The following is a 72,089-nucleotide window of genomic DNA, read 5'->3' on the forward strand; positions in this document are numbered from 1 at the left end:
GCGCAAGTGGTGTCTTGGAGTGTCACAGGGCGTCGGTGCTCTGGGTGTTACAGGGCGGCCTTGCCCATTTCCCATAGCCCTCACTGGGCAAGAGAGAAAAGGGGAGAGGATACCTTGCTGCCCGCCAGTGCTGCTCGTACACTTCAATGCTGTCGTCGGGAACGATGCCTAGCTCAATAGGGGGGGTGTGCTGGGTACACTGCATTTTAAAAAACCAAAAATTTCCGTTACGAAGTTCTTCGGTCTTAAGACATGTTTAGTAAAAAAAGAACCAAAAAGAAAGTATGCCAATACTGCAGCCTAGCACTGGTATGAATCTAAATGCTGATTCAGGTAACTGTAAAGTGTTTTGGAGGGGAAACATCTTTTCTTTGTAACTGTGTAGAGGAAGAATGTGACTTTATATGTTTTTCACTGAGAGCAAAAATGATCTTATCTTGAGATACAGTACCTTCTCTAATTCTCTGTTTTGTTTTGGTGGTAAAGGAAGGAAAAACAAGACCACAATGAAACGTGAAGCATTTTTGCAAGTTGTGTCTAAAGAGTCAATTGAAGACTTCTTGCATTATACTCAGAGACCTGTAAGTAAGCCGTGATATCCATGCATGACTAATAAAATCGTCTGTTGTTACTGCAGAAATTTTGTGACATAAGGACAGAAACTGTTTCTCTGGTACCTGCAGATGTGCTAAAATAATTGCTGTAGAAAGTAAGTTCAAATGGCACTTAAGGGAATATAGCTGGAAAGGTTGTAGAATATGAAATTTTGCTATTTATAAACCAACTACTTTTTTAACATTGGCTGTTGCATATACAGGTTACATTTTTTAAAAATCAATGATTAGTACCACAGTAATACTAAAAAAAAAGGTACTCATTTGATGTTTATCGAGTACTGTTTTTTTAAATTTCAACCTATGAAAGAGGTTATTGCTGTGTGATGAGTATGAGCTAGGGTACAAACATAGCAGAAGCGTGTTTCGGTATGTGTTCATTCATTTGTTAGTTTAGGTTGTCTGCTTATTCTTTAGTCAGTGTGTAGTTGTACTTGGTAGTTTATTAGCGAACGTTTTAGAGATGGGATAGGTTGCTCGCTCTAAATGCGAGGTGGAGAGAAGTGGGAGGAGCAACAAAACAAATCCACTGAAATCAATGAAGTAGAAGTTCATTCTCACGTTGTGTATATGATACTGCGTAGTAATCAAGGATCTAATTTGCATTGTGGTGTTTTCTGCTAAGCTTCAATCTGTCTGATATTAAGATAGATACGATTTCTCCTGAACATCTTTTGCTAGCCGTAAGGAAGGGTATTGTCAGGTTAGTTTCTTAAGCTTTCTAATCAGTATTTTCCTAAATAGTACCAAATCAGGGTAAACTGAGTGGATCACTTGACCTCCATGTCTACAGAGGCACGGACTAATTTACTAACGTAGCAAATGTATTAAATCTATGATTTCTGAGATAGGTATCATGTTCTATGTAATAAGCTTAGAAATATTTGTCTTCCGAACATCATTGAATCTCCTTTTCCAAGAAATTTGCTACTTTTTTCGTTTGCACTCATGTGTGCGATTACAGATGCCAACTTTATTACCAGGTTGCTTTTGCTTGAAGTGTACTTCCTGTCTTTCCCCAAATCTAAACACTTTAACAAGAAACTATTCTGTTTAGGATAATGAATGGTACTTGCAGTGTTTCCTTTTTGATTAATTTGGTCGTGTCATTTCTGCCACCTTTATCCAGTAACCTATCTTAACATATCTTGGTCTATCTGGGTTAAAAATTGTTTTTTCATCCTTTTATTTTTCATCACCAATGCATAAGAGTTGTCTTGCAACAGTTTTAAACAGCTGCCGATGTCTCTGGAAACTGTGTGTCACCAGCTATGATGAGTATATTGATTAAAATGACTTTGTAGCATAAAGGAACATGAATATCCAGATTACTCTTTGATTGTCTAAGAGCCCTGAGTTATCTTATTAGTTTCCTTTTGAAACCTTCAGTGATGGAGGGTCATGTCTTGACCATGTCCTGTCTTAGGACAAGGATCCTCATTTTAGGATCTTCCTTGAGTGATTCTTGACTGATTTTCTGGAGGAGGCTATAGTAGAGTATTCTGTCCTTTAGGAGTGGATTTATAAATGTAGAAAGAAGAAGAAAGCGTGGTTAGAGCCTCGCTGCTTTCCTTAGTTTTCATATTTATGCCCTATGTTTTCTACCTGTTTTGTGTTCTAGCCTCAGAATTTGCCCTTTTAACTTTTTTCAAAGTTGTATTCTTAGCATCACTACTTCTTTCAATGTCTCTCATTTCTACACACCCCCTTCTTTAATTTTCCTTTTCCTTCCATTCAGTGTTTTGTTTCATTCACATCTTCTAAAATTCCAGGGTTTTGCTAATTTTCCGTCAAGGTTTGCCTTGGACTTTTCACTTTTACTTGTCATTTTTTTAAAATATCACCATATTGTGGTGCTGTTCATTGAGGTCTTTTTCAGGTGCTGTTGAATTTTTCCACTAAACCCTGTTCCAATTCAAGAAAATACACTGTTTCTTAGAGAGGAAAATAGGAATCGCAGATATGACTGTTGTTCAATGACATCCTTTTCCCTCATAGGTTTTGGAATAATTCTATCTTATGTCATCCCAAAGAAAGATCAGAGAGCTCTAGGCTTATTATGAATTCATTCTTTTTGTTCAAAACAGTACAATCTTAACATCCTGTCTTTTGGGGTTTTTTTTTTGAAGTGGAGGGCTGCAGAACTCCCTGTGTGGCCTTGGTTTATTGTATTTGTTTCCAGCTGTAGAATAGGACAGAAATGCTGTATAAATATGTAACAGGACCTTTCTTCTCATAACCTTCTGAGAACCTTCTAATACTTACTGCTGCTTCTTTCATTATTTTGTACTTTTCTTTTTGATTCCTGGTTTTTAGTGTGTCTGCAAACTAATAATATTTTCATTTCAAGATCATGGACGTTCTCTCTCTTTCCTCGAAAATGTTTTTGATCCAGTAAACCTTCACTTCAGTATTGCAAATTACATCTCCAAAATTATCTGTACCTCCTCTTGGCTGTGTGGGGTTTTCCTTCTCATCTTTTCTCTGCATATTCCCTTTCCTAGCAGGTTGCCTACCCTTCTTTGATGCCAACAGGCTCTTTGCGACTCTGAGGTAAATTCTTCTAGGTTCTTCTGAGGAAAATAGTTCAGATCAGTCCATTAGTGAAGTCTCTTATAGAGACTAATAGTGGCTTGCCATTCAGTAGAGCTTCAGAGTGAAGTATGGGGTTAATGTGCTTAGGAGTTGGGTTTGATGTGGGGCTTTAAAATAGTGCAGTATAGAGAGCACTGTGCTGTGCAGATTGTGCTCCAAAATCCGTAGTGCTGTCCCTCTGTCTGTACTGACTGTTACATTTCTAGTCCTTGCATGAGGATTTTCTTTAAACAGCCATCAACAACCTATATCTAAGGTAGCAAAGATATGATCAGGGACTTTAATTCTGTGCAATTGTGAGCTGCTTAGCTAAGGGTATGGAATTGTCTCTGGGAATGAAGTATTTGGAACACGGCAGAGCTAGGAGTTGATGTTACGGGGATGTGATTTGTGTTCAGTAGTGTTGCTATTGAGGACTAAAGTCTTTAGTTTGAAAAGCAGCACTCTTCTTTCACAATAAAGAGTTAAGGAATCTTTCATGCTGTTTTTTAAAGGAATACAGCTTCTAGAATGTATTTAATCAGTAACTGCAGAGGAATGGAAATGAATCCTTAATGTAAAAAAGCATCAATTTTAGGAAATATGATGATGAAATATAAGCCACTTCATTGATGTGGAATTGTGTGGTATCTTCTGACTGTTCACAGAAAAATACATTTGATCCTTTTGACTTGAATGAACTACTTCAAGAATTGCCAAGAAAGCAAAAAGAAGTACTATGGGAGAGACTGACGCAGCTATTGACAGAGAGTTTGATGGAGAACCCTGTGGAAACATGGCAGAGGACTGAAGATGGTGAAAGTAATGATGACATGGAAGTTGAAATGGTTCCAGAAATGGTAAAAATCTTGTAAAATAAAAATATGAGTACTTAATATTTTCTGGGAAATAAAATAAAATATTTCCATAGCATCTGAAAACATGCAGTGGTTATCAACAAGGTCAGTCCCAAACATCACCTTCCTGCCCCGTTCTTAACTGCCTTCTTAACTGTCGTGCTTGGGTTAAGCTGAACTTATAGTTGGTCTATACCATAAAAGATTCCATCTGCTGTCGATTTTAATTATGAAAGATGGGACTAGAGTTGAGTGGGCTTTTTGTATGTCTTATCTCAGTAAATAAATGTTGATATCTCAGATGTTCCTTAAGTATCTGGCATATACTATAAGAAATTCCCTACCTGTTTTATTATGTCATTTTATTGAATGAAGAACGTGAAACCTAGATTTGAACGCCTCTCCCACAAATTTAGCTTATACAGATTTTTTTCTGACTCAGATCCTTGTATACTGCCTTCTGCACTGCAGTCTACATACTCCTGAGAATATTGGGGGGCGAAGCTATTTAATTTTGGAAGAAAAAAGAAAATGCTGTGGTAAATCATTAGGGAGACCTAGAGGCTTGTAGAAAATCCATCGTATGTACAGGGGCCTATAGAATCACGTGCTTGGATCTAAAGTGACTAGATCTACATGTTTTTGAGCTGTACAAGGCCCTGCTAGTTAGGGTCGTCTTAGCTCTGAAATGGATGTGTGTGAGTGGTTTGGTTGCAGGTGAAGTTTTTAATGGAGGAATGGATACACATGCACAGTCACCAAGTTATCTGCTAGCTGGAGCTGAAAGCCCTTTTCAAACGTTTTGAAACTGATATACTGATATACAAGTTTGTCCTTTTGCCTCTTCTTATTTGGTGGGTTTTGGGTGCCAGTATACTCTTTCTTGAAAGTGGAAACATGATGACAATTCAGCTTTGCTCTCTGTTGCTAAGGTTTATTTCTTCTTGTAATTATCTTCTGAGTATAAAATCAACTGCAGAATTGTTTCCTCAACATTGCTTTGTTTCAGAAACAAGCTCTAGCTGTGATCGAAGGAGTGACAGCTGTAGTTACTGCTTCCATACCTGCAGTGGATGAAACTGTGAACTACAAAGCTCTTCTAGAATGTGTTTTTATATTAAAGGGTGCGTATTTATCTGTTATAGAATACAGCATTATGCTGGTTTTTAGCAGCTGAGTATACTAGGCCTTTTGTTTGACCTGACTGACCTATGGAACAGAATTCACAGGAGAGTAGTTGGTGCTGATGTGAGCTCTTAGTTTTGAGACAAAATTAAGGGATTGTCTATGTAAAAATCAGTTGCACAATCTAGAAGTTGAAACTTAGTTTTCTTTCTCCCAGCTGTTTACCCAATGATAGGTAACTTTTCTTGTTCTGTGGCTTATATTATTTTTAAGGCAGAGCTTATGATTCCATTGTTATTGATCCAAAAACTTGTCCAAAACCTTAGAGTTAACAAAGCTGCCTAAATACTCACAGTGTAAATAAGCCATTAAGATACGTAAATCACAAAAGCTGGTTGACATTGTGAGGTGCAGTTAGTCTACTAACAGACTGGTGTTTTACAGGAATAACTTGGTTTGTTGCAGGAAATAATTATTTTGTTACTGTTGTAGGTATTCTTCCTGCATTACCTGAATCTGAAAAAATCCTGCATGGTGCTATCCAACGTGTATGTGAGATGTGGTGGGGGAAAGGACTGGAAGGGAAGGAGCAGCTAGGGAAGACTCTATTTATCATTCTGCTAAGAAAAAGCCTGAATAAAGCTGCTACGGTATGCTGAAGCTGTATTGACTTTTAGATTACTACTGAATATTCCAAGAAAGATTGTCTCTCCAAAACACCTTCTATTTCAAGTTAACTGGTTTTCTGTGTCCCAGTGCTCCTAATTAGTGAAGTGTAGGGTACATATTGGTTACAAAGTGTCTTTTTTGGTATTGCTTGCCTAAGCCTTCTCTAGAACAAACTTTAAATCTTTGGCCTCAATTTCACAAGTGAACTGTTTGGTGGGGTTTTTTTACATTCTTTTTTAATTTCTTCACTCATTTGTGAAGTCCAATGACCAAGATTTCAATAGCAATTAACTCTTTAGTTAATTTAGGTTTTAAGTACTATGTTCTGCTACTCATAGAGACTTCATATGTGGGAAGTCTCTTTTTCTGTTACTCTCTCTACAAATAATTTCTTATTTCTTTATTAGTGGACTGAAATTCTGTATTTCAATGTGTCAGTTATGTAGAGTTGTGGCATGCATCTTTTGCACTAACCCAATAAATGTTTCCTTTATTTATTTTATTTTTCCCTTGAAAAATAAACGGCTTTCATTGTTTAAAGTTTGAGAAGTGGAATAATAGTTTTCATCTATTTTGCATGAAATAGCAGCTTGCTTTCTGTACTTGAGCATGTCTTCAGTTATTGGAAGTCAGTATTTCTGCAGTTACTCATATTTCTGCAATTTTTCCCGATGATATGGTGAAAGTAAATTAAAGTTCATAATTTTACAAACTGAAGATCTTCTGTCATTATTTAAAATCCTTTAAATGCTTCTTCACATTAAAGCTGTACCTACATCAGTATAATGTGGGCTTTTTTTTCCTGTCAGGGTGCAGATATAGTTCGTATATGGAATCAACATCAGACATTACTTTGTTTTGAGTATGATTCAGAGGAGAGTAATGAAGTCAAGGACTTGTTGCTTCAATGTTTTATGAATGTAAAACACATTAAAAAAGAAGAGGTAAGGAACCTTTTATCTTACTGGGATTTTTATGTGAGTTGGCTTTGGTTACTTTTAATGGTTTTGCATTAAGTCTTTTTTTTATAGTACAGTAGGTAGCAATACGAGACAAATCAGCTCTGACTCCAAGGTGTAAATGGTTGATATTCTATTTCGTTTGGAAAACGCTTTAGCTCTATTCCAGACTGCAGTGTAAAAGTGTGTGTCTAAATCGCCACTCAAGATCTCATATCCTGAGGTAATAAGGACCAAGTGCTTTGCTTCCAGTGCATGTCCCTCAGTGCTTAAAACTGTTCCCTGGTATAATTTTCTACTTTTATAGCAGTTTTTCTTTTATTGGAGACAAATGAGTGTAGCAAAATAATTTCCCTTCTAAATTGTTCCATTTAGAAGATTGCATTGCCGTAGTCTGTTTTAAAAGTAGCATAAGAAGATCCCAACTTTACAGCAAAATGAGAATGATTTTATTTGACTACCCACATTTCTCTCGGTGAAGAATTGCTGTATTGTGATTTTTAGTTTGTGCCTGCTCACCAAGATAGTAGTATCCAAGCTTCTTTTCTGGTTATGTGGCAAGACCACCTGAAATTGTCTCTGAAGTTCTAACTTCTCCTTGCCTGTTTAAAATCTATATATTCCCTTACATGGAATATATAAACTTTTGTCAAAAAGTGGGCTCTGAGGTTGCTACATGATTTTGGCAGTGTGCAGATATGGCTTTTTAAAGTGGTTAGTACCAAATGAATTAGGTGAAATGTTTGATAAACAGGTTTTGGATACCTGACACTAAGGTGGGGTTTTTTTGTTACTTAACACATCTTAAAATACGATGTGTAATTTTGACTAAAATTGAGATGTACTAAAGCAATGTGAGAGTTGGGAGAGGAAGGAGAGAAAACGTGGGTGGAAAGAGGGAAGGCAGGTAAGGCTTTATTGACTAATTTTGCATTTAGTTTTATGTCCTTGGTGTATTTCATTCTAGGTCATTTGTTGTCCTCTTGAAAAAATGTGTACCTGTATGTGTTCTTTGTCACAAAATACCTTTGCTATATTTGATTCTGTATTAATTATTTTCCTCTGTTTTATATGAATTCACTGCATCACTTTAGTATTTCATATTCATATAGGCATAATAAATAATTGGGAAATATATGTGTAAAATGAAACTGCTATCTAGGCTTCAGAAGTCACTTCTTGTATTTGTTTTTTTCTTCTACATTTTGTGATATTTTTAATGCATGTTAGTTACTACACATATTTTCTAAAGAAAGTTGTACCTTGACTCTTTGGGTGAAACGCAGCCTTCAGTATAAAAGTTTAATGTTTTATTACTTTTTTTCAACTTTGGGGAAAGAAGCAGTAATAATCAGACTTAGTACTGAATCTTTCTTCTGGCATATCAAAACACATCCTCTTTGCTCCACAAGAATATGCAGATTGGGTCACAGTTTGCACATTTACTTTTCTGCCCAAGACTTTGCTCTTCCCTCCTCCTAGTGATTCTGATCTCTTGACATTTTGTCACACATTCTTTTTCATACGCCTGTCTTTTGCTGGGTAGATATACAGAGAAAGCCTTACTGCACTCTTTGTTCTGGCAAATGATCATTAGTGGTTTAAATCCTTAATCCTGAATCCTTAGCTTTATGGCTAGAAGGATTGACGGAAAGTAGTGACTCCTAGCTGGGATTTGAATTTGCATTCTCTTAGTCCATCCATTCCTTTCTGATAAAGGGCAAAGATCTAAACCACTGTTCACAAATATAGACTGTTATTGATTATGTCCAATCTTCTTATTGGTTCTTTCCATTGAATCACTAGTATCACCTGCAAGGCATCAATTCAGAGTGCTGAAAACTTGCGGTGGGCTTGGGGAACTTTCTTAATTTCAGAGAATACATTTTTAATATTATTGAGGTTTGTTTATTAGCCTAAACCTCTTCACAAAAAACTACAAGGGCTATCAGCACAGCTGACAGGTCCATAGTTACTGTTGCTGGATCCAGTTCTGGACCCAACCTGCTTATTAGATTATGATAGTGGGTAGAACTTGATAGGGTATCTCCCTTTTTTCAGGGCTTCCGGGTCCTGAAAGAGCTTCAGGCTCTCCATGTCCAAGCCTGATAAGTTCTGACATTTAATCAAGGATGCTTTGGCCCTTCTCAGACTTTGCTAATTTTAATCTATACCCATTTAGGAATGCTCTGGGTTTGGTTTTGGTTTTTGAGGGTTTTTTCCCCAAAAAAATTTTAACATGAGAGGGAGAGAAAATAATAGTTTCTCCTCCTAGTTCTTCTTCTGGTTTTTCCTAAGTAAGTAAGGCTACTGAGCATTATTGTTAGAATTACAGAGGTTGGAAGGGAGCTCTGGAAATCATCTAGTCCAACACCCTTGCTCAAAGCAGTCAGCTAGAGCAGATTGCTCAGGGCTGTGCCCAGTTTGGTTTTGAATATCTCCAAGGATGGAGACTCCACAGCCTCTCTGGGCAAACTGCTCCAGTCACTCTTTCAATAGAAATAATTTTTAAGAAAAATTAAAAAAAAAAATAATTTAAAAACCTATTCCTTAGGTTTAAGAGGAATTTCTTGTATTTCAATTTGTGCCCATTGCCTTTTGTCCAGTCGCTGGAAACCACTGAGAAGAATCTGTCACCATCATCTTTGCATCCCCTGTCAGGTATTTATATACATTGATAAGATCCCCCTGAGCCTTCTCCAGGCAAAACAAGCCCAGCTCTTGCAGCTGCTCCTCATATGAAAGATGCTCCAGTCCCTTAATCATCTTTGTGGCCCTTCACTGGACTCACTTCAGTGTGTTCATGTGTCTGTTGCACTGGACTCATGACTCCAGATGTGCCTCACCACTGCTGAGCAGAGGAGGAGGATCACTTCCCTTGACCTGCTGGCAATGCTTTTCCTCATGCAGCCCAGGGTGCAGTTAACCTGCTTTGCTGTAAGGGCACATTGCTGACTTCTGTTCAACTTGTCAACCCCAGGACCTTTTCTACAAAGCTGCTCTCAGCTGACTTGCCCCCAGCCTGTCCTGGGGTTATTCTTTTCAAGGTGCAGGACTTTGCATTGACCTTTGAACTTCATGAGATTCTTGTTGGCACATTTCCTCACCTTGTCAAGGTGCCTCTGAACAGCAGGACACCATATCTGGTGTATCAACCACTCCTCCTGATGTGGCTGCGAAATTGCAGGTACTTTTGTCTCATCAGTGGTCATTAATGAAGATGTTAAACAATATTGCTCTAGTATTTACCTCTGGGGTATACACCACTACTGACTTGATGACAGCTGAATTTCATGTTCTGACCTAATGCTCAAACATGTGCAAAAGAATGTGTGTGTCAACTTCTGAAAAATGCTACTGCAAGTTTTAGGGGGTTTTCTGTCCTCTTCTTCCATTTGGAAAATGTCTTGCTAACCTTAGTGCTATGTTTGAGTATTGCTACAAGTCAATGAAGCTTTTTGTGTCATCCAACAAAGCTTTTTCTGTCAGTGCAATATTCTGCTATCACTTAGTTCACCCTTTTAATTTCTTCAGTGATCTGTTAATGGAAGTCTATTTTGGTAGGAAGTGAACTCTCTTATGCCTCTGTTTACCTGGCAAGTTGTGGTGGGTTGACTTTGGTAGCTACCAGGTGCCCACCAAGCTGTACTATCACTCTGCTCCTCAACTGGACAGGGGAGAGAAAATCTGACAGAAGGCTCGTGGGTCAAGGTAAGGAGAGGGAGATCAAAGAATATCTTGAGCTGGAAAGGACCCATAAGAATCATTGAGTCCAACTCCCTGCCTCTCACAGGACTATCTAAAAGTAAATCATATAACTTAAGAGCATCATACAGATTCTTCTTGAACTCTGACAGTCTTGGTGCTGTGACCACTTCCCTGGGGAGCTTCTTCAGTGATTGACCACCCTCTCAGTGAACAATCTCTTCCTAATGTCCAATCTGAACTTCCCCTGATGCAGCTTCATTCCGTTTCTTTGTGTCCTACTGCTGGTACAATAGTGAGAGGAGATCAGCACCTCCCCCTCTTGAGGAAGCTGTAGATTGCATTTTGGTCACCCCTCAGCCTTCTCTTCTCTAAGCTGTACAAACCAAGATCACTCAGTGATTACTGTCACAGGCAAAACAGACTCTGGGAAATTAATTTATTGCCAATTCTTCCCAGACTCAGCTTCACTCTGGAGTTCTCTACCTCCTCCCCCCGAGCAGTGCTGGGGGATGGGGAATGGCGATTTGTGATCAATTTATTACGTGTTATCTCTGCTGTTCCTTCCTCCTCACACTCTTCCCCTGCTCCAGCATGGGGTCCCTCCCACAGGAAACAGTCCTCCACAACTTCTCCAACATGAGTCCTTCCCATGGGTTGCAGCTCTTCATGAACTACTCCAGCGTGGGTGCATTCCATGGGTTGCGGTCCCTGAGGAACAGACTGCTCCAGCATGGGTTCCCCACGGGGTCACAAGTCCTGCCAGCAAACCTGCTCCAGTGTGGGCTCCTCTCTCCACGGGGTCACAAGTCCTGCCAGCAAACCTGCTCCAGTGTGGGCTCCTCTCTCCATGGGGTCACAACCTCCTTTGGGCATCCACCTGTTCTGGCATGGGGTCTTCAACGGGCTGCAGGTGGATATCCACTCCATCATGGACCTCCATGAGCTGCAGGGAGACATCCTGCCTCACCATGGTCTTCATCACAGGTTGTAGGGCAATCACTGCTCCAGCGCCTGGAGCACCGCCTCCCCCTCCTTCACTGACCTGGGTGTCCGCAGGGCAGTTTCTGTCAGATAGTCTCACTCCTCTTTCCCAGCTACTGCTGTGCAGCAGTTTTTCCCCCTTCTTCAGTAGGTTATCACAGAGGCGCTACCTCCATCGCTGATGTGCTTGGCCTTGGCCAGTGGCGGGTCCATCTTGGAGCCAGCTAACATTGGCTCTATTGGATGTGGGGGAAGCTTCTGGCAGCTTGTCACAGAAGCCACCCCTGGTAGCCCCTCTGCTACCAAAAGCTTGCCATGCAAACCCAATGCACTAGTCACTTTACATCCTTGAGGAAACTAGTTCAATATAAAAGGGGAACCACAACCCGTTCTGGAAAGACTGCAAGATAGGGTTCAGTTAAGTTAGGTGTCCGAAACCAATTTAGACATCTACACAGGAGCCTAAGGGAAGAATTTAATTGCTTAAGTGTAGGTGAATGACCTGTGCTGCATTAAATGACCTAAGTTGCCTCGGATGTCCATGTGAGGCTGGCACATAAGCCACAGGATCTGTCATAGATCTCTGCCTTCTGGAGAACCATCTGAGTGTTTAAAGTTGCTCTGTGTTTAGGTAGTGGCGTACTGCCCCTCATCAACGGAGTCAAGAGAGCAATTCAGCTTCTTAAAGCAGTTACTAAACAGCTGATCACCTGAATCACTCTCCAGGCAATTAACATTCTAGGGACTTAAACATCCAAATTTAGATGTCTCACTTTGTGAGCTGAACTTCAACTTCAGTATGTGAACTGCCACCACAGGTCTGGAGTGGTAACTGTCTGGGATTTTTCTAGCTCTGCAGACAGGAGATTAAGTGTCTTGAAATTCAAAGTATTCAAACCGTTTTTCTGCTGCTATAAAACTATTGTATTTCTGTTGCAAGTCGTTCTGTTTGGGATTTTACATCCTGAGAGAGTTTAGTTTTAGTAACAACCTACCTCGTGCATGCTCTCTAGTTTCCCTGCCTGGCTCATTCTGAAACGGTAGATTTCTTGTAGCAACGTGTCCAACACACCTCCAGTATCTCTGCTGGATCTTTTTCTTATGTTCTGTGTCTATTTCTAAAATGCTAATGGTCATAGCAAACATGAACGTGATGTATGAATTGCCTTGAGATAAAACTGAACTCCTATGTATCGGAGCTAATACTCCCTTTAGTGCCTGCAGGCTTGTTCTACAGTTCTTAAGAAAAGTATACTGAATTCTTTTTAGAGTACATATCCCAGAGCGTAGCGCCATAGCAGCCTAAGCTGATATAACTCCAGGTTGCAATGATCCTGTGTTGCTGTGGGCTAGCATTCCTATTTTCCTCTCCACAGTATGAATGCTTGAGCAGCTATGTTAGGGGTTTTTTGAAGGAGGGAGCTGATTGAGGTTTTTTCCTAGTAAGATTATTTTTCAGCCAGATTAACTGCCTGGACTGGTTCATCATATGCAAGGATGAAGGGAAGGGGAGGGTGAGGAATGTGGTATCCTGGTTCTACATCAAATTGATACAAAATTGCACATTTATGCCTTATTGTACGATCAGGGAGTTCAGTTTTTCTGCCTTCCTAGACTCTGCTGTTCAACACAGAGTAATATTTCTCAGAAGCTTATTTTCAGGCACCATTAGTGGAGTGATCCTCTGAATTTATATCTCTCTGAGATTTGTGAAAACATTCTTGTTCAGCTGGCATTTCCCATCAAACAGGTGGAGAGCCCTGCAGAGCATATATTGTGTTTTAGAGGTAGGCCTGTTCTACCCTTCGTCCTTGCTAACCTTCTGTGGGTGTATACAACTGGCAAAATCACGTGTACTATGTCCACAAGCACTGCAGTACCAGATGCCCAACGCTCTCTTTGTGAATTTGTTTTGGGGTTAATAATGCATAATCTTATGTGCCTATCACCAGTTTACCTCTCGTGATACTGAGAGTGTTGATAACAGTAATCGTTTCAGATCCGTTGATCACAAGCAGCAGATTATTAGAGACCCTATCATTTTCAGGATCAGGGTCAATCTGTTGAAATCTAAGGCAAAAAGAATTGGTTGAAAGCTACTTTGTGACTTTTTATCTGTCTTGCTGCTGGGATTGTAGAAGATGAGATGAGTTTGAATTTGTCCTCATCTTTGCATTATTGAGGCAGGAGCTGTAGGTCAAGACTCCCTTGACCTTTAGGTTTGTCAGGGATGATGGTGGAAGAGTGCACCACTGGGACTCCAATATATGTATTATACCACTAAAGTTGGAGATAAGTGACTTTTTCATTCCATTTTTTTCTTTCTTGGTAGGAGAAGCTCTCATTGACAGCAGGAAGGATTCCATCAGACCTGTAGATAAGGGTCTTGACATTGTATTTAGCCTTTCAGTCTTGATTTTTATGATCTTCTGAATTACTTCTTGACCTGAAGGCATTTAAACTCAGTTCTACTAAAGGGCAGTTTCTGCCTGTATGCTTTCTTCCCTCTGCCCCTACTCTGATAGTCCGGCTCAGGGTGTGTCTGGCATTCTCAGCCTTATTATCTCTATTTTGTCATAGGCCTGAGCACAACTGTTGGTCTAGCTCTTGATGGAAGTGCCCTTGAACCTCTGCTAATTGTTCAGTGCACCTTTTGAACTTCTGCCAATGTGCTCTTTACTATTGCACTTACTCATTAATTTTCCTGGTTTATTTTTGGCTAGAAAACTGGCAGGTACAAAGGGCCCTTTACAACTGACTGACTCGTACTTGTGTATGATCAAACTTTGAATTCAAAGTCTCACAAGCTGGATGCCTTCACTTCATCTGTAAGATGAGCCAGAGTAAGGCTGTCTGAACAGATACTGTGTAAGGCTCTAATTGCATGGCCAGATCTTGCTGATTCCAGAAGAGCAAGGGCTTATTTCCTCTATCCACACCCTTCCACTGCCTTTTCTTGCAAAGTTCTGTTGCTTATCAGATTTGTCATCACTATTTCTGATTTATTAAAATGGAAAAAAACTAATTCAGGAAAACAACTGAACAGGTTTTTTCCTGTTTTCATGAGTTAAAGCAGCTCCAGGAGGTTTGCAATATTACCGTTCATGAGGCAATAAGAAAGGAATTGTCCTTGCTAATCAGAACATTTATTTTACTCAGCGACCTAGCTGTTCTCTGGTGTTGTTCAAAAAAGTTTCTGTACCCAATGCTGTCAGAGTTGTTGTGCTATTTTATTTGTACCTTCAATGCCATTACAGTGTCATCCTGGAATGATATTGCACTTGGCAAAGTTCTGGTGATGGGGTACTGAGTTGCACAGTCCCTTGTCTTTAGGGAATACCACTTGAAGTCACACCAAAACAGAGTGGACATTGGAAAAAAAAAAAAAAAATGCAGGCACACAAGCAATCCACATGTCAATTTGGTTTGTGTTTTCTCTACAGTATAAATAACAGTAATGCTCGAATACTGTTTAAAAGTTAATCTTAATTTTTTTTTCTGCAACAATCTTGTCTGCATTTTAAAATTAAAGGTATAATTTCTTTTGATCTTAAAGCTCTGCATTTACTGAATTTTTTGATGTGGCTCTTAAATTGGGTATTCCTCTGGGGTTTGACTTCCCTTTTTTCCCCTCTTTTCCCCTCCCAACAGGGAAGAAGATTCTTGAGCTTTTTGTTCAGCTGGAATGTAAACTTCATTAAAATGATACATGGAACTGTTAAAAACCAATTACAGTTCTTTCCAAGGTATGCATCACAGTTAGAGTTCTTAAGATTTTAGCTCTTAACAATCATTGTTTGTCTCACACTTCGGAATACCTAGTATATTTATAAAATATATCAGAATTCAAATCTGCTACCATATTGTTTCAGCAACTTCATTTAGTAGCTGCTCTGCATGTGCCTATGTGTACAATTATAGATGTAGAAAAATGCTTATTTAGCATTAGCTAAAGCAAATGACTTGTATAAACTGTGCTGCGTTGCCTGTAGTGTTTCTGTGAGAATCGCAGGTCCACTTCTGTAAGGTGTTTTTATTTTTTCCCATGAGTAACCTCTGATTTAATTGGTAAGATTCTGTATAGAGACATCCTAATAAGTGACTTGCAGGATCATAGCCTGAGAACTTGACTGATAGATGAAAAATGTGGGTCTTTTTTTTTTCCTTTGGTTATTCAGTGAAATATTACAGAAGTAATTCTTCATATTAAAATCAGAGGCTTTCTAATACTTTCAGTTAGAATAAGGTATACCTGTACATCTTTACAAAAAATTCGAGGCATTCGTTGTAGATAAATGATAAAATATCTGGGCTAACATTTTGGCTTTCCCACCATAAGAGATGTTTCCTGTGTTTTTTAGTAGTGCTTGGGTTCATTAGTTAACGGTTAACTTTGTTTTTCCGTATTTGTCAGTGTAGACTTTCAACGTAATTTCTTCTTCTAAAAATAATGTTGATGCACAGAACAAATAATAATATTGGTACTTATCAAAAAATTCATATTGTTACCTTTATGAATTGTACATAGGTATGGTTAGTATGCTTGCTTGAAAGCGTTTCCCATGTGTTAATACAGATCCTTGATGGAATACCTTTCAGAAGTTTACTTCAGGGCCTGGAAGAAGGTGTCAGGAGAGTTCTTGGAGGTAAATTTCATTTGGATAGTTCTGAATTTCAAGGTGGAAAAGACTTTTCAAGCTCAGAAAGGTTCCTAAGCAAGACTTGAGGAATTCTTTCCTGAAGGAAAGGGCCTCTTCAGCATCATCAAGGAATAAAAGCATGTCATGCTTTGAATGTTTGCCCACTGCAAGCAGCTTGGTTGCATTTAGACGTCTTTAATTCTGCTGCTGAAATATTGGTTCACACAACCACGCATGTACACAGTGGTTTTTGTAAACACACTAGTTATCTAAGCTATTGAAGCTTTTATTCAGTATGTGTAAGTCTATATATTTGGTAGCTTAGATATTTGTGTAGTTTCTGTAGATTTCCAGGGAGATGATCCAAAAGCTTAATTACAGCGACACAACAATGCTATAGCCAAATTTCAGATACCAAATAATTCTTGTCTACCTTGCGGAGGTGCTTTTGAATTCCAAACTTGGTTCTGAGAATTGGATTAATTGCATATTCTGAAATTTTGAAAATCAGTTGAAGCAGGCAGAGGCCCCTAGCATGGAAGACTTTGGGCCAAGCAGAAGCCAAGCAAAAAATAGTATCAAAGATTGTTTTCAGTTATTTGTTCTCGAGAAAAAATAAGTTGCTGCACAGCCTACAGTACTTATTATTATGTTTTATTGTGTGTTAACGGTAGCATGTATGTGTTTTTACTTTAGATAATTGAACATAACTGCATTCAGGACTTCATGCATCATGGAATTCATCTTCCTAGGAGTTCTTCTGTTCATTCTAAAGTTAGAGAGGTAAGTTCCATGACATGAACTAGTAGCATCAAAATCAGATCAGTTACTACAAAGTGGAAAATTTCTGTTTCATACTAAAATACTCTGCTACTAGGTCTGGCTGGTAAGGAATTACTTTTTGTCCTAGTAGCCCATATGGTGCTGTGTTTTGGATTTGTTGACTGAAACAGTGTTGATAACACACCAGTGTGTTGGCTGTTGCTGAGCAGTACTTGCATGGTGTCAAGGCTTTCTCTTCCCCGCTGTTTCCCTGGCAAGTAGGCTGGGGATGCGCAAGAAGTTGGGAGGGGCTACAGCCGAAAGAGCTGACCCAAACTGATCAAAGGGATATTACATGTTATATAACATCATGCAATAAAAATTGAGGGAAAGTGGATTTTGGGGAGTTAGTCATCGCTTGGAGACTGACTGAGCATTGGTCTACTTGTGGGAGGAGTGATTGCAGTTGCATCACTTGTTTGGGGTTTTTTTTTTTTGTCCTCTTTCCTTCACTTATTAAACTGTTGTTATCTTGACCAGTGAGTTTTCTTGCTTTTCCCTTCCAATACTATCCCCTACCCCACAGGGGCAGGGAGGGGAGTGAGTGCGTGGCTGTGTGGTGCTTAGCTGGTGACTAGGGCCAACCCACGACAAATACTTACTTAAAAATAGCATATTCTGAGAAACAATATTAGAATGTGTTTTAGACAGAACCTGCTTATAGTTTTGCACCAGATTTGTCTTTGGTGCTCAAAAGTAGAAATATAAGGGGATTTTCCAGAGTGCCAGAAACAGTTTTTGCCATCTGTTGTCTGAGCTTTTCTTTACTTGGAGAACTGACCTTTCCGTAGCCAATCACAGAGACAAAAAGTCCTAAGCTCCTTGAGGCAAATTTGGTAGATGGGTCTGGAACTCAACTTGTTTTATCTTTTTGTCATATATGGCAGGTTTGTCTGTTTATAGGGACAAGCCTTGATTCAGTTACAGGTTCTAGTTGTCTTTCTGTGGCTTTTATTCATGAGCAAAGCATTTGAAGCAGGGTGAGAAGTGCACAAAGCTTTTTAAGACAGGACATTTGTGTTTGATCTATGTCCCTTCACCTCCCATGGTTTTCCCCCAAATATATAGATGCTGGAGTGTATAGTATGTGCAAGATATGGCTTGGTACATCAGCATACAATCCTATATTGGGTTTTTTGTTTGTTTTGGTTAGTTTTGGGGGGGGTTGTTTTGTTTTTAATCAAATGTAAATGCATTCTCAGATCTATAGGTATTCCCTCGTCCTCTGATTCCTGATTGATGGAGTAGGCTTATGAAATGGCATTTCATGTTTTTCGGACTCAGAAGCTTATGATCTTGAAAGAGGACAGTAATGTAAATAAATCCGTCTTTCAGTTGTGAGGAGAGTGGGTCTTGGAATAAATTTGACTTTTGTGTTCTTTTTCAGTATGCAAGAATTTGATTTAAAATGATCCTTTAGAATCCAGAAACTCCTGTAGCAATTAGGAGGCTAACCAACCACAGTCATTCACTTGAGCAAAGGTTGGGCTATTTTATTGAAGAAGTGGAGAGGGGTGGGGAAAGCAACACATACAACTCTCCTTTCTGATTTCGAAGTTCTGATTATAAAACCTATGTCCATTTTGCCAAGATCTGATACTCACTGTTCTAATGCAGTGTGTTACAAAACAGTAGTGTTTTGCCATTAATCCTGGGGGAGATCCATCCTTCTCATGTAGGAATAAGAGCTACATGGTCTCTTATGAATTACATCATGTCTTTACCAGTATATTTCAAAACCAGAGAAAAGGGATTCTTTCACTATAACATTGTTTCTGTAGATGCTATTCGCAAGCTTCCCTGTGTGGCTGTAGCTGTGAATACCTCAGTATTGACAACTAGAGGGTCAACTTCTTTTTAAACTGACCAGTGTTTAGGGTGGAGGAATTACTTCATGTCTTACGAGATGTCCTTTCATGTATTCTGGTCTGGTCTTCTGCTTTCCTTTTTTGTCTGTATAATTCAGATACAAAAATGGAAGGGCTTTACTAACCAAACAGAGTTCTGGGTCGCAAAGGGTGCTGATACTTGCTATTCATCAACGCTTACAAAATGTGTTACATTTCTAGATCTGTGTTTGGATGACTCCACTTACCAAACAATGTTCCTTTGCTTTTATCAGAGAAATAGTTTGTTTATCTGTAGTTGACAGTTACGTGGTTTCAAAGTGTTTCTGCCAGTTACTTAAAAAATGGAGTTTTTTACTGTAACAAAAAATGAGTGATTGCTGTGAATCTGACTCTCTAGCCATGATTTTGGTATAGTTTTATTAAATCTATAACGTTATAAAATACTATATTTATTAGAACTATTTGGTTTTTAACTATTTCTGAGGCTTTTAAATAAAATATAGGGTCAATTAATATGTCTAGTTTTATAATTTCTGTAGAATGGAAAACTCTGGTCTTATATAAATGAGACAACTCCTGCGGACTTCTTGAATGTAGAAAGTACTGTTAAAAATGGCTTTGGGAATTGGTTTGTTTGTTTTTCTCAGATGCTGAGTTATTTTCATAAACAAAGTAAAGTTCGTCAAGGAGTTGAAGAAATGCTCTATAGATTGTATCAACCTATCCTTTGGAGAGCACTGAAGGTAATTATCCTTTTCAGAAAATATTCTTTCTCCAACTACTAAATTTTGGGTCCCTCCCACGTGTTCTATTTTTAATAATTGCTTTTAAAATGAAATGGCTATGGAAAAAAAAATTAATGTGTTTAGCATCTCAGCTGTAGCAGAGTAACTTTGCCAGTTGTAATTAGGCATAGTTTGCACAACAATATTCTAATTTTTTAATATAATGTACTTCGATAATTCAGTTTTGTTTACAGGTATACAGAGTTCTTTCCAGGATTGCAGTAGACAGTGGGACTAACCCTAAATTTGATATTCTCGTTATCTTCTCAATTTGGGAATTTTGTGTCATCTTGTATTCTGTTTTCCAAGATCTTTATGGTGTGATCAGGGCTTTATTAAAGCCAGAAATGTTCAGAGGATCACCTTCTGATTAATTATCAGCCTTAAAATACAGCTTGCTTAATTTATTAGAGTATTATTTCAGAAAACCTGTTGTTCTAGTTTGATTGTATGTACAGATGTTCATGCTATAGATGTGCTTTTAATCAAGCATTCAGAATGAAATTTCCGACTTCTAGTACTTTTAAGGTAAGTGCACAGGCTAAAGGGTACCTGCTGCAGTTTACCTACCCAGTTACACTCTGCGGTTAAGATGAGCCAAGCTTCCTTTGTGAACAGCTTTTATTTTGCCTGATGTTATGAAATTCCTTCAGTGAGAGCATACACATACCATTTGTTACAGCCAAATTAAGTTAAACGTTTACTGAAGTTTCATTTACCGATTGGTCCTATAGCATGTTCTCTAGCCATTAGAGAAGTATTTAGAAAGTCTTAAAGTTGAAAGTATTTTAAAACAACTTTAAAAAGTTGTTTAGAAAGAATTTTATGACTTACAGGAAGGAGTTGAAAGCTGTTTGGTTTCAACAGAACCCTATGGTAGAAGTGGGAAGATGGACAGACTCATCGCTATACCAGTGTCTTGTTTGGCCTTTCATTAAGGGCTGGATCCCATCCCTTTACAGTCAATATAAACAAGGATCCTTCAGGATGAAATGTGTGTGTTCTCAGTGAAAGAGAATAGTAGTCAGAAAGCATGGCGCTTTTAATTTCTACTTTTCTGCCTCTAAAAAGGATAGGGTTTTTAACTGATTTGTGATAGCACAACAAAATTCCTGACTAGTGTCTTGGAAGCAATTTCAGAGTGGTTAGCAAAACATAGTATTCTGTTCTAAAGGGAGTTGCTATCTGTAAATGGAAGCTAGGCTAGTAGTTCACTTTCCAAAGCCTGGGACTCAGCTCAAATACAAGGTTAGAGTACTTCAGAGGAACATTCTGTCAAACATTATTGAATCTGCATAGATTTGTTTGGACAAATGTAACAGCAGGTTTTGGTTTGAGGAAAAAAGGTTAATTATGGATTTCCAGCAAGACAGTGGGAGAAATTCCTGATTCAAGAAGTAGTTCGAGTTTTTAACAGCTGCTGTTCATAATTTTCACATCACTAATGGTTCTGTTGCTAGAACAAATCTGAATTTTAGGAAGTTTTTTGGGGTGTGTTTTGTCTGGTTGGGGATTTTTTGGTTGTTTTTTGGATTTTTTGTTTTGTTTTTATCCTGACAGCTTCTACATATGTTATTAAGTACTTTAAGCTTAGACTTTAACAGGCATATCAAATAGGTCATGGAGAATTTGTTTTAATACAGCAAAATAGTCCGACTGTTGTGAATATAGATTTCAGAATGGTAAAGGGAGGATTGTAAAAAGTTGAATGAAGCAATTACATGAATCATGTAATGATTTGGTGCAAGGAAAGATTCTGAATTCCAAATGATTCATTACCAGAGTTGTGATTAGTGAAAGGAAAGAAGTGACTGAACATCAACATTTGGCAATTTATTTTTGGGTAGGCCACTGTCTTGCTATGTGACTTTTGTATAGTTACTTTTTCTTTTTCATATAGTAATGCTGAAGTATTTGGCATTTTTAAGATAACTGTTGCTGTGACTCAGAATCAGCAGTAGCTTAAGACTCAGAACTAAGAAAGGAAGCGCGTAATTGTCCTTACTGCATGGATTCTGCTCCAAAGCTTGAAATGTCAGTTTAATTTTAGGTAACCAGTTTGCTCCTATTTTAGCCAGTGTACAAATCCCTAATTTAATACGATGAAGAATCTTGTTCTAGAACGTTGGTTACAAAACAGAAAGGGAACTCCTAGAAGGACCTCTTTACCCCTCCTTCTTGAAAGGAAGAATACTTTTACCTACATATATTTTATGAGCCTTTATGCAACTTTAAGTTTTTATAATATAAGCCCTTCATCTTTTTTCATGTCTTTATTATGAAAAGTAAGTCTTATGCAAACACAGCAGAGAGTTGTGCAGTGATTGGTTAGTAGTAAAGAAGCCATATAAATACAAAAATATGGATATTTATTGTGAGATAAGTAATGATTAAGCTATTTCTTATCAAGCTCAAAAAGTCAAGAACCACTCCTCCAGGAATTCAAGCTGTTGAAGTGATTCCTTCAAAGTGGTGTGTTTCATTGGTTTTTGTTTGTTTTTCTATATTTTTTTTTTTTTAGCATTTCAGACTTTAACTTTCAGTGGGGAAAAAGAGTGTTTTAAATAATTGGAAGTGAATTTCAGGACCTGTAAGACCAGATGAAACTAAAAAGAAAGCTCTGAAAAGTAGCTGAACAAAAAAATTAAAATATTGTTTAAAAAAGTTCTGAAAGTTCCTCAGAATAGTACAAGCACAAAAGTAAAGAAACATTAGTCATTTAAATAGCTGCAGGCTCCTGTTGCATGAAAAAGTCAGTGTGGAATAAAATAGGATATGAATTTAAAGTCCTAGGTTATACCTCTGTGAAGACATTTACTCTGTTACAAGCTTGAATATGCAAATACATGTGGGATAAATTCCAATTAATTAAAGGCATGAATTTAAACTGTGGGTACTCAGTTCAGAATTAAAGTGAGCTTAATGGAATTCAGTGTAATGCGCTTAGAAAGTTTATGAAAATTAACTTTCTGGAATGGCCATGGTAGACAAGGTCTAGGTTATTGCACAAAAACATACTTGAATTAATTTTCACATGAAATGTTAGTGCAGAAGAGCTATTTCACCCTGAATTCACATATTAGCTTGTTATGCATTAATTCTTCAATATAGACGGACTCAAAGTTAAAGGATTTTCTACAGCTTTATAGGATTGAATTAAGAATTATAATCTTTTCACTTTTAGACTGTTTGTATTTTCCATGATAAATAAAGTAAAACACAAGTCTCTGACTAAAGAATGTATGTATGAGCTTTATTTGCCTTCGTAGTATTAAATTTAGAATTGCTATTAATTTTGTGGGCTTGAAGAATTTGGAATTTTTTGGTTCTACCCAGAGATGTGACCCACCACATAAGGATCAGTCCAGAAGGGAAATAGAAAATAAATTGTAAATTAAGTAATTGATGCTCATTTCTTTTGTGTTGTTTTGGGTTTTTTTTTCTGGTTTTATTTGCCATTAGTTTATTTAGTTCTAAATATTACATGATTATCCTTGTTTTTCTTTTCCCTGCCTTTGGTCTGAATACCTCTTAGGACAAAGGAAGAAGAAAATTGGATTAATAGAATAGTCAGGATCTTCCCTGAACTGTCTCTTACCTTGTTAAAAATAAGCCTACTTTTGATCACAGCTTGTTCTGTTACACCATATATATATAGTCTCATATATATATATATACACACATTTGTTTCTTTTAACTTGGACCCAAAACCTGAACAAAATTCTTCCTTCCCTCCTGAAATCAGCACAGGCTCCTGTCATTGCTCTGCTGTCTTTGATAAAGAAAAGGTAGTCTGATGGTTAGATTTCAGGTTTTTCCCCGAGATGCCTTGAATTTCATCTTTTCCTCATTTTGTTGCCTGCTCTTTTTCTGTCCTTTAAGAGTCCACAGGACCAATTGTTTTTCACTGACTGAGTATCTAAATACACACTTTTTTTGGTTTTTTCCTTACATTTGGGGCTCTACAACCAGCGAAATGTATAGCATAACACACTCAAAAACTATTCCAGGTGGTAAAATGTTTGAGGGTTACGAGGCTTGCCTTAGATTTTTGATGAGCTGCCTGGAGCTCAGAAGAGGGGCCTATTACTTATGTGCATAGATGCAGAACTGAACACGTTTGTGTTGGATAAGTTACTCTCCAGGCTTCCTGGTACTTAGTTTCTAAATACTGTTTTCTTGAAATAGGCTTGAGCTTTTCAATTAAATCACCTGTCTCTTGACGGGCAATTTAATTAATTCAATCTGCTTGAATTCAAGATTCTTATATTCTGGAGAGGAGCTTTAAGGTGACCAAGAGAAATCCCACTGCTTTTAATTTATTCGGCATTAATCAGACTGTGACTCTTCAGGGTTATTGAAGCTGATATGCTGTGGAAGCTGATTGTACTAATAACTCAGGTTGTACTGAATGGGCGGAAATGTAAGGTAAAAAAACCCACGTTACTGTAAGTTCTTCCATACATTAAAAAATTCATCTCTTCTATCTACTTAATTAAAAACACTAACTTGCTAAAAGTGTTTGGAGAGCAGTACTTGACAGGATATGCTTTTTGATATTAACAGTCTATACTTACTGAAAAAATATTTTTTTCCTTCGCTGTAACAGGCCAGAAACTCAGAAGTTCGATCCAATGCAGCATTTTTGTTTGTTGATGCTTTTCCAGTTCGTGATCCCGGTTTTAACACTGAAGAGATGAACAATGAAATTCAGAAACAGTTTGAAGAACTTTTTGTAAGTTTTAATGAAAATAAAATGTTAAAAATGAAACTTTCATCAAAGCTAACTCAAAAATAAGCCATTGATGCAATTAAAATTTATGGAATTTTAGGTGGGAAGGGGTGTAGTTTTTTCGTTAAGAAAATGTTTGGGAAATCCTGAGTATGGTCTCTAAAAATGTAAACATCAGGTAATCGAATGAATTTAAACATTTTTATATTGTTGCATAGGAACAGTGGCCAGTGTGAACTCATATGTAAATAGAAGTCTAAATATTCTTAATTAAGTCACAGATGCAAGACTTAATGTGAGCTATTTTTAAAAAAAACTATTTCAAAAGTCCAATTAAAAAAATGGCCAGTATTTGGTTTTGTTTTGCTTCTGATTTCGATTTCCTAGTTTGCTTCATAATATGATGCCTTGAGGGAATATTAATACTACAATTCTTTCATAGTATGACAACTTGCATGGTTAAAAGGTAATGGAATGCTACTTGTTTGTGTCAGGTTAATGTCAAACAGCAGTAGAGTCACAGTGATGCATATACTTACATTCTTCTGTTTGTTTTAGAGTCTCTTAGAAGATCCTCATCCAGTTGTCCGCTCTACAGGGATACTCGGAGTTACTCAGATAACGTCCAAATACTGGGAGATGATTCCTCCAGCAATTCTTGCTGATCTTTTAAAAAAACTAACTGGAGAGCTGGCGTGTGATGTAACATCTGCTGATGTTCGATGTTCTGTTTTTAAAGTAAATCTGTTTTTCTGAATTTAAAATAATAATTGTCATTTTTATATTTTATGTGATGCACAGATTTCTAGTGTGGGCCACGTTAAGCCAAGGAAAGCGCTTATTCTGCAAAATGGCTTAGGCAATAAGGTTCCTAATACACGCAAGTTTTGCACATTTTATAAAGGCCACACCTTTGGAATGAACATCTGCCTTTTAAAATAGTGACTGCTTGGCTTTGTGACTGTCAACCACTTGGGATTTCCAGTCTGATATACGTTGGTTGGACCTGATAATTGAGTTATTTTAGCTGTTAGAAGTTATGCTTAGACTTGAAAATGTATGCAGGCAGGTTCCAGTATACTTCTGCGTTACTGGTTTTAAGTCACCCGTCCCAAGACATGCACAATTATGTTATGATGTTGTACCCTGTGTTTCTGAGGTTTGGATGAATATAATTGCATGCTGTTTCTCTGGGAATGCTGGCCTCCCGTGCATTGTTAGGTATGTTAGGATTAGTCCATCTACATCTTTGTGGCATCTGGTAAATAACTAATAGCTTGGGCAGAAAAATGAACTCCCTAAGCAGTACTTTCACTTCAAGACTTTGTGTGTGTCAATTCAGCCTTAAATTGGAGCTATCTTCTTGTTAATCCTTGCTTGCTCCTCTACAGCTGCATGGGGGTCTGTACTGGATAAGCAAAAAGTGCTGAATTAAAAATAACTTGGCAAAAAGGACATATTTTTAATCTGAAATCATCAGAGTTTAGAGAACTGGTATTGCTACTACAAAAAGTACTTGATACTGTGCCCTCACGTGGAAGATGAGACCATGGCCTCAGTGTAGAAGTGAAGCTGCTTCAGCTGAATTGAGTTCATTGAGCACAGACCACTGGAAATCTGAAATAACCGTAGCAATTTTTAGTGAAGAATATTATAAGAAAAATATGCATGCGCAGTGTCTGTCCCTACTTAATGTAACCTCGGAAGTGTCATGGTCCAGTTCAACAATTTTTAGCGACATCTTTTTTCAAATCTACTCTTTAAATGTTTTTGGGTTCTTTTTTGGCATAATATTTTTTTCCTTGCAGTGCCTCCCGATAATTTTGGACAACAAACTAAGTCATCCATTACTGGAACAGCTCCTGGCAGTAGTTAAACACAGCCTTCATGACAATTCAGAGAAAGTGCGAGTGGCTTTTGTTGATATGCTGCTGAAAATTAAGGCTGCCAAGGCTGCTAAGGTAGGATAAGTGACACTTGGTAAGTAGCAAGAAGGAGATAAAATCAAGGCATTTACTTAAAAAAAAAAAAAAAAAAAAAGTGTAATTTGAGACTACAGCAGTATTCCTAAAAGGAAAAAAAACCTAAATGCTTAATGTAGTAATACTCTTAATTTCGGGTTTTCCAGCCTTCATATATTTAAGCATATAACTGAGTTGGGGATCTGTTGCTGTTAGTCGCTTCTGTCCATTTTAAAGATTTTGATCCAAATGTAGGAAGTGGTTTAGAAGTACTTCTTTCCAGTGATTTTGTGAATTCTACTGAAATCATGGTGTCCAAGAAAAAAATCTTTTAAAATAAATAAAGGAATTGTGACTAGTCCTGGTGAGCTTTCAGCCTTTCCATAGTTGTTCTTCACAGAAAAATTAATCATAGGAGATAGTACTGTGTCTGGATATTATTACAGCAGAGATTTTATAGGAATGCTGGAAAGTTTGCTTTTTAGTTGAACCAAGTACACTCTTGTCCTCTCCCCCTTTTTTTTTACTAGTTTGGGATGACCAGTAGGTCCAGTGGCCTCTGTGCTTGCCTGGTTTTTTTCAGTGGCCAGTGGCGTCACCCGGCGGACCTTTTTCTCAGCACGTTTCTGTCTTCCCTGCCCTCTCGTGGCCGTGCCAGGGCCGAGCAGTCGGTACCACGACCCTTCCGGCTGCCCAGCTCAAGTCAGGACGCTCTTACCTTCTAAATGCTTAACGCCTTTACCCAATTGCTATTTTGCTTTTATTTACCTATTTTTATAATTTCTATTTGTCTTTTGTGGGAATATCCTTTGAGATTTTGGTATCTTTTTATAGTGATTTGAATGAACTTTCATTCTGCTGTGGACTTTTATGTGGGGTGATACTGTCCAGCCTTAGGCATTACAGCATCTTTGAGCTCTTTCTCCACTCTCTGCTGTTAATGGTTTCCTAATTTCAATTTTATGTTCTATTTTAATCATGTGTTTGTCTCTTGCTAAGCTTAATTATTAGGACACGCTTAACTTGTGCTAGGCACATACACTATATGAAGTCAGATGTATGTAATTCTGTTATTCAGGAGAGAAGTAAGTAAATATTTGGTTTGTCAGATTTTTAAGGCTTCAGTGCTCAAGGAACACGTCTATCCTTAACACAAGAATTACCTACTTGCCAGACGTGTGCATTCCAGCTTTAACAACAGGACCTCAAAGACATACATTGAGATTAGACCACCTCAGTACCTTCCAAATTCCCCAAAATATGCTTGGAAGACAAGATAAATGGGAGATGATTTTGGAATTGAGAGCTTTCGGCTTCTTGCACACAGGTTCAGGATAAGGATTACGATAATGCAATGGCAAGTTTGGAACTTCCATAATACGTATTTCAATGCATTGATTAGGCAAGACCACAAAAAATGTGAAATGGAGACAAACAGTGCAAGTTTGTCTGTCTGCATGAAATGTTTCCAGCAGGGTTAGGAATGTTTGCCAACCTCTTGAGATTAACAATGTGCTTTTCTGGTAAATGCTATTTATATTTGTTGAGACTTTTGATGTGGACAACACTTAATAAAGGTGATTGGTTTTTCTTCCATTTTTTAACTGCTTTAATATCTTTTTCTTGCTTTAAAAAGTTCTGGAAAATCTGTCCCATGGAGCATCTTCTGACTCGTCTTGAAGTTGATTCACGGCCCGTGTCACGACGCATAGTGAATCTCTTATTCAACTCTTTCTTTCCCATTAACCAACCTGAGGATGTGTGGTGTGAGCGCTGTGTTACTCTAATCCAGATGAATTCAGCAGCAGCTAGAAAGTTCTATCAATATGCTTATGAATATACTGCCCCCACCAATATAGGTAAAGTACAAAACCTTTTGAGTCTTTGCAAATACTAATATAACACCATGTAACTGCTTTTAAATTTTTTTTCTCTGACAGTGGTACGTTGTTACTAGAACTTTTGTTTTTAGTATAATACTAGTTTGTAGTTTTCTAAGTTCTTGACACTAGCGATGAACCCCGCTGACCAGTCATAAGCTTTTTTCAACAATGAAGAGATCAAAGCTTTTTGTTTCTGCTCTTAGGTGCTCTACTGTACTATAGTCTCTAGCTGGTGGTGTTATCTGGTCTCTCTTTTCCCCTTTCTCCTCACATGTACCTTAAAACTACGTAAATTGATATTCATTCATCATTAGAAATAGTGAAATAAAATACCCTGGTGTCTCAAGTGATTTGAGATCTTTATGTGGAAGATCCTGTATTTAAATATTTAAAATATTTGGGTCTGATAATCTTGTTATCTGGGATTTGTGGATCAGTAGTATTTTGAAGTTGCTCAGAAAATCTAAAAAGCCCTCCTTCCTATTAAAAGCTGCAGAAACCTTCAGTGAAAAGGGTGTGTACTGCACAGAGTGTAGCTGCTTTTTATGAAAGTGATATTGAACCAAGTAAAATCTGGGAAAATTTAGTTTCAGAGGAGTTCTGATGCTGTAAAACCAGAGTAGTCAGCATGAAGTAACTTGGGAAAATGCCTAAGCCGTTGCCCCTTGACCGATTACCTTGGTACGGTGGTTTTAAAATAACGTTTGCTGGTGTATTTCAGCTAGTCATATTTTCAGCAGCGTGGACATAACCATTTCGCTTTTATCTGTCATTAAGGAGTGCAATGGTTAGGCTAATAGATCACTTATAAATAATTGGAGTTGTATTATTGAACATAGGTCATTAAATGAATAGCTGTGCCAGATGAATGTAGGAGTTGTGGGGGCTTCCTCTGATCCTGATTTGATAAGGTGATAGTGGTAGGTTTTTTTCAGTAGACTCTTCTAACAATAAAATTATGGAACTTGATGATAATGTTGCCAATTCTTCTTTATACTTGAGGATATAAAACATTTTCACGCTTTTCCATTTCCTTTTACCAGGAAATTTTTACTTTTTTTTTCGTATTTCTTTCTGGTTCTGTGGCCTGCTTTTTCAGCCTGGCTTTCCAGCATTACACTTAGAAACATTTACTAGCAACATTCTTAACAAATACTAAGTGTCTAATTTATTCTTGTTATATTTAAATGTAGCTAAATTGATGCTTACTATTCGGCGCTGCTTGAATGCCTGCATCCAGAAAGCGACGAAAGAGGGTCTTCGTGATAGTGGTGATGATGATGATGGAAGTGAAAAGGAGAATACAAGTGTAAGAAAGTCCACTTTATGATAAGTTCTGGTAACTTCTTCCTGTGCTGCTAAATTTAAGACATAGGCAGGTAATGATACAACAGAAATCTAAAGGAAAGCACTTGAGCATCAATGGAATTAGAAGGGAAGAACCACCATTATGGTGTTTTCATGCCCTGCAATAGCAGAAATTTGGTGAAGTAGCTAGAATAAGTTAGAAGGAATATGAAGCATGTTTTAAATTAATTCTTCCCTAATTCCAGTGCTAATTATGGATTGGTTTGGTTTTGTAATTAAGTTACTGGAAGTTATATAGAGAGAGTAAGACTGAGTTGTGGAGTTTGTTCTGCAACAAACACAATACCTTTGTGAAATGAACAGAAGGATTTTCATTTTTTTTTGAAACCTTATTTAAGCCTCAATTTATATTTTGAGAATATAATAAGTAATATCATCTAAGTGTTTGTATTTCAGGTGTTGAATAATGTGTTGTCAATAAATGATGTGGCCAGCATGGCAAGTTTATTGGAGATTACTGTAATTCTCTGGAGAAGTATCCACAAAGCACTAGATCACAATGAAGATGCCAAAGATTATGCTATCAGAAAATTTGCTTCTGTACTTCCTGAATATTTTAAAGTATTTAAGGTAAAGAAAGCCTAGGTTTTCCTGTAAGTGCTTAGTATTTTCTTCAGATGCTTTCAGGTGTTTTATCTGTTTTCATGGCATTAAGTATTCCTTTTCATGGTTGCTATAAACCGTAAACAATAGCATGTTTCTTGGAATTCCACAGATAGGTAGAAGCTATTGTCCAGTTGCAGTATCTGACTGATGAACCGTTACCTAGATAGTCAACACAGAAATACTTAGGTAATAAATTGCTGTCCTTGTAATGTTTTTATAGGATCCCTTTTTTTTAATGTTTCTGGAACTTTTGGAAAAGCTAACTGAAAATGTGCCATTGCAGAATAAATACTCAATGTACATGAGCGTCCATATGGTTTTCTACCCGCTTCCCCCCCCAAGCTCTTCCATCACCACCACTTCTCACCATGATCCAACTGCTGGAACAGGCAGCTGAGGCTCCTTTTTCACTTTCTTGTGATTGGTTTCTGCTAATTTGATTCTGCTCTCCAACAGTCTTTTGATGCACTTATTTATTGTTTGGGTTTGGTATAAGTGATTAATTAAAATCAGTCATTTTCAGTCTCCTTGATCTGTTTAATTGTTCTAGTGTTGTTCTTCAGGATGCTATCTTTTGATAGTGGCTAATAGCATCTGCCTGCAGCCCATAGTGCATGTGGAAGAATTGTCTACTGGATGACTTATTTTTATTTATGGCTTTTATGCTGAAGTATACCAAGCTGTGCTGGCTCTTACACTTAACAACATTCAGGTTCGCTTCAGATAATCAGGCAGTGGAAAGCAATTCATTGCTTCGTAACATTCTGCAGCACAGATATACCAAATACTTTCTCTACCCTGAAAGCATTTAGAAGTTGTCAAAGACATTCCAAATCTCTTTTGGTAGAGGATCTAACATCCCTCCTGAAAGGTTCTGGTGAGCAGACAAGTTATCCAGCTTTAGCAGGCAACCTCTTTGACTTTGATACTCTTACAGTGAGTAAGCAGCTTGTATCTAAAAAGACCTGTCATCAGGGGCTTAGTTTCTAAAAGACTACAGATAGAAGCAGCAAGTCTCTTTACTGAAAAGCTACATGTACGTTTTTAAATGTTCTTTTAAATATCATCTTTAAAAGGTTTTAGATCTTCACATGTCTAAGTAGGTAATAATTTAATTTGATTGTGTTCATGAAGCTTGGACATACAGATAAAATATTTTTGAGGAGTCTTTCACATAGGTTGGTTTCTATATAACCCAAGTGAGAGTGATCTAGACCTTGTATTATGACGTGCTGTAACAACTTGTAGTGCATTTGACATTACCATTGTTATATAGGCATCTTTCCTTTTATAAATTTCTGAGAATGAATACTCATTTAAGACACTAGTTAATTGAGAGGAGTTATATGGTGTGATGACTGCATTTAAATATTATCCACTACTAGAAAAAATGTAAGCTAAAGTTGTTATTTCTCTTTCAATGTTTATTAATCTAATGGAGCCGTAATTATTCATGGTAGTTGTTCTGACAGGTTGTCAGAAAGCTGAATGATAAGTTAATTGATAATTTACCTGTGAGGATACGAATAGGAAGTTTCAGATTGCAAGTCACGTGTTATCAGCTTCTTTCAGTTCCATGTCTAGTGAAAAAACGGAAATCCTTAATTTGAGATAATGTAATTATACTTTTTCAGTACTCTCTTTAGGTTTGTTTGCATCTGTGTACCTGTACATGTACATCATATAGTGTACTTTTTTTTTTTTTTTTTACCCTAGGATGAGCGTTGCATAACTCCATTGGTTATTCTGGCATCCTTTATGCCCCCTGCTGCTATTCCTACATTCAGGTAGTATTTTAAAATCCAAAATATGAATGATAAGAAATCTCTTGTTAACTTTATTGGTTAATTTTTCTCAACTTGATGTATTAAATGCTGATTTAGATAAATTAATCCACTAAACAAATTTGACAAGTCACTAAAAATTGTAAGGTGCAAATATGTCTTTGAGCCAGTGGTGAATCTTTTTTGGTATTATACTGGTTGATTTTCTTTGAATTATTTCTGCACTCATGAATGTAAAGCTGATGCATCTCTCTTTTGTTTGTTTGTCGTCTTTTAAGCTGTGGTGTGATCTCCAAACTCAGAAATATCAACAGTGGAGCTGACCAAAGCAAATACTCTACCCTGATAGACTGCATGTGTCGCTGGGGTCAAGTGGGACATATTATGGAATTAGCCTGTGATTGGTTGTCTGACACGCTAACCCCAAGAAAGGTGTGCATATGCATACGTCAGAGAATTAAGGAACTGCTAGGTTATATAAAGGCATCATGCGTTTTTTTTTTCTGAATAGAAGAAGCCTTTTTAATGCCATATTATTCTGCTTTGGAATTAGTTGTAAAGTAAGATACTAACAGTATTGTACTGGTTTTGTTCTTTCCTCTCATATAGAGTGTTAAAACATCTCAACGACGAGTACGTATCCATGTAACACAGGAATCGAAGCCAGAATTAGCAATTGATTACATTGACTATTTATTGACTCATCCTGTTAATCGTGGTTGCCTGCTCTCTCTTCCTAAAAAGAAACTGAAGAGGCTTTTGAAAATTCTCAGTGCTGCAAAGGTAGTGTTCTCCTTACCATAAACGGTGCTTACAGAACAGTGCTTAACATTATATATTGCCTGAGTCAAGTTAAAGGCCTGCAAGAGTAAATAAATCAGATTCATTGTCCCTTCTCCCCCTTTATAAAAATGTTTTCCTTTTGATTTTTACTTCAAATAAATGTTGTAAACTAGAAGTGTATTATTTCAGAATTGTTTATAGATAGCAGATTTTAACCAGCTTCTCATTTAAGTGTCTCAAATTTTCGTGACCATTTTTTGAGCATTTTTAAGGGACCTGACTTGGAGTGTACGTATAAGTCTGAAAAATCAGTTATGGCGTTCGAAAATGAAAGTAATTGAAACTATGCCTGTTGTCTTTGGGGGCTTTGGGATTTTTGGTGTGTTTTGGTTTTTTAAATCTTTTGTTTAGAGCTGTTGAGAAAAGAGACATTTGAAAAGATTTTCTGGAAAATATAAATGTAAACCTTGATATTTCAGGAGGTTCTTGGCTCAATTCTGAAAGCAACTGATGCAGGTTCTGGTAGCTGCAATCAAGCAACTGGCCTAAGAGCCTTCAGCCTCTTTTGCAGGTTGTGTATTCATCTTCAGAACAAGGTATGGTTATACCTGTTCAGTATAAGCTGGTGTTACAGCTGATAATATAAGGAAATTCCAAAAGAATTGGAAAGGCAATTGGTAAACAACTTCTTTTTTTTTTTTTTTTCCAGTTTTCTGAAGAAGGAAAAGATTACCTCTCGCTTCTGAACGAGACAGGTGCTTGGATAGAAAGTCAAGTTGTACCTTTTATACTAGCAAGTGATCAAGAGGATGGCATTTCAAAACCCAGTAATGTTTCTGAATTAATTATCCAGGTTAGAGGTCTCTCATATCATAAATTAAACTTCTGCCAATCTGAAAAGCTGTATCTGTAGCAATCGTTACTGACAGACACAGTGCACTGGCGTTTTCAGAGCCCAGCCAGTGAATGAGCTGCTGAAACACAGTCCTGACCATTCTGAAATTAGTTTTGTGTTTTGCTATTCCTTTAATTGCTTAAAATCACAAACTTTTTTCTAAATCACTTTGAGTTTAGTTATAACCTTTATATTTTACAGATACAGAAATATATAAATTTAATTGTGCATCCCTTAGCAATTAAATCAATTAGTTGGAATCAACAATACCTTGTTTTTATCTAGACTTTTTTCACCCACTAGTGTGTAATATATATTCTCATCATATCTGTTGAAGTGGGGATGGAACATATTTTATGTTTCGTGCTTATGAAAATGCCCACTCGAGAAATTTCTAGCACAGCAGGTGCTGTAACCTGGGTGACCCAAATTTTACGTTTCTAACAAGTAATTATTGTCCTCAGTCTCTCGTCCCCTGTATTAAGTAAAAGTAATGTTTATACTGTTTTATGAAAAGTGCGTTAATATAGAGTTAAGATTGTCACTGAATCTCAGTTCTGAAAAGAAGAAAATTAGTTGCTGAAAACAAGGGTACGGTTGCGTGGTATGCTGGCACTGAATGGCCTGCTCTTCTGTGGCATAGAAGGTCCTGGAACTGACAGAATTGCTGCAGCTGCATACGTTGTGTTGAATAGCACAATAGAGGATGACTCTAGTGGTGTGATTATGAGATCTAATCATGTTTGCTTGCTTGCTTCCTTCCTTTCTTTCTTTCTTTCTTTCCTTCCTGCTTTCCCAAAAGAAACAGGTAAAATTGTACCCTGAGGAATTCAGTATGCTTCATTCTAGTGCTGAATCCCATAGAACATGTCTTTGGAATTCAGCAGAGAGGTAGGATGTGTTACCTGGGAATTCAATAATGAGGAGGTCAGTCTTGTGCTAAATCCTGCTGCTGCAGCCAAATGGCTTTTTGAAAAGTGTGAAGAGATAGTAAACTCAAACACGTGTTGTTGTTCCTGGTGCAGTGTTTGTGTTTCATATGCTATTGTCTTTTCTCTCTGAATGAAAAATTTAGTATGCATATCATAACTCTTTTGTGGCTGTTTTTCAAAAGTTTGGAGACAGAGAACTCAACCTTGTAGGAAGACAAGACACAGAATAGGGAATCTTTACCAACATTACCAGAATGCTTACGATCAATTTCCTAGGTTTGAATACAAAATGAAAACAAACCTTTATTGATAAGGAATAAGATAGGCAGTTGTCACTGGTAAACCCGTCTGACATTACTTGACTAGCCAATAATGAAACACGATGATCATTACTAGTAGATCTTAAAGTCCACTTGCATCATTATTTCCAGAGAAGAAACTGAGGTGTAAAGACTGGTGTGGCTTGTCTGAAAGTCAAGAAGAGAATGCAGGCCTCTTGCATCTCCTGTAATAAGCCACATGCTTGATAAGCAGCTCCTATTTGCTTCTCACCTTGTAGACTATTTTTTTATTGGAATGAGGTATTGATCGTACTTTTTAATTGTTTGGAGTGTGTTATTGGTAACAATGCTGGCATTAACAGCGGACCTAGTTTATCTCAAAATATCCATATAATATACAATAACTACAGTTGCTTCTTAAATACTGTTGTATGTGAGAGGGAACTGGGGTGTCTCTTCTTTTTCCACTTACATTTCTCTCTCGCTTTCCCTGTGACATATCTCCTTCTTTCCCATTGCAGCCTTCCTTTTCTGCTTGCTCTGTTACTCAGTTTTGCACTTACTGTTATGGGCAGGAATTCACTGGGGGGCCGTTCTCTTTAGGCCACTGATGTATTGAGTGGTGCTGATAGACCCTCTGACACAAACCCCAGGGTCATCACTGACCCCTTATCTTCATTTGCCCTCATAGAAACAATTTAATTATAATGTGGTGGGGTTTTTTTAACCTAGTTTTGAGTTGTTTTCTGTTACATTCCCCTAACGTATCACTTAACCCAAAGTGGATTTTAGCATTGAGCTATGGGTCCTTTCGGATTTTGGTCAGGGGAAGGTTTTGACTAAGTTTAGTCACAGTCAGTGTCCTTGAACAACCCAGCTTGTGTATACATAGACTGGGTAAAAATTCTCTACTCTGTCTATACATTAGTATTATAATCTGCTCAGTATGTAATGTATGTGTGTATGTCTGTAGGGAAAAGCTGGTTTTGTATGCTGTTTTTAATTTTGCTGTTCAAGTTAGGTAGAGGTATCATTCTGCCTCGGTAAATGTTATGCCTCTGATCTGAGCCTGATTAAAAAAGGTAGAGGATTTACTGCCTTTTGTGAAACTGTTTCCTGGAGTGGAAAGCATTGGACAGCTCTTTGGAACTCCTGCTTTTCAGAGGTTATAAACTGAGTTAACTCCAAGTAGATGTACTAGCTTTCAGGGCAACCTGGCTAAGATTTTTATGGTTTTATTTTTAGGTTTTACTGATTGGTTTCTTTATATAAATTTTGTTTCTCCTATGCTTTTGCATCTCTTTTACAGGCCTACCTGGCAGTATGTAAAGATGTCATAATGGTTGGCCTTGGAAATCTCAAGTTTCAAGCACACCTTTTAGAGATGGCTCTTTCCGTTACACAGACAGGTATGATAGTTTGTACAAACATCAACATCTCCATATATACTTAGCTGACTTTCCTATGTTAGCAGAACTGGGTTTTTTAGCATTTTGGACTCTGTTGCTCAAAAAATGGTGCTTACGGCTTATGCTAACTAGTACCAATAATATGGTCAAAAATCAGGCCAGCTTTTCAGAAAACTGAAACCAAGCAGAGAACCAACCCAGAACCATGTCACCATTGATAAATGTTTCTTCCTTGCTCTTACATTCCAGTTATTACTATATAATTCAGGGGGGTTTATGTATATGAAGTGTTTTTACATATGTGTATATATATAGTGATATATGTATATTGAGACATCTATATATCTATATATCAGTATGCCTTAGGAGACAACATTGTAGCACTATTTAAATTTGGCTCATATTTGAAAAGCTATGTCTACAGTACAGGCAGAATTAGGGCTCAGTTCCTGAAGAAACCTGCAATTTTAACCCATATGCTTCAAGGATGGGAAGGAACACTGGATTTATACTTAAAATATTGATTGAACTGTGTGAAAATTTCAGCTAAGGATGCTCAGAAGCAAAATATATCGCTTACACTTGTAAACTATATATATTTATGGTGTATAACTGAGCTTAATTCTAAGCTTGTACCTGAAGAATATCTCATTACAATTTTTATATCGTGGTATTTGTCTCTTTCTCTAGAGAGAGGTGGCTTTTGTGCTCCAGTGTTACTGTATGCTTTAAAAGAAATTATTGAAGCTTCAGCTCAGAATACTGGGACAGATGAAGTGGCAAATCTTTTCCAGGCTTTACAGTCCGTCTTCCAGAAAGTTTTAGAATGTGTGGCACGTAGACTCAAGAAACATCAGGGAGAAAGGATTCAGGTATCATGTTACACTTGAAATTGCTATCTAATGTGTAGATGTATCCATGCTTTTTACACAAATCTGTTATACTTAAATACTTTGAGGTTATTTGAGTCGACATTTGATTAAATTAAAACCAATGGGTGTTTTCTAATACGTTGTTGGTCTCATCATGATAGAAAAACTAGTCAACTGGAGAACAATGCATTCTGTTAGTAATAATCCTGAACTACGCTAGTACTCATAGGTTATTAAACTTATCTGCAATTAAATGGATTTTTCAATCCAGAGCAAAGAATTGGATTGTACATATTATGATCTTGGGAGGGAGGAGAAACTGTTGTTATTTTATTTATTTCTTCCAGCCTAAATTACATCAGATTCAAAATCTCTATGGTGTCCTAAAATTCTTCAAAGCCTCCTATCTTCACACAAAAGTTAGCTTCTTTTGTTTTATAGCAGAGACTAGACAGTAGTAAGATGGGTGGAAAATTTGATGGTCAGCTTTTCAGGACTTCTGAAAAACATCAGTTCTTTTTTGTTATAACCATTGTTTTGTTTATTTCTCTCAAATTTATGAGTTCCCTTCCCAAACATGTTGCTGATTCCCCCTCTGATCCCAGGTGACTAGAATACCTCAGTAGCTTTCAAGGTGTGATCTGTACTTACTCGCAGAGAAGCTTGTTGAAATATTTCAATTACACTCAAGCAATCTGAAAAATCTGATCTGTTTTTCTGTGCTTTTAGTTGATTCACTCTATTCAGATGCCTCTTGGAGAATTCATACATGCAGTCCAGTGCTGGCGTTCGTCTTGCCCAGCAGTTCACCAAGGTGTACTCTCTACTCTCCTGGCTGCAATAGTAGCAGAGATAAATTATGTGCTACAGAAGGTAAAGTTAATGCTGACTTTTTTTTTTTTTTTCCACACGTGCTGCTTTTTAAACATTATGTTGGAACAACAGAGATACGTTCAGAAAGTGTAGTCTCTGTACTGCAGATAAAGATTTTGTGTCAGTTTGTATGGAACAAACAGGAACTTTTATTTGCCATAATTTCATATTACGGTGTGTCTCTCAGATTTATGAGTACAGCCATGTAAGAACAGAGTTGTCCTCATACCTAGTTCACTATCTGCCTCTAGCAGAAGACTTTAGAAATTAGGCAGCATTGGAGATTAACAACATGGGTTTTGAGGTATTCTCTCTATGTGTTTTCGTACTGGGTCTGGCTGGGAAGGAGTTAACTTTCTGCACAGCAGTCCCTATGGTGCTGTGGTTTGCATTTGTGGCTAAAACACTGTTGAGGACACACCAGTTAGTTTTGGGTGTTGCTGAACAGTGCTTGGAGAGTGTCAAGACTTTCTCTCTTCCCTTCACTCCCTGCCCTGTAAAAAAGTAAGCAGGCTGTGGGTGGGCAAGAGGTTGCGAGGGGACGCAGCTGAGGCAGTTGTCCCAAACTGACCAAAGACCGTATTCCGTACCGTACAATATTGTGCTCAGCAATAAAAGCTCGGGGAAGGGAGGTTGTTCTAAACCTGCCTCATTTTGTCTCACCCAGGATTAGGGAACTTAAAGAGGTGAAACACTGATCTCTGACAGATTCCAGTTCCCTATTCTTGCAACCGTCCCATAAGGTTCTGTAATCCTGTTCCAGATTAGTGCCTCGCTTGGCACTGGTCACTTACATGTTCTCTGCTTCAATACAGACCCATTGCTCATACTGCATCTTTTTTTTTTGGTTCCTCTGTTTTTTGTCTAGAGAATTTCCAAATATCTGAACTGAGTTTCTTTGGAAAGTAAAGAAAGAAACTCTTAATACCGAAAGGAATATAGAGACAGAGGTTATTGTATGTGCTAGTAAAAGTCCAAGGAGCCATTACTGGCCTTGAAGGAGAAGGGTAATTTACTGTTCTACTAACTCGTGTTCCTAATGCATGTGGTGTTAGGAGTAAATGTGGGTAGGAAGATTGGAAGCTTTGAGAACTAACATGGAAGAGCAGAGGTTCTTCAGCAGAGGCTGTACTCTTACTGTGGTTGCTAGGTATGTCAGAAATAGAGCAGTAAACAGTTGCCAGAAAGTACCGGGTACCACAGAGCTGCTTCTAAGATTCTGTGTTACGGAAGCAACTGAAACAATACCAGAGATTTCCCTGCAAGTATTAGTGTATTAGCTGAGGGGCTGTGGGATGCAAGCATGCTCTTTACTGATGCTGCAGAGTAGAAGTTTATGGTCTTGAATGATACCGCAGATTCATACACATAATTATGAATGTTCATTGCAGTAAGTCATCAGAGCTAGGGTTTTCCCTGTCCCCAGGTTATTGTACTAGTAAATCAAAATTCACTTCTAACTAAATACTTGCCATGCCCTTCAGAACTTGATAACAAAAAGAGCTGACACAGGGAATCAGAACATCACTCACCTAAGTTACTGTTAGAAATTATGTATGCACACTTAAACTTGGAGACACAAAGGATACTCATTTAAATAAATAGCGACCAACAGTGTAGTTAAATGAAATTTCTATTCAGAGCGACTGTGGAGAATATTTGCCTTGGTACAAATACTGTTTATTTGTTTTAGTTTTAGCCTTTCTAATTTGAATTTGTTCTCTTTACTTGGATGCAACACAATGGATTAAGGTTATCCAGAGAACAGGAATGATTCTTCTAATTATTTAAGGATAGGTCTTGGTTGGCGTAATTATTGAAATACAGATTTGCTTCAATGTTTTCTGTGTACATATATTTCTTGATCTACAAAAGTTGTTGACTTTTTTCTTTTTTAGGCTTCCAGTGAAAAAGACTTAACTATACCAATGACTATTTCAGACCTTCCCCCTCTTTCAAGCAGTTTAGTGGCCATAATTATGAAGTCAGTTAATGTTGTCAGGTAAATGTTTCTACATTAATTTGTCCAAGGTTGTTGCTGATGTAGAACAGTTTATATGTTGTCAATAAAGTTTTAATTTCTAAATTCAAATGAATTGTGAGGAACTAGATGCTTACTGAATTTACCTGCACTACTTCGTAATCCCTTTCTCTTGACATATTGCTTGTAGGTATAGGCTGGGGCGGGTTGGTTCCATTTTTTTAACTGCTTCTAAAAGTGCTTCTTATTTATAAGACTGTAACTCTAAATGAGTTCTTTAATCATACATCTTGGCTTGCTGCTTTCATAAGATGCTTGTAAACATTAGTCCCCTCAATATGGAGGTATTTAGTTGAGATAATATATTGGTTCAGTGGTGTACTTGCTAGAGTAGGGTTGATGGTTGGATTTGATGATCTCAAAGGTCTTTTCCAACCTAAGTGATTCTGTGATTCTGTGATTTACCAGAAATAGCATTAATCCTTTAATTGAATGTTTGCAATGAGGTGGCAAATGTACTATAGCTGTTTTAAAATCACAAAAATTAAAATAATTTTAAAGTATCTGAGTCCTAAAAGCCCTCAAAACTAGGGTTACATAATTATTTTTTAGACTTAAATGGGTTTTTTTATTTGCTATATTTAGTGAGTACCCTGAATATCTTCTAAAATTGTCACAAGTTAATTTCATTTTCCTTAGTTTGTTCATATTCAATTTTTATTTCCATGACTATACACACCAGACTTATCTTAAATGATCAAGGGGCTAATGTGTAGTCCTTAGAAGTCCTATCATCCTCCATGGCTTATCACAACTAACTCCTATTCTGAAGTTCCTCATCTGACAGGCACTGAATATCCCCGTCTCTGCTGTCATGAGGTTTTTTATTTTCTCCTCACTCCTTCTCTAGTTCTAATTGAACTGGCAAAACAGTGAACTCCAGAGAGTCTAGCAACCGGTTTCCTAATCCAAATCTTGTTCTTCTGAGGCAGCAGCTGTCCATCAAGGAGCTCTCTTACTGAGACACAGTTTTCAAAAGACATGCAGAAATTCAATGAATTCCTCTGAAACTTTTTCTTGTAGTGGTCAAGGAGAATCTTGTCCATTTTTGACAGAGAAAACTGCTAGTTTGGACCAGGTTGTTTCTACAAGTACTTTTATATAAACATGTATCAGTTTTCTAGTGTTTTGGTGCAAAGAAGATCTAAGTCAGGAGATAATTTACATCCATTCCTCAGGACTGAGACTATTTTTAAGGCCGTTTTCTTTTATTAATCTGTGTTGATAGGCCATAATCAGTTCTTTGAAGCAATATTTGAGTTTTTACAAAGCTTATTTACTGAACCACTAGTGGCAGTTGGTTCTTTTCTTAACTGCCTATTTCATTTTGAGATCTTAGCACAACAAAAGCCTGAGGAACAATTAAAGTCAGAACTGGGTATTTGTGGTGTTCAGTTTTGGTAACAGGTATTGGGGAAATTTGTTGTAACATCTACTGCTCTCAGTTTTCCCTTTAGTTCTTCACAAAGCATTTAGGTTTGTGCTCTGAGGAGTATGGGGATAACAGATCTTGTCTATCTCCTGCTTTATCCTTCTTGTTCTTTTATTTTTCTCAGGTTTTGAGAATTACTTCTGATTTAATTTATTTTTACCGTAAACATTATAATGACCAATTAGTGGTTTCGTTCTGTAGTATTGCCTTATTCCATATTGCAGTTTAGTTTGGCTGCTGGATCTCTTCCTTGACTCCCTTGTTTCATTTTTCTTGACTTGATATATGTCCCGGAACACCCCTAAAGTTTGCTGGTAATACTATCATCTTTCGCTAAAAGTGAGTCTCTTAAGATACATATTGAGTTAGTATTTATCTCAGGCCTTACAATGAACAGTTGTTTGGTTCTGTTAGTCCATCCATACTTTCAATACCTAAAATGTAGTTTGGAAGGGTTTCAGGGCTGTATTTAGTTTGTAAATGTTCTTCACTGTTTTGTAATTGGAAACCCATTTCTATTTTTGAGATACACATTTTAGACCAGTGTTAATTAAACTTCAATTTCTAATCAAGCTACAAGTAGTAGTAGCTTTAAAGGCATGAGTAGTTACTAACAAACCACTGGAGTCATATAACGCATGTTTTTAAACTTCAGTACAAACTGAAGTTAGCCATTTCAATACAGATTGTGAGTTAAATTCCAGTAGAACCAGTAGGTTTTTTTCATGGATTGACTTTCCCAAAGTAGTCCATGAGCTCTTCCTTTCTCTTAACAGCTACTTATTCTGTGTACAGATTTTTTAAATTTTCTTTCCGAGCAATTTACTGTTCTGCTAACTCAGATATTCCCAGTTCCAGAAGCATCATGTAGTCTGCAGTTACCCAATAACCACTGCTTTGTCCTGCATGGTATCTTTGAAGCTATGATGATGAGGTAGCATAATCACAAACTTGTTCTGCTCAGTTCTGTTTTGAAAGAAACATCATCTATTGTGTATTTTTGCTTTATTTTCTCCTTAGGTCATTTTTAAATGAACTAATGGAATGCATTCGCTCTGAAGAAATTGAAGGCAGTTTTAGTCTAACAGCTGCTGTCTGCATTTTGATTATAATTAAAGGTCAGTCAAACCATTTTTGTCCATTTTTTTCTTTCTCTTTTTTTATGTACTATTTTGAATCTTTGTGTAGTGAATTTAAAACTACAACTGCCTGCTAACTCATAGGGTTCATCTCTATATTCTAGTTTGCTGAAATACACAATAAGTAATCCAGGACAGTGAAAATCTAATATCTAATCTTTCATTAAACAATCTTTTATGTTAAAAAATATTCTATGAATATATGCAGGGTTCTTTTTTTTTTTTTTTTGATAAATCATTATTTTTGTCCAACTTTTCAGCATAATCTTATTTCAAATAGGTAAGCACAAAACTTCACTTCTAAAGGATATTGCACTTACCATCCAAAGGAAACTGATAACACACAAGGATGCTGCCACAGAAGAATCTAGCAGCACTGAAAGGTAAATGTGCTGTGGGAAATGAGCACTGACCCCTCCTCTACCCTTCTGCATTAATTGGCTGTGTTTGTACTTGCATAATACAGCTAGGGCACTCTGAATGATTGCAAGGTTTAAAACAGTGGGTAAAAAAATTGCGAGGTATTGAGCCCAGCACAGTATTCAATTTCCTGCCCATACATTGCTGTGATTGCAATCTTTGCATATTTAGTTTGGGGTTTTGCATTTAATTTGAATGTGTTATGACTTGATCCTGTATCTGCAGGATTCAGTTCTGAAATTCAGTTCTTAGCAGCAGGTGTAGAACAAAGCAGGTAGTCTATTTACTATTTCTTATTACTAGAAGATTTTTCTCCCACATTTTAATATTAGGCATATGGATCCATACCTACGCAGATGGTAAAAATGTCACTGAATATAACAATGACTTTAAGACCTTTCCACAAGTGATTTTCACTTGGCTCTTTTTTGGGTTTTCAGTTGACTTTTAGATCTTTTGGTCTAAGTTTCTTGGAAGTGATTTGCTACGTTGTATTTGCAATCGTCTATTTCAGACCTGTCTAAGATAGACAGTCATGATGAATGCTTTAGCCTTAAGTTCTCAGACTTGCTTAAGTCTGAAAATTTGTTAACATTTGATTTCTGCCTAGTTATTGAACTGCCATGGAATTAGAAAACATGCAAAGTAGACATTAAAAAGCACAAACATGGAATCTGAAGAAAACAGACTATGGTTATTATGGACATTCATCCAAAACCAGCAAAGAAGTTAGTAATGCTCTACAGTGGCCTGGACATGCAGAGGCCCTTGCAATCTTTAACTCTTCAGATTGATGATCTTTACTATTCATTGTCAAGCAATGGATGTAGAGTAGATGGACTTTAAATTAAAAACGAAACGAAACAAAAACACCACTTCATTTTACTTCACAGTTTCTTGCGTGGCCCTTCAGACCTAAGCACGCTTCCACAGCACACTCTTCTGCTGGATCATGAGCTTGAGGCACATTCTTCTCTGGCATTGTAATGACCAGACATAGACCTTTGATGGCTGTGCTGTGAGTGAGGTGGTGTCGCTGATTTAAAGCCAATACTAAAGTTACAAGGTGCTATGGTATGATAAAGAAGATCGTTTATAAGGAGGCCACATGGGCCATGCCCCTTTCCTATCCTGATACTTCAAATGCTCAGAGTTGTATCAAGAAGCTCAACAGCTATACTATGTGTTCTGGCACTGGTAGAACTTTGGGAGGGCTGTACAGTAAATAGCTATTTCGAATTAGTTTCAAAGTGCAGGAGGTGAACTGGATTTTTTCCAGGAGAAAAAATAGCTCCTGATATTCATGACAATACAATAGAATAGCTGTGGTGTTGCTATCAAAATAGGCATTCATTCTTTTAAATCTGCTATTATTTCAGAGCCGAAAAAGGTATCATGTAACTCTCTTTAAAGAGATCTATAATCTTAACAACTAGACCAGAAAGATTTATGATATATACAGGCCACTTCAGTTACGTACCATCAAAAATTAGATTTTTTTTTTTTAAAAAAAAGGGGGTGGGGGAGAAATCAAAACCAGTGTGCCCTTCATCTTCATTTCCATTTCCTGTCTGGCACAAGTAGATAGAGAATAGAAATTTTGCTGTCAAGACTTTGAGTGGTTTCCACAGAGGACATTGTGCTCATGTAACATAAAATTGATAAAGAACCAAAAAGTACCTCCTTTTTTTTTTTTTTCTTTTTAAAATAACTACATGATTTGACTTCTAAAACTCAGAGTGACTCTGCTTCCTGAGTAGATAATTTTAATTCATTGCTTGGCTGTGAATAAATTTCTTTTGGTTGGGACCTGGCTTAGAAACAAAATCAAACAACAATAAACAAAACCCATTTTTTTTTCCTCATGAAATCATTTAACATTGGGTTGCCAAATTTTCTACTAGAATATTTTTAAAAATATAGAATATTTTTAAAAATAATAATATCAGTCTGGAAAAGAAGGATGAACAGTATCATGATTCAGTTTGCACTTCTTTTAACCAAGAGAGGAGAAAAGGCTGAGAAATTAAAGCAACTCTTAACATGATTAAATAAATAGGCACATTAAAATGAATAATTGCTGCCACTTGAGTGCACTACTAACTATAAATTTCAGTAAGAACACAGATAATTGCTTTATGAATCTATATGATCATCTCTGCCCACTGAACAGGGACAAATCAACCTAGAATTTGGGGTAGATGAAGAGCGTAAGATGCTACACAGTGTTTTAATTTTGTGATATATGAATGGCTGCCTTTGTGTAATACAAAACCAAGAGATAGTTGCAGATAAAAGATTAGGAATATGAACATGATGATGGGAAGTATTTTTAAGAAGAATCAGAATTGCATTATGATAACAAAATCCAGAAGCTACCACACAGCTTTGCAGAGTTTGGGAGGATTCATATTTGTACAGGTATGTTGGGTGTTTTTTCTCTCCAGAAGGGTAAAAGAATTTGTGCTGAAAAAATGTTGTGAGAAAGTTCTTCAATCATTATGTTTTGCTTGACTAATTTCAAGCATGTTTGCACTTTCTCAGATAGACACGATGTTGGACCAGGCAGGGCCTCTAGTGTCTTCTGACATGCCATTTGTAGTGCTCTGGTACTAGTGTGCTAATGTATAATTAAAACATAATTATATACAGTCTGAATGTGCCCTGGTGTTTGTGAACTACTTTATCATCCCACCCTGCTTACCAAACACCGACATTTTTGGTGTGCTGTGAGCTAGATCTCTGATCATTACTTTGAGCACAATCTTGTAACACACAGTGCTGCCCTGATGCGTGCTAAAATAGATTACTGGTTTTTTTAACTCATACTTAGTAGTGTTATTACTTTTTTGCTTCTGAATGCATTATCTCATAATAACTCCTTGAGGGATTATTTTATTTAATACCCAGGTATACCAGGAAATAGTGACATTCTTTAATTTCCCAAGAGACTTGGCATTCTGTACCAGCATCTTCAATTTAGACTTAGGAGTAATCTATTACATATTAGCAAAGAAAGAAAAAAGTGAAAATGCTGTCTAGTGTAGTAATTAGAGTGCTGCCCTTAAACAAGGAATTGTCGTGCTAATTCAGAAGCAAAACTTTTCGTTGTGATTTAGTCTTCCCTCTTCGGCTGAGTTAGCAGTTTAAGATGGCCCTGCGGGTCTATTATTTTAAAAATGCTGCTCAGTGCACTTACAAATTCTGGACAGCATATTGTATATTGAGAGAATTTCCTCAAGAGTAATGGAGCACACATTAGTTGAGTTTATAAAATGCAAATATTTATGCCTAGCAAAAATTGCGAATAAAGCTGTCAATGCAGTGATTTGGAGGCTAGAAAAAAATGTTGCATGCTCTATAAAACCAAATGTGCTATAGAATAATACCTTTTACTTAATATTTTGTATTTACTTTAATTAGCATTTTGATATATGGGTATTAGAATTTCAATTTAGCTAATGCCTGTGCTGAAAGATACTTCTTATCTTTTAGCTAGCTTCCCCAACTCTTTATTGCACTCTCATTGCACCTGTAAATCATGATTCTTGAATTGTTCTGTAATATAACTTTGTGTATGACAAAGTCATAGACAACGGCAGTCTGCCACTTGTCTAAAAGTTCACCAGAAAGGTACCTGGTAAAACTAATTTAAATTTGCCTGTTTGGGGAGCAGTACAGTTATTCTGAATGATGGCTTGTTGTCCAGTGTGCTGCAGGTACATGGTCCCACATTACAGACCTATTGTTTTATTAGCCTTAAATTGTAACAAAATAAATTGTATACAAAGTAGCATTGTGTCTAAAATCACAGTACTTAACTAATTATGCTCATTTTATAGTACACTATAATACTAGCTTATTTTGACAGCTGAGTTCCACTATGGCTTAAAGGGTGCAGCACTATAAAGAAGAGCATGTGACCCACCCATGGCAGCCTGAATTCAGGGAGCTCTACCCTTCAGTGTACTGCTGTGAAAATGCAGAGCTGCCTCTTCTATTTCAGGTCGCGCTGTCTCATGACAAGTACCCTAACTCGTCAGGATTAAATGAGTGACTAACCTTGCTTATTTTGGGGCATCAGTCTAGGACTATAATAATAAAAATATGGAGAAAAAGGTGCTGAGACATAAATGTGACAGAATTGTTTACAAAAGTAACTTGAAGGATAAAGTTTGTAGTGGTTAACAGTGAAATAATGTTTTGACAGAAGACTAAATGCCCATTTTTATCTTTTGAGGATATTTTAGAGCAGTCTTAGAAGAAGTTGTGTGAGAACACAATACGAAGGCTAGGCGAGTGACTATGTCAGGGAATGCCAGTAAATAAAAAGGGCCTGCCAAATGGACATTTTGGAGCTGACCGTTGAGATTGTTTAGGGGGTAATGTGAGACAAAAGAAAAGGGACCAAGATGGGTGTATAGGCAGCTGCTGATAAGGATAAGATAGAGAGCTCAGGCTTGGAGAAAAATTATGAAGACTGAAGAATGAGGGGGAAAAGGAAGAAAGTAAAAGAATGAAAAGTGGCTGTTATTTGACTGTTTATGTTTGAAGAAAGAGTTAAAATTCTATGAAGAAAACGAGTGGGTTATTTAAATAGATGATGAAATATTAGAAAATGTGCTTGAATTGACATAGTAATTTAAACTGGCTTGCTGACAATTTACGCTCTAGCTAGAGATGATCGGTAGAAAAATGGAAAAGTTGAAAGAAAAAACCCAGCTATTTCAAAAGTAATTTGTAAAGGCATATTTAATACTGAAACTAATACGGAATAACTGGTCAAAGAAATCATGTGGTGCTGTACTCTGAGAATCAGATAGTCGAGGATTTAGCATATCTAATCCTGTTATGCATCGGTTTATCTCATTTCAGAATCCTGTATGAATCATCTCTGAAAATTTTGGATGAATTTTTGAATCCTTGACCACACAGAAGCTTTTGTCATGAAAATTAAAGGAAGGAAGATGTATTGTTTTTTTAAAAAATATCTCAAACTTTTTAATAGTTTGTTTTGTGTTATTCTGTACATTTAAAGCAGGCAAATGTATAAATGTGTATAGAAATCATATATTCTTACTATTAGTAAAGATTTTTCAAACAGCTGTAAAGAGGTTATTCTGTATAAATGGGGGGCTTGTAAAGTCACTATCTCTGTTTTTATAAAACAAATAATAATTGTATCATATATACTTTGAGATTGAGGTAGCATACAACCTCAGTCCCTGGGAAGACTACAGAGCATATTCCTGGAAGTGACGGAAATGAATTTCATCTCGACACGTGATGGACAAAGTGGTGATTGAGAACAGCCATCGTGAGTTCACCAGGAGCATTCTGCCAAACCAACCTGCTTTCCCTCCCTTTTGTGGAAGAAGAGAGAGCAGAGAATGCCATCTTTCCTATCCTTAGCAAAGACTTTTACACAGGCTTATGCAGTATCCTTACAGGCGATTTGGAGAGAGGTGGACTTAGAAGGTGGGTGGGAAACTGGCTGGACTGTCAGACTTGAAGAATAACAATGCTACACAGTCAGATTGAAAGCCCACTACTCGTGGCGTTCCTCAGGGCCGGTTCTGTTGCCAATACTGTTGAACATTTTTATTAAAAACTTGGGCGTTGGGATTAAGTGCAGCCTCAGTCTGTTGGCAGATGACACCAACTTTGGAGCGGTGGTGGATACACCGAGGGGTAGGGTTGTCCTGTTCACTGGGATCCTGACAAGCTGGACTTAAAGATCAGCAAATCTGAAGATATTCAACAGAGACACGTGCCCATTATGGCCTAATCCTGTATGCCAGCATTAGCAAGTGCAGAAGGGTGATCTTATTGCTGTCCTCAGCCACCTGGATGAGGATTTAGAAAAGGCATTTCTGAGGCACATGTGAAGAGAATATGAGGCAACAGAAAGAACTTGCAGCAAGAGAAATTCTTGTTGGACATAAGAAAAAAATTCATTATAAGAGTGAACTGAAACTGGAAAGGGGACAGGATCAGGTTGCTCGGAAAGGCTGTGGAACATCCGTCCTGGGAGATGTGCAGAACTTGACTGACCATTGTGTCATAATTTTGAAGCTAGCCCTGCTTGAGCCAGGGATTGGACCAGATTATCTCCTGAGCTTCCTCCCAACTTGAATATTTGTGCGATTCGCTGACAAGTGTACTGGAGGGGAAATGCTCTAACTGTTAAACATATACTTGATTAATATGTAAGTTAAATTGCTTTATATTTAGCTATTTTTATAAATTAATACTAATGATGCAGATAATGCAGACATGTAAGACACTTATTTAATTTTCTTAATGCAACCAGATGCTCTCCTAAGACTAGTAATAATAGAGTGCTGATTGCGGAATGTGTTTTGCCTTAACTGAGATATCTGTAAATTAGACGTCTAAGGTCAGGGTGTGGTTTAACCCCAACCAGCAACTAAGCACTGTGGGATGGGGGAAGAACTGTTAAGGGTAAAAGTGAGGAACTCGTGGATTGAGACAAAAACAGTTAAAAAGAAATAATAAGATTTTTTTTTTTAAATTGTAAGGAAAAGAGGAAAAAAAAAAAGACAGGAAAATAAAACCAAGACAGACAAGTGATGCAACTGAAAACAGTTTCTCATCACCAGCTGACCGATGCCCAGCCATTCCCGGAGCAGCAGCCCCCAGCCAACCTCCCCCCTAGTTTATCACTGAGCATGGCCTCACATGGTCTGGGGTGTTCCTTTGGCCGGCTGGGGTCAGCTGTCCCGGCTGTGTCCCCTCCCCACATCTTGTGCGCCCCCAGCCCACCTGCTGGTGGGTGGTGCGAGGAGCAGAGGTGGCCTTGGCTCGGTGTAAGCGCTGCTCAGCAGTAACGAACACATCCCTGTGTTATCAGCGCAGCTTCAGCACAAACCCAAACCACAGCCCCACATCAGCGACTGAAGAAAACTGTCTCACTCCAGCCAAAACTGGTACAGCATACGGTGAGCAGCTTCGACCCGGATATCTAACGCTTAGCTATCTGCAGTGAAGTGAAGTGAAGTGATCCTCACTGTGTCTGTGCACGTGGCTCACTGAGGTCCCCAATGTTACTGAGTGGCACTGAAACAGAAATTAACAAATTTAGCCAAAGTAAGACAGGCTCCTCCCTATTGACTAAGATTTGTGCACAGTGCTGTACCCCCGTCTATCTAAACAGCCATCTGCTGATCTGCTTTTCTCTCTGTGGTAAGAGACTGTGAGATTTTTTTCTGGTATCTTCTCTGTCAAGTGCAATGAACTACCTTCCTTCTGCTTTCCATCCAATTCATACTTGACCTCAGTGCATAAAACTTCCCTACTGGATGAAGGCTTATTTAGCTGGAATGTTGATGTTTAAAAGCAACCAAATTCTTAATAAACAACTGTCAGGCTTTGCAACAGGAAAGTCAGTATGTGTACGGATTCATGAATTCTGGAGGATTTACCTGATCCCCAACAGCAGCCTGACCAAAAAGAGTAATGCTGCCACAGCAGGTATCTGTAGATCTGCCAACTGTTTATCTACCAACATCTTTATAAAAACTGTGTTCTTTGGCCTTCATTCTTCTACATCTGTTAACAGGCAGGTGTTCCAGTAATGACCTTTTAAATCTGATTATACAAATTGCTTAATGAATATGTAAATCACAGTTTCTTTTTTCTGCTTTTCAGTATTTGCTCATATTAGATTAGAAGAGAATCCAAATTTACCGCCTTGTTTTTCCTCAGTGTATAATATTTTTCGGTTTTCACTTTTCATGGAATACTTGTTACAGATGTAACAAGAGCCTGAAAGAAATGAAGGTGATACCAATATCAGAAATATGCAGATTGCTTCTGAAGAACTATGAGGTCATAATGCTCCTGAAGAACTATGAGGTCATATTGCTCGGAAGGGTAAGAAAATTTAAAGATAAACTTTTGTCCTTCTGCTGGCCGGTACTCAAGTGGTTCTCAAGAGCTTTGAAATCGTTTTGCGTTAGCTGTGCAGCTGGTGTATAGATTTCAGCTCAATTTCTATTCCAGCTCTACTGTAACTGCTCTGACAGATGAAAAATCATTGCCTTTCTGCAACACAAATAATGATGTTCTTAGGATTCCCTGAGCCAAGGTCTGCCAGTGCTTCTTGAGTCTTTGTGGCAAATTTCACAAAAATATCACAAGAGTTCTAGGTTTTACTTGCTGTTCTCGTTGTAAACCAAGTCTTGCCAAAATGTTAAATCCTTACATTTTCCTTCTGCTTCAAAGATAGCAATAAGTAGCATGTTCCTTATGTATTATCTGCTGATCTCCACCAGTGTCTTGTGAACCAAGACCACTGTACAGTGTTGTGCCGTGTCTGCGCCGGGAGCACTTACAGCGGTGGCTGCCCGTTTCAGGCAGAAGATCCTGGCTCAGTAGGTACATCCTGACGATCAGCTGGCCGAGGCAGCGTTCGGGAGCAGCTGCAGAACTTCCCACAGGCAGCCAGCAGTTCTTCAGTTTCATTGAGCCGTTGCAAATAGGCACAAGTCTTGCCTCATCTACGTCAGATAAGGCTGCTTGGTCCGGGGCTCTGCGTAGCTGCGTTGCTGTTTGGCTGAGCACAACCCTCGGCCCAGCCCTAGGCTTCAGAACGCTGCGTAACGTTGGCTGTAATTTACTTGGCAGCCCCGGGGATTTTGTCACTGGATTAGGTGGTTCGGCATAGATGTGTCTTTGGGCTTCTCTTCTAACAGCAGGTCGTTTGTCTCTGTCCAGTTCCACGTCATGGCTCTAGAAAAGCTGCAGAAATCATGCGCACTAGTACTGAGGAAGCTTTAGCAGTGGAAATGCACTTTCCGTTGTATCCATTAGCATTTTTTAAAAACAGTGTCATGGTAGGCATTCTGCCACTGTTATTGTCTTACTGCTTATGACTCTAGGAAGTCTAACAGCTGTTACCAACCTTCTCCTCCTATGTCATTTTTTTTTTTAGCCAGAGGACTCCGTTTTCAGCAAAATAGCTTGATTCTCAAACATGACTTTACACTTATTTATTTCATGGTGCTTATATTAATTCAGACTTCACATTACTAAATTCTTCCTATGTAAAATTCTAGTCCTTTGTTTGATACTGCTGTCAACTTTGTCCCAGTTTCAAATATATATTCAAATTTCATTAGTTTATGCTTGGTTTTTGTACTGTCATTAATGAAAATATTAAATAAGGTGCCATTCCCAAACATCATTAGTAATTCCTTTTCAGGCTAATCTGTTTCCCTCTTCCGTTCAATTAGTTCCTTACCCATCTTACTATTTCTATAATAATCCTTGTCTTGGGTTAATAATTTTTTTATATGCTTCAGGAACAGATGCTTTGCTGTAAAGCCTTACATTTTAAGTAGGTACATTTGAGCAGTTCTTGCTGGAAAGGTACATGGATCCTGTACAGCCATATGCCTGCATCAAAGGACATATAGGCTGGAGCCAGCCCAGCCTCCTTTTGGGTTCTTTGCAATGTGTAATAATGACACGCGCTTCCTGCCTTTTGGGGTAATTATCAAACACTTATATAAGCTGTTTGTGCTAGTTCAGCTTTCATGTGAATAAAGAATATTGATTTGGCTTTTTTTTCCTTTTGTTTCTTAACGTAACAGTCCTTACCAATTGCCTAAAATGGTACCTGAGTACCAGCTTAATAGCAAAAAACGTAGGCTTCGTGCACTGACCTTTCTGAAATCCTGCCACGATTCTTAGAAACAGACAAGTAGTAGCAACTTTATTTTCTCAGAATAGCATCTAAAGGAAAAATACAGCATCTGTAAGAGGCTGCGAATCCAATTAGACCGATCTAAGACAGTACTTAAAAAAAATCAAACCAAAACAAAAAGAAAGGTGAATCTAGTTCCTGCTCTAGGCTATTTAATGACAGCCTGACTGAAGTTCTCCTGCTGCTCCGTTGAAGGAAAAGCTCCTTTTCCTGAGGGAGCTTATTTTACTGATCACAATGGCAAAACCCGTGTCCTTTCTTGTGCTGTTCTCCAAGATTGGACACTATTAATACACAGTATAAAGGAAAAAAAAAAAAATTTACTCTCAGTATTTTCTCAGTTCCACGCAGAGATGTTCCAAGGCTCATCCTTTATTTAAAAGCAGTCTTTTATTAAACGTGACCATCTTTCACAACAAGAATAGAGGTGCCTTTCTCTCATCCTCTGTCCCCAGGTGCCCTCTCATGGACCGCTGCTCCCGAGCTGCAGGGTGGCTGTTTTCACGCGGCTGTCCACCCCCTGCGTGTAAAATACTTGTTTTACAGTGAAAGCTGTTTCTGTCGGGTGCCTCAGCCAGCCACCGGGCTTAGCAGGTGAATTTGCCCCGTGTACAGGAGCTGCTGGGGGCATACGCAGTTTGGTGACCACGACAGCCTGTCTTCTTCAGATGTTTCAGTCATGCTGGATTCCTGCAACAATACTCCACCCAAGGACGGTAGAAATGTGTCTGAGATTTACACTGCGTGGTGCACTATACATCTACGGCCCGTTTACTTTTTCAGTTGTCTGCTATTGTCAGAATTTAAAAAGTTAAGGTTATGTTAAGACTGAAAAAGAAGAAACATAGAACTAGTCCATCTGCAATGAAATCGAGATGTTGGATGCAAGAAAATGAGGGAACTTATCAAAGGATCAGATTACAGCATCCCGATTCCCTGATTGGATCTACGCTGGAACCTACAGCAATATTTGGCTCCTGAGCCACCCATCACAGGTCAGTCAGCCTCTGGGGAATTCTTATCTTCCCAGTTAAGACCACAGAGCCTTAAACTGCCTGAGCAGCACATAGAGATCAGGGAATTTAGGTTGCAGGTTTTAATTTATCAGGGTATCACGATCCATTGATTGAATGCTTAAAAGCAGATTTGTTTCAATGTGATCTAATATTAGCAGGCACTCTGTGCTGTCTGATGAAAGACTCTCCTGTGCAATTAGCACATCTGAACAGGTGTGATGCTTTTGGCTCTGGAAATACATTGACTTTGTGGAAAATTTTATATACGGAAACAGGTTTTTTTTTTTTTTAAATTATGATGAGGGGAAAGAGGAGAATTATTTCTGCACAAAGCTATTGTGAAGACCATCCTCATCCCTATAGCTCTCAACCTTCCTGTTGCAGTTCCAGGTCTTTTACCTCTAATTTTATTCAGCTGCTAGTGAAAGAAAATGCCAGTTACAAGTTTATTTTTGTCTTCGTGTTCTTTCTAACTGTGTTTAATATAGTACTTACCAGTAGAATTTTTTAGCTTTGCCATTTTTCACCGTGATATTCCTTTCTTCATTGGCAATACAGGAGATTTAATAACAGAATACTAAATATCCATCATAAACCTCAAAGCAGGAACCTTGTTCATCTGAATTACAAATCATCTGGAGAAATTCCCTTTTCACAAGGGGAACCTCCACCCCCGTCAGAGGATTTCGTTTGAGCACAGCGGGGCCCAGGGCAGGGTGAAGCACGCAGCGGGGCCTGGGAGGGAAGGGACTCACCTTGACAATCTCAGCTCTGGGGGCGCTCCCTAGTCCTCGCTAGGCTGCGTCTGGGGCTGCTATTGCTCAGCCACCCCCATCCCTCCAGTCAGTGGGTGGGACCCCAGCACAGTATTTTGGCTTTCCCCTTGTTTCTTTTTTTTAAACTATTTTTTACAGGCTAGGGTCTGCCAACGTCATCACAATTTTCTCACACTGAAGAGGCTAACTGTAGGCTAGGATGGCATAAGGAGACATGATTTTTTAAATAGTAAGGGTTTTGCAATAGTGGCCTGCTTTTTCAAAGTTGGTAGTCACTCCTTGGCTTTACCAAGAGCAGAGCATCCACATTTATTAACACCATTGCATAAGAAAAGCTTTCTGTATGACTCAACCCACTTTGTCATATACATAGAGTAAAAGCTCTATTATACAGAGCAGAAAAGTGCATGGAAAATGCTCAGCTTAGGAGGAAGAATCCCTTGAGAAGTCAAGTAAGTGTTTTTGTTTGGTCTCTGGTGCTCTATTGGAATACTCTGAACTACAACAGAGAGCAAAGGGAAGGCTTTTTAAAGTAGCGATTCCAAACAGAAAGAGAGCATCCTCTCTCTTCTGTTATTCAACTTTTAATAGTTTCACCAAAACCTATGGCTGTTCTTAACATAATCCTGTACTTACAAAGACACATAATGCGATTTCAGTGTAGTCTAAACAATGTTCCTTTCCCCAGCTGTCATTACCGTGAACTTTCCCTACTTTTTTTTTCCCCTGGGCACAGCATACCCACAGTAACCTTCCTTTAAAAGAAACACACCATAGGCAATGGTCCAAGCAGTCTTGTACTTTGAGATACCAGAATGTCTTGAGCAAGATTTTCTGTTTCTTTTACACTAGAAACTGTGTACTTCGTTTCTTTTTTACTTTATTGATATTCAAAACAGCCCATGTTGATAAGCATTAAGCTAAGTGAGAATGATCTGAGCTCAGTAGTTCTTGCTCCATTCTGAGTTGCTATCAAACATATTGTTTGAGATTTCCTCACATTATATTTCTTGACGATAGTCCAAGTCTATAGTCATACAACAGCTGGAGCAAATATTCTAGCCTCTAGATCACCACCAGGTTTCCTTCTGTCTATCAGAGCAAACAGGACAATGTTTCCTAGATAGAACATAGAGGATGAGCTTAACCCAAAAGCGTATTACGCGTTCAGCAATAAGCAGCCAAAGCGAGAGAGACGTGCTGGAGAGAAAGATGGACAGGAGCACAAGTGGCTCCTTGACTGTTTGCTGTCCACGCTTCCTCTCGCCGCCGCAGCAACAGGCTGGAAAACGCAAGCACCCACACTCTGTGCTTCGTGAAACCAGATCCTCCCTCGTCTGTAACACATGAAAGCACGGTTTAAGAACGCAACTGGAGCTGACAAGCCAGGCGCTCAAAGTCGGGGGGTGTCAAAACGAAGATGTGTGCAGCTTTAACCCTGCCTTTGATTACGTGTCGAATGACATGGTAGCTTTAATTACATTGAGACAAGTTACTTATTCCACACAAACTGTCCCTACTCAGTGCTCAGTGTGTCTCTCCTCTATGCATGACTCGGAACCCTTGCTGTTGACGATACAGCGCTCAGGGCTTTTTCTCCACTGGTTCAACATGCAGCTCTACGTTAACCTGCTGCACACTATTCACACCCAGCGCTGCGGACAAAACTCCTGCAATGGCGTTACTGTGATACCATTCACTGCGGTCCCAGAACTTCACAATAATTCATGTATCTTTCCAGCTCCCTGTAGGTTTACTTATTGCCATTTTACAAACGTACCCTGAGACTAAGTTAAAAAATTTCTATGACTTTTGGGAACTCGGTATAAGATACCACACTGTGTAGCACTTGTCACCTCAAAGCACCCGCCTCCAGCTGCAGTTGTGGGTGCTTAGCACTTGAATCAGCCTTCGGGTTCCCAAGTCAGACACAGTAAGGGACACGTAACCAGAGCTCCCCAGCGGCTTTAATCAACTACGGGCCTGTTCTTTCAGAATGACAAAGCGCAGTAATCTCATCCATCCTTTAACTTAGCACAAGAGGAGTGGATATCTCAGGGGACTACTTATTGGTTGTAAAATCCATTCACCAAGTATCAAATCTTACAGATTAGCAAAGGTGGATAAAATTGAATTTTTTAAACTGTTCTGAAATCCCTCCCGTTAAAAGCACCTAATTAATTTAAAAATTTTGTTCCCTATTGACTTTTCAAATAAATTTTCATCAATGGCAATCAAATCTAATTATTCATTGCACACCTAGGGGTTCCAACCTGGTTTTTGAAGAACAAGAACCCATTCCAAAATCATCCACTAATGTTTAATCATTTAATCTGGATAGACCACCTTGGTATGCTCAGAGGATAAGTTTTTCAGCTGTGCTGAGAGCTCGAAGCACCCATGAAAATCAGTAGAAATTCAGGTGGGTTTGATTTTGAAATCAGTCTCCAGTGCCTTCAAGAGAGGAAAGTCACAGTTTAGCCTCTCTGTTGACCTGGGATGATGCATTAGCAGGAAATCAAGCCTTTCTCCGTTAAAAGGGGCCAGCTCTAGTGCACATTAGTGATCTGTGCTTGTTCTCATAGAGGCCTTCCCTCTCCCAGTGAAGCCCAAATTCCCTTTCATAGCCTGACATGAGATATAAAGATGTTATACATAAATAGAAGAAACTACTTGTAGGTGCATAGTACAAAATCAGAGTTTGGATTCATCAGTTACTGTATCCCCGTCTTGAGACACTGGAGGTCTGCTCTTCACAGGTTCTGAACATCCATACGTTGTCACTCGCAGGTCGCTTCGTGCTGCCTTTTCCTTCTCTTCAACCAGATTTATATCAAACACAGCTTCAGCACCCTCTTTAACGCAGGTATCGCCCTAAGTGGTGTTTGAACAAGTCAGCTAGAATTTTAAATGAGACTCAAATGAGTTTGTGTTCCATCCAGACCTACAAATGCCTACGTTCACAGAAGCTGCTCTCTTCAGCATCCCTGGCAAACCAGCAGAAGAGATTATGGAAATTTTCCTCACAAACCCAAAGTACCACGCATGCTGAAGTGGCTGATCTGGTACCAAGGGTTCCTACAGCCTCAGAAGTCAGCTCAAACCGCGCTGCGCTAAGCACTCGCACACACAGATGTTCAGGTCTTCGGTTAATGTAAGTCACATTTGTAGTTTTCAGTTAATGTAAGCCACATCTCCTGCTATTCTCACAGGCAATTTTCTCTAGCTGCATTTCATCTCTTAGGCCCTGAACACTCCTTTTTAGGCTCCTTTCCAACTGTTCTTTCCAGCAACACATAAAACCCATTATCATTCTGTTGCAGCACAGGGAATAAAAGACCAGCTCACAGCTTACCAGTCATAACTAAAGTCAACCTACTTTTTTTCTTTTCCTTTTTTAAACTCTCTCAGTCATACAGTTGCATAGATCTCAAGGATTTTTCCTTTTGGCTCCATGTTGAGCTCCTGTTCCTCAGTGATGCCAAAATATCTAGAGTAAAACTTTCAGCATGCTCCGGAGAAAAGACATTTTCTAATACAATTTTGGAAATAAGAAGAAAAGCTTTAAAATAGCTGAAATCAAGAGTACATTAAAACATTCATCTTGAATACAACCAAATTGCTGTTCTATTCATAAAACGAATCCTACCACACTTTTCCATCAAGCAACCTGACATCTTCCAGACTCCGCAAATATTTGTTTTCATGCTAAACTGAATTAAGTATGAATTAATTTAAAAATCTCAAAGGCTGTACTAGTTTTATAGATATGAAATATCTAATATTGAAATTCAGTAATTTCTGTACTGGATGCTAAAATCCTTTCAAATACTTTTAGTTGTACTGTGAAACGTTCAATGACTGAGAAAGAAAGACCATGACCACTGCTGATATGACCTGGGACTACACCTTTTAATACAGTTAAAGCTTTCTCCCCTTAGGAACTCTCTATCCCTTTAATAAACAGTCCCTGAATGTAGACTACAACGACCAAATCGAAATTTAGCTGAGTATTTGTACTGCTATGGAGAGAGTTACATGACTTTAGCTCTCAGTAATCCAGGCTTCTGTATAGCTTCTCACCTTCTAAACACTCTTAGTGTCTCAGGCACTGGATGGCTTTTTAGACATATTGCTTATCACTGTTGCAGGGTAAAGTCCTTCATTCTTAACTGCTTTAAAATATTAACTGTTTCAATTCTATATTTTAAAAACTGTGGACATGGAATAAGTGATACCTTTTCTCTTAATGAAAGGGTCTAATATACAGAGCTATGTGTACTTTTTCAACATACATAAATAGAAGAAACTACTTGTAGGTGCATGGTATAAAATTTCTGTTAACTTTTTGGATAGTTTTTAACCTCAAGAACTATTACAGCCTCTACAATACGTTGCAATAACCACCCCCCACCCCCATAATTTAAAAAGAAATCTTGTCACTTTAAACTTTCCATCAACAATAGTGAATAAATATAATCAAAATATTCCAGGGCATGAATGTGTGAACACTTCTCAGTCGCTGTCGGAAGCGTCTTTGCCATCTCATCCTGAAGAGTGCCCAGGGCTCGTCAGCCTCCTCCAACAGTTAATGACTGCTCCCACCAACGGCGTGGAAAGCGGCCATCGGTGCTGTTCCTCTTGTAACCATGGCACGCCAAGGTGTGGCTCTAGAGGTGGTTTTTCTAGCCTTATTTTTCACAGTTGTCTGAAAGAAGTCCTCAAATCACAAGCAAGGTGCAGGAGGATTACTGCTACTCAGTCAGCTCTTTCTGCCCTCAGACAAGTGTGGTGAAGGGTGCATGTGCAGCACTCAGCCTCCGAAGACTCCCTTTGTGTCTGTATATATATCTACAGGCTTTGAATATTTTACTTATGTCCTCTAGAGCCAGAAACCGTAAATAATAAACCAGTCTAAATTCTGTCTTGTCTGGGGATGGATATAGCACAAATCTCTCTATCTCTTCCTCTCCTCTTTCACCCCTATCCCCCCCAACACATCTTCAAGCTCTGCCAAGATATCTAGGTTACTGAATCTTAGATAAACTGCCTGATAGATATTGTTCCCCAGGGGTTTTGGACCCATTAACAGGACAAATGATCTGCAATTAACGTGCTCAGAAGCCTTGATTTGGGGAGGGGGGGATGGCAGGGACAGAGTCATGAGAGGAAGAAAGAAAATGAAGAAGGTAATTTTAATGCCTTTTTTTTTAAGGGCATATTTGCCTGTGCAGGTGGACTGTCATTAGCATAGCTGGAACTGACCTTTTGTTCAGGCTCATCTTTATACTTGGATAAACTGACAAATAGGTCTGTGATCCTTAGATGAAACATGCAGTTCTATCCTGTACAAATAGACAGATACAATTTTTACAGTCATGCAGGGGTACCCATGCTTGTTTATGTAATTCCCATTTGTAATTAAAAACCAGACCTGTAAAAGCTCAGAGACATGACCTCGCTCACTAAGTACACAGTAAAACTCAGATGCTACCTTTCTGTTTTACAGTCCTTATACTTAGTCTTTAACGATCATGTATTATTTTAATCCTGTTTACAATATTTTACTCATATCACTTAATTACTTATATGTATATAACTATTAAGAGTATTCTTCCATTGTGTATTTTTATGCCAAAATTATTCTCTGGCAAAGTTCTACTTTAACTGAGTCCTGTGTTTATCTTCTTTTTTACCCCCACCCAATTTTTGGTTCATATAATTTTAGCACCTTTTCTTCTTAACATCTGTAAAAATTCTATCGTTAACTCAATTCCCAGCTTGTTAATTCGTTACTCCTGTTATTTAATTCTAAACAGTATTAAATCAACAAAATAAATCCTATACTCATCTTCTTGCCTCTTCCATGCTAAACTACTTCTGCCTACCAATGTCTTTTCTAGCAGAGCTGTTTGCTTTTAATATAATCTTGAATGGCCCAGTGAAATTGAGAGAGAGAGACTGACCTTACTGTCCAGTGGTTAGATCATGTCTTTGAATCAACCAGAGCAAAATGTGAACCTCTAAAATCTCAGGCCACCCAGGTGTCCTGGCTACTGGGCAATCAGCAATTCTGGGATCATTTCTGTCCCTTTCTGGATCTTTTTCTGGCCCTTACTAGTGCATTGTTGATTAAAACATACATGTTTCTCACGAAAAACCTTAGTCAGAAAACACAGCATTTTCAAACAGGAAAGTGTTACCTTGAAAAACTCCTGTTCAGCCGTGGTTACCACGGATAAGAATGTAAAGTTTTTGTACATATAAAATCGTGTAGGTTACACAGCTCTTCTTTCACTTTGCCTACAATATTTTTCGCACCTGTATGGGCATCATATAAAGACTCAGCTCCAGCAACTAAGGACATGTTAAACTTCAGTATGTTATTCACTGTGCTGAACTATTCAGGTCTATAGTTTCCAGCTTCACTCTTCCATATAGCCTCACAGTCACCTCCTGACACATTAGCAATGGAGAACGGATATTGTTCCCTCTCAGGCACCATTCAGTATCTTTATTAGTTTAGAATCCCTTACCGAAAAGAATTAAATGTGCCCTTACAGAAATAACTTACTGATATGATACCTTCTTCCATTCCTTTTTCAAAACCACCAAGTCCTAGAGTTTTGTTTGGGCCCCACAACATCCCTGACTTCAAGAACGGAGTCATTTTTCTAGTCTTTCTAGCAATATTCACAAATGACTTCTACCCTTCAGGGTTTCTTTTTCCACAGTTCAGAAGCTTATTGAAAACACGATGATAAAACCCACAATCAAAACAACCTCACAAGGCTGGTAGACCTAAACATGGTTGCTTAATTTATTATACAAACTATCAAAAACCTTGGCACTGACAAATGCGTTGAGAAAACGACTGCAAACCAGCAAGTAACCTGCATGTGCTGTAACATGCTATTTACACTGTGATTCTGTTACTCATCTAATTTACACACAGACTCAAGTCTTGCAGCTTTTACACGTCACTAACAAAATTCATTATACCTAATACCACTGACTTCAATCTGTCTGTTCCTGGGGCTTTAAGACAGATCTATCTTTGCTAGGTGCAGCCTACTATAAAACTGTAAAATACAATCAGGTAGGGAATGCTTTACACACTCCAGTCCAGAGAATTGCTACTTGAGTGAACTTCCAAATGCCCAATTCACCTACCAATTGACTCTTTACTCTTTCCTTGACACCTTACTCCTGTCTTCACTAACCTTGTGTGCTCAAGGATTTCATCCTGTCTTCGATGAGTGCCCTTTCTCTCTGGATTTTTCATGTTGCTTCACACACATTTGAACAAATGTCATTATTTTGCTAATCCTCTGCACAGAGTGGCTATAAGAATTTTAATCTCCTTTTAAAATCTGCATACTATTTGATCATAAATTCACAGGAGCTATGCAAATCATTCGTTGCAGAGCTGCAATGACTTCCAGTAATACCGCTGATATTTTGTATTTTGACGAACAACTCGTTCTCTCGCTGCGCCTGCCATTTGCTCCTTTCTTACCTTCAGTTGTTTTGCAGCTCTCTGCTAATTCAGATGACCTTTTCCCTTGTTCCTACTACTAGCTTTTAAAGCCAGATGGTTTGCATAACCCATGAGAATATACTAATTTATGTTTCAGCACTTTCATTTCTCATCTTGTCCTTTCCATAGAATGCTTTTACCTCCTTTTTTGTTTCTCCCCTTCCAGTGCTCAGATTTCTTTCAGAGTCGTCAAAATTGATTTTCCTGAGGTAAAGGGACCTTTTGGGTTAGTGAAACCACTCCCCTGCAAGATGTAAGCAACCATATAACAGACGTCAAGGGCAGAAATGCTTGAAAAGACCGTCCAACCCTTTTGCAAACCCTGAGCCAGTGAACACCATCCAGTGTCAATATTTTTTTTGCAATGTCTATTTTCTCAATCAAATATTGCCCTTTTTTGCATCTGAGTCACCAACCTTAACCACAAAAGAAAGGAGGTGATTTTGCACCAGTTCTAGAAGCCATGACTCCTTTTCCCCAGCAGAGATGCTCACACTTTTTCCACAGAGCAAAACTGAGAGAATAAGAGAAGTCTGCAACTGCCTGTCAGGGCACTCAGAGCCCTAAGTGCCCCATGTGCCCGCCACAAGCTCCCACTCAGACCCCCCGCGCAGAGCCGGGGGCAGAGGCCTGACCTGGGCCCCAAGCTTGCCTGACCAGCCCACGGCAGGTCCCAGCTGGTCCCAATGTGGCGGTTGGAATCCTTGTGTCCACCCTGGTCTGGGTGTGCTGGTGGTGTTTTCTCTGCTACCTTTGAGGTAAGCAAGGAGGAGTGGCTGTACTGTTCCAGGATTAGTTTGTTCCATGGGCTTTCATGAGTTAGTTTTCTGGTCTATAGCACAGCCACTTCATGTATTACAATTTTTACTCCTTTTGCATACCTGGAGTATGTCTGTCATGACTGCACCTGGTTAAAGCCAGGGACGAAACACGTCAGGGAGTATAGTTAGATCTGTTTACCTCAAGTATGAAGAAGATTGGACATACCTGAAACTTCAGGGAGGAATAAAGCAGATGTCAGGATGACAGAGACAACTGGGTCCAGACATCACTCGCCATGGCACAGAGCTGGCTGTCCCAGTCAAAACCACATCCCCTGCCAGGAGGTATGGCAGCTACGTTAAAGGCTAAATATTGCTAAATAAAAAAAAAAAAACCCGGTGACTGTGGCTGCTGCTTTAAAAGCTGAATGTTGTTACACTGAGCTTGTGAGGAAACGAGAGCCTGAGAACGAGGAGGCAGCTGGTGGGTCCGTGCCCAGGGCCTCGCTCCCTCCCGCCAGCCCAGACCAAGCGCTGCCCCGCCTGCGGCGGGAACCGGGGACGGGAGGTGCGGGGTAACACGGGCCTCTCCGAGGCAAACACCCAGGCCTCAGCTGCGGGAGGTATTTACCTGAGGGCTCATGAAATCCTTCTGGATGGCAAGTAGTTTTCTGGAGAAAAACCGGCGGTAAATAAACCACTACTGAGGAGGCCGCCGGGAGAATCCGCCCAGCTGGCGCGTTTGTCAGGACAAAACTTTGACAGGGGCTGCAATGGTTTTACACACAGGTGCGTGCAGCACGCGCATTCAGTAACTCCCTTCCCTTTCTCAGCCATCTTTATGGCGGATTCAGGCGAAGAGCCTTTCTGGCGGGAAGGATCCCCCCAGCCCCTCGCCCGGCGGCGCAGGGGTCGGGCACCGCCCGGAGGCTCGCGGCCCGCCTGAGGCGGAGCCTCCTCCGGGGCCGGTGGCGGTTTAGGGGCCGGGGGCCACCCCCTGCCCTCACCTTGCCGGAGGGGGTGGCCGCTAGCCCGCGATGCCAGCAGGGAGGGCAGAGCCCTCCCCTGTGGCCGGGCAGGCGGGGAGCGGGGAGGCGGTGCCGCGGAGCGGGAGCGAGCTGCCCCCCCAGCGCCTGCCTGGCGGGCGGGCCGGGCCGGGCCGGGCCGGGGCGGGGCCGGCTCGGGGGCGGGCAGGCGGCGCTGGTCGCTGTCCTGGGTGTTGAATCTGCTGCGGCTGCCGCTCGCCGGAGCCGGGGAGAGGCTGCGGGAGGCAAAGGGCGGGCGGGCGGGCGGCATGGAGTGAGGGCTGGCGGCGGCGGGCAGGGGAGCGGGACAGCCGCATGCGATGGGCCAGGCATGATGGGGGCGCTCGGCTCCGTCCTCCCGCTGCTGCTGCCGCCGCTGCTGCAGGTCCTCGCCGCCGCCCCGCGCAGCCAGCCGCCCTCCGCCGGAGCCGCCGCCGAGGCGCGGATCGGTGAGTGGGGCGAGGGGCGGGAGGCGTGGGGCTGGCGGGGAGCGGGGCCGCGCCGTCCCCTCGCTCCCTCCGCTGCTGCCCGAGAGCTTCCTCAGGAGCGGCTCGACAGGCCCCCGGCGGCCGCGCCCGCACGGCTGCCGGCGAGGGGCCCGTCCTCCGGTCCTTCACGACCGGCTGCCGGCGAGGGGCCCGTCCTCCGGTCCTTCACGACCGGCTGCCGCCGAGGGGCCCCATCCTCCGGCTCCTTATGGCGCGGCTGCCCGCTGAGGGTCCCTGTCCCCCGGCCCCTCACGACCGGCTCCCGGCCCCCCCACACCTCCTGGGTCCTGCCTCTCCCCGCCGGTCCCCGGTCACCCGAGGCCGGCCCAGGGCCCCAGCTGCCCCAGCGGCGTGTCCCGGCGGCATCTCAGGGGACACCTCTGGGGAGCCGGGCTCACCGAGTGTCACCACACGCTGAAAACTTCCGCCGAGACAATTACGAGGCCCCTAAAGTCGAGGTACACCAGTGGCAAGTCACCAGAAACGCATCCAGCCTCCACATATTCAACCGTCCATCCCAGCTCAGTGGATTCAGCCCGCGGAACTGCCCTCGTATTTGGAAACCGCAGGAAATCCCCGGGCCGCAGAGCCCCGGGTGCAGCCCAGCCTCCGCTGGTGTCCACCCCTAACTCCTGCTGGAGGTCGAAGGCAGTACTGCCTCCTGGTTAAGGCTGTTTTAGAGGGGTCTATAAATACCCGGTGCTGCCCAGTGAAGACCAGTGAACAGCCTCTTTCTGTTGAGATATTCTCGACCAACCCCTTCCTCTTTTAGAAGATACTGACCACACTAAACTTCCCCACCTGCTAAAACGACCCACACGAACACAAACGGATCCTGAAAACAAACTCTGTGCGTTTAAGATCAATGCTGTTCTGTGCCACTCTCCCTGGCAGTCCTTTCCTTGCACTGAGACACTCCTGAATGTATGCTCATCGGAATTTTCTCCAATGACATCTACTAATATAGTCAGTTTCATTTCACTTACAGTATCTTTCCAAAACTCACTTAAGTTAAGAAGGTCATAAATTGGAGAATTTTGTATTTTTTCCCAGTTTAATACCTACCTAGAGTGGTTATGGAGATCAGAGAGTAAAAGCTAAACTAACTAAGAAATCTTTTTTTCTAAGGCAAAAAATAAAATTACTTTAGGGAACAAAGGAAGCCTCCCACAGAAATATCAGTGCAGTCTTCCCCATGTACATTCTGTTTATTAAGAAGGAATTAAAATCAGCTGACCATGTTTTTAATGAGGCTTCAGTCAAGTGGCAATAAAAATGAGCTATTAAATGCTTGCTACAGTGAAGGTAGTGATGCAAGGTTTTAAAGAGAAATGGTTTGGACTGGATATATCCCTCCCTTCTCTCTCCTGGTTGCTATAGATATAGACTGTTTTTCCTAATCTGCTAGGGAGAAACCTTGCATAAAAATATTGAAAGTAATAGCTGTAATTTTTACCTTTAATAAAGCAATAGGCTGTACATTGTGCTTTCAAACTAGTCAGATTTTGATTCTCTTTCCCTAAACATAACCTGCAAATCAGTCTGGGTCAAAATATTTTTCAGCGTGTTGTAGCTACAAAACAATGTTTGTGTGTTTGTCACTTCCCTGTAGCTTCCCTGTGCTTCTGCCTCAGCAAGGATGCCTGCCTGGCAGTTACGGCTGTCCTTGCATGGAAAGGAATAGGGGAAGAGCAGGCTTGATTTCACACAGTGAATACAGTGGTCTGGGAGGTATAATTCAGAGATATTTCAATAGCCGTAAAACAGGTTGAGCCTTTCTACTTCTCGCTGGGATGGGGAACTAACTGATATCTCACGGATCTCTGTGAAAGATGGGAAAGGGTTTACTGTGTTTGACAAGATGCAGGAAAATGTTTGCATTGCTGGAGTTTTATCTGTCTCTTCCCTTAGAGTTCTTTTGTTTCTTTTATTGATCAGTGTTTCAGATCTCATTAATCTTGAGTTCAAACTATTTATTATAATAGATTCCGTTCCATTTTAGACTACAATTTTTAGACACAATCAGGAGGTACAACTGTAATTTTACAAGGTATCTGAGTTTTGGGATTATTTGTGGTTATAGGTGGAAGATACTAATTTAGTTTCTTCTTGTGCACAGGCCCATCTTTAATTGAAAATTGAACACAGATGCATTATGAAACCTCTGTAATATGTGCTGGAAACTGCCTTAAAAGCCATGTTAATTATAGAAACATTTTTTTATTAATTTGTTCCTGTTAAGTGTTTCAAAAAGTCTTCCTGAAAGCTTGTTCAGCAGTAGAAGTTCATGACCTTTACCATTTCATAGGATGTTTCCACCTAATTTCATTTTTTTTTCCTCTTTTTATTGGTCAGCTTTTGTCTATGCTTTCCAATACAGTAAACATCTCCAAAAGGTGACCTGTTTATTTTGCAATGTACTTACAAACTTGTTTAAGAAATTGGACGTTTTAAAGTTACAGTTAAATAAGATAAAAGATTTGGGTTTGTGCTTCTTCTGCCTATAGAATTCATGAGGCTTTGTAGATTGTTGCCGTGGGAAGGTGTTATAAGATGCTATTATCAACAAAACCACATATTCTTCCGTTTCTTGACATTTATAGTAGCATGTTAATATGAACAAATGAGGAAAAGTGTAGCCCTTCCCATCTGTCTCTTGCCCAGGTTTAGCCCAGGAGAGAGGTTCTTACCTTTTCCGCCGAAGAAATCAGCTGATACATAGCAGTGTAAATCAGTCTTTGATGAAACACTGGGGATGGGACTTTAATATTCTAAATAAATCTTTGTTTATTTATAAGACACAGTCCATGTAAGATTATGGAACTTGTTTTTAAGTGTTTTACAAAGTAATCATCTGTGACCGATATATCCCAATCATGTTTGCTAAATTCTACAGATTTGGGTTATTCTGCTCCTGTAGCAATGGTTCTGTGGATTTTTTTTTCAATGAGATGTTTTCTTATTTGCAAATAATTACACTGAGGAAGCAGTTAAACTTAAAATGTTTAATGTGCCTTCAAATAAACACTAATCTATTACTTCAGTAAAGATTGCACCTCCAACAATTACAGTATTTTCATGCAGTTGTACAGCTTTTTGAGTAGACTAATCTATTCAGAAAGTTGCAGTGATATTTTATTTTCCTATTAGATAGGCTGGGTGAAGGAGAGAACTTGGGAAGAAAGTAAACTGTGAACATTCTTCATCACATTATTTCATTAGTCCTAAAATACCAATACTTTACAGCAGAAGTCATCCTCATACGTATTAGAAAAGAGAGTGTTTGCTGCAGTGCCTTCACATTGACCTGTGATGTGTAAAATGATGCTTATAACCTTCAGTGAATATGAGTATAATTTTGCAATATAATTTGATCTTCTATGCAGTGTGCAGTCCTTTTTCAGTTGCATTTTCTTCTTAAATGAGTACATTAATATGCTGTGGAAATTTCTGGAAAGACTTGTTCCATACACCATATAAAAGTTCCTTCAAAGTCGTATTCAAATCATATGCGAAGTTTTTGCAAGTCAAATGCCTGTGAATTTAGTTTTTAAGTAACTAACAAAAGGACAAGCCAGTTACATTGCAGCTCATAAACATGAAATATTCTTCTAAACCTGTAGCTGTGGGTTCCTGACACTTACAGTCAGGAAAGACAGTGTCTTACATTTCACTAGGGTTTAAATGTAATTGAGGATATAAACTTTACTCAAAGACTTTTAAAACATGTTGCATGTTATTTGTAGGACTTTCACAAAGTATGGTGTGCATGTTTAACAGCTGAAAAAATATTTTAGACATGGGTTAGGAGTTTCAGGAGATTAAAGTTGATCAGAAGTAAGAAATTACAAGAACAGGGATGTGATTTACCATTGGTTGAAAACATTTCTCCAGTGTTGATTCTTAAAATATAAGAGAACTGAGTAAAGTGTAGGACAGATAAAAAATAGAAATTTTTTGTCTTTTCAGTCAATGCTTCAAATACAATCCAAAGGAAGTAGTGACAGAAAGCTTTTGTCTATGAGAGTATCCAGATCCATCAGAAGCCCTATGGAAGCCAAAAGGGAGTGTATATTCCAGCTTCCTGAAAACGATATGTATTTTGGCCTCATCCCACTTACACTGCAGCCTAAAATTTAGATAAAATCTCTGAAGTTATTCTTACAAAATCAGTATACATAATGTCTTCCTAAAATCTGTGTTAGTATTTACAGGCAGATTTAGGAAGGCATTCAATAAAGGTTGGAGGAAAGATCAGTTTGGTTTCGGTGATAAAATTGGCAAAGGAGGGAAAGTATCCATGAGGTAAAGTCCACTGCTAGTCTCCATCAAAGACAGGATGCTGAGCTGGATGTATATTTGGTTAGGCTCAGCATAGTCATTATTAATCAGTCTAAGAAGGCAGTAAGCAATATTGTTGCTGGTCAAAGGGTTTTATGTTTGTGAATGAAGAATAAGCAAGTGAAGATGCAGATGAAGAAGAGCATGTTTGCAGGAAAAAATTGGCGAGGAACAGAGGTGTGTTGGGAGTGCGGATGTTTAAAAGAGGGAATGAGAAATGAAATGTTTATTAGAAGTAAAATTATTAGCACTAGAGATCCGGAATGGAGATTAGTGAGTTGTCTACAATTTGTAAAGATATAAACTCAAGATCGGGTGGAGTTACTTTTTCTCATGGAAGAGATGGTCAAATGCAGCAGCAAAACTGATATTCAATGGACCAGTTTGAGGCATGAGAAAATGAGGCAAGGTGACAAGAAGGAAAAGGGATTCACAAAATAGAAATACTAATTCATTCATGTAGGCCAAATCTGTGGCAAAAATGGAGTCAGGAAATGCATGTAGACTGTGAGACACTGCTCTGGGAATAGAAAGGATTTATTTATTTTAATGTAAGGGGTGGGATTCATCTAACTAAATGTAATTATTTGAGCTAATCACTCTAGGCTCCTTTTAACCTATATCTAGTTTATAAACGTCAATTAATTTTACCCAACTGTACATATCTAACATAGGCCAGACAAATGTCTCCCCAAATGCAGCTATTGCTTTCCATTCGGTATTGTCTTAATATCTCCCAGGCTAGGGTGAGTATCTGGCTGCAAATACCTGTGTGGTAGGTACTGCACCTGAGCTATTCAAAAATCAGATGCTCAGGTTAAACTTGGGGAGAGGTAAGCGCATTTGGAGAGTGACTCATCTGTCTCTCCCCATTGAGGTAAGACTAAAGAAGTAGCTTAAGCTAAAGTTAGGTTGGTTGAGGATCAGCTACTATATTACTTCAAAACCACAGGCATGACTTTGAGATACATAGGTCTTGCACGCAAATTGTTTAGGAATGTCCTGTGAGTAGTCATGCAGGTTTGTCACATAAGGGACTGAAACAAGTGAGGTGGCTTAAGGATATTAGTAGTCCTGGAAAAAAAATTCTCTGAGAAAATCACGCGCTGGTAATTGCAAACAAATGAAGGTGACTTCTGAATGAGACAGAGAAGAAACGGGCATAATGGAATGAGCAAGTGAAGGGAAAAAAGCAGGTGAGTGAGCAGGAGGTCTGCAGGCAAGATAGACAAATGGTAGGGGAGCCTGGTACTGGAGAGCTGAAGGAAGGGGACCATGAAGACTTACTAGTTTTGGACAGTCAGGAGAAAGCATGAAGGCCACGGACGTTACTGTGTACTTGTGTGTACATAAGTTTTCTTATGTGAGTTTTAGGGGCTTTACTTGTGAGAAGGGTGGAGGCTCTATTTTTATATTCCCAGTTTCATAGCGTCAACACACTGTAGCGTTCCCAATAACAGTATGCCCCTCAGAACAGCTGTGCTCATCAAAAAATTAGGGAACTTTTTTCTAAAAAGATTAGAGGGGCTTAACTTTATAGAATTTACTCCTTTTGAGAAGTAAAGTAGCTTAGTAAATTACTGCATCTTACTGCATTTTCCCCGGTAGTTTCTTTCAGTGAAACATACTTAAATACTAAACATAGTCTGTTGATGCACGGTGTCTCTCAATGGAGAGTTAGCACTTAACGTTGCATACTTCTTTCGCTTCAAACTAATATGTTGATAAAACAAGCTATTTTAAAGTGTAAAAACCAGTAACTAGAAGTTTTATGGGAAGTACAGCTGGTTGTAGTGGGTGTAAGGTCTTTTTTTTCAGTCATAGCATAACACCATGCAACGGTGGTTACATAAGCTTGAAATCATAGCCAACAAGTACAAGGTAATGCACAGAGATATATGTGCCTCTCAAAATGTGATATACCTCCGGATGTCCTCATAGAAAACAGTGAAACTGAGACCAAGCACACGCTACATATTATAATAAACTTATGAAGTTCAAGAAAAGTCATGAAATATCTGATACATGTAAAAACCCCATTCTTACTCCATCCCCCCCAATTAATCTTTGATCTCTCAAGTTTGAACCCCAACAAATTCTACAAAATACCTTAAAAAATCAATCCTGGATGCTGGAAAACTGATAGATATTTTGAATTTCTGGCGCAGAGAAATCTTCTGCTCTCATTATTCTGCAGGAGATAATTACCTGTCTGTTGCTTTCCTAAAAGGGCTAAAGATATTATAACCTCTTCTCTTGTTAATAATCTGCTCTGCACCAGGAGGACTACCTTTTCTCTACAGCTTTTTTTAGTTGGTTAGTACAATGCAGTTGAATGCAGAGCAGTTGTTTCAGACAACTGCTTTACTTCACCTGGAAGGTCAGGCCTCAGGAAGAGTTTGTGTTTTAAGGAATTGTCTGTGTCTTTTCAACTATTATCAGGCTGCAGCTTTGCGGTACAGAATGTTTGGCAATAGCATAAGTTTGTGGTATTCCTGCCAGTGACTGCTCGGTCTTGCCTTTGTAAAGGGTATTGGTTTGGGTGAAACAAAAAAATATGAATCTAAATCACAGCCTTGCTCACAAGCAGTGAAAACAAGACTGGTATGCATGCTGGAATCCATGAATTGGCAACAGGGAGATGGGTTTGGGATAGGATTATAGTTTATGCCCTTATTGCCCCTGAGCGCTCCATGACTCATGAAACTTTGACTCGTGTCCTTATGAAAGATACTCTCCTATTACCTGACCTCTCATACAGAATTGATTTGTAAGTTAGACATTAGATTCTATTTACTCTTCAGTGCTGAATTAAAAATGTGACATCCAAGATAATAACCCTTGATTAATACCGATAAATCACCACCAAAGAACACGAATGTCTCTTCTATAATTTAAAGAATGTATACATTATGGTGTATTTCTCTTGGAAAAATGATTTGTTATAATTTTAGTTTAGATTGTGGAATGCTTTATATACTTGCTGTTTATATTTCAGTTTTATTTGATATCTGATACGATAGATGTTGCTATCAAACATCTTCAGTGAGCTATTAGTCATAAAATCTTTCTTTTTCTAGATTTTAGCACAGCTCAGTATTCTCAGTATGTAGGCAGTGCAGTGCCTTAATTACACTAGCAAAATATTATACCCAACTTCTTCTGTGACCTGGCCTCACCTCTCATCCCAGCTTCTCAGCTAAACACTTTCATGGTATGACATGGTTATTGGCAACTCCTTCCATTTGTTGGAGAAGGCTGTAGCTACCGGTGACTATCCCACTTCTTACTTATATCCTAAAGAAAAAAAAAAAAAAGGAGGGGAAAAGGGACATCTGTCATGATTTTCTGGAAATAGCTGGATATTATGGAAGACAAGGTATCAAGGTAAATATGATCAAGCATTTAGTTAGGTGA

At 38.9% G+C, this 72,089-nt stretch overlaps 1 protein-coding gene across 1 annotated transcript; it reads left to right on the plus strand.

Annotated features, from left to right (window-relative positions):
• The first annotated feature begins 506 nt into the window (after positions 1-506).
• NCAPG2 (non-SMC condensin II complex subunit G2) lies at positions 507-47,922 on the plus strand. Its single transcript, XM_086467091.1, has 27 exons — positions 507-581; positions 3,857-4,048; positions 5,055-5,169; positions 5,663-5,820; positions 6,649-6,783; positions 15,139-15,233; positions 16,064-16,133; positions 16,824-16,910; positions 19,447-19,542; positions 24,194-24,319; positions 24,875-25,054; positions 26,125-26,277; positions 27,914-28,136; positions 29,354-29,469; positions 29,925-30,098; positions 31,851-31,921; positions 32,197-32,350; positions 32,528-32,701; positions 33,181-33,297; positions 33,411-33,554; positions 36,119-36,218; positions 36,909-37,090; positions 37,820-37,963; positions 39,862-39,965; positions 42,457-42,554; positions 42,856-42,958; positions 47,871-47,922. Exons 1-27 carry the CDS (start codon positions 507-509, stop codon positions 47,920-47,922), a joined length of 3,438 nt encoding a protein of 1,145 aa, XP_086323217.1.
• Positions 47,923-72,089: the final 24,167 nt, after the last annotated feature.

Source organism: Leptosomus discolor, chromosome 6, assembly GCF_034619465.1.
Source record: "Leptosomus discolor isolate bLepDis1 chromosome 6, bLepDis1.hap2, whole genome shotgun sequence".
NCBI lineage: Eukaryota > Metazoa > Chordata > Aves > Leptosomiformes > Leptosomidae > Leptosomus > Leptosomus discolor.

Excerpts from the sequence above, each read along its gene's own strand:
- NCAPG2 (XM_086467091.1), top strand. The coding sequence starts at position 507 with ATGAAACGTGAAGCATTTTTGCAAGTTGTGTCTAAAGAGTCAATTGAA. Across the intron at positions 15,234-16,063 it reads CAATTACAGTTCTTTCCAAG|ATCCTTGATGGAATACCTTT; the intron begins GTATGCATCACA and ends GTGTTAATACAG. Across the intron at positions 16,911-19,446 it reads TTCATTCTAAAGTTAGAGAG|ATGCTGAGTTATTTTCATAA; the intron begins GTAAGTTCCATG and ends TGTTTTTCTCAG.